Below are 72,089 nucleotides of genomic sequence, written 5' to 3'. Positions count from 1 at the left end.
GACGAACTCGCGATCGCAACATTCAAACACGTCACTCTCTCGACCGGCTCGACGGCTCGGTCCACAACCAACCAACCACACCACACAAGAAACAACGCACAAAGATCCACAACACAACGACTGGCAACGACGCAAGGACAACACGGAGTAGTACATTTCCATAGCACGAGAGATAGATAGAGATAGATAAATAAATAGACCGGCGCGAAGGCACGGCACAGGCAACGAATAGATAGATCATAATGCATACATGAGCAAGATACATGGCATGTATGATATCGAAATGAACGACAAGGGTTTTGCCAACGTCGGAGACGATGTCGGCTAGGTTCAAGGTTCGACCTTGCTGAACACGAGGAAGGGCGCAGATCAGCTGCAAGCCTGCTGCTGGCCGGCTGTGGCTCGCTGCGGCTGGCCGGGATGTGCAGCAGGAATCGGGAAGGCGCTTCGGCAAAGGCACAACGAGGCCACTGTTTCCCTGCACAGTGGACGAACTGCGGCACGAAGGCCGGGCTCAGCATGGCGAATGCAGGAAGGGGGAAACAAAGGGGACTTGGGCGCTGGTGGCTCACCGGCGGCAGAGACGCTTGACGAGGTGGTGCTGCAGCAGCACGGCTCCACGGCGGAGTCTTGACGAGGACGTGCGGCGTCGCGTTGCTCGCTGTCTACTTCGGTGCGGTCGAAGCTCGGTGTCGTGGGTTGCGGGGGCGCCAAGCGGTGCCTGGCGTCGCGGGGCACCGAGGGGGCTTGGCAGCGCTGGGGCGTCCGCGCAGCCGGCCGTGGTCGTCGGGGTTCGGCCGGGGCTCGGCATGCCGCGTCGATGGAGACGGGGCACGGGACGAGGCGCTCGGGCGACGCAGTTGCGGGCGACATCGTGGTGGCGATCGACGGCGTCACGGCGTGACCGAGCTCGGAGGTGCAGGGGGGTTGGCGCTCGGCGAGGTCGAGGACGCGACGCGCGGAGGGGCGCCGTGCTCGCGGTGCTGGCCGTGACGCGGCCACGGCGAGGTCGCAGTCGCGGGCGTGGCCTGCTGCTGCCCGCGGTCGTCGTCGTGGGCAGCACGGCGCGGTCGCAGTCCGCGGACAGAGCGGCGTCCGCGGCAAGCTCGGAGCCACGCTCGGCTCGGCGTCGCGGCGGCTCGACGAGGACGCGGCCGCGGATCGGCAGGCAGCATCAGGGCGAGGCCGGGGCTCGGCGTGGCGGGCGCGCGCCGAGGGGAGAGGGCAGGCGCGCACGGGCTCGGGCGTGTGCGCGTCGCGGCGGCGGCGCTGAGGGGTGCAGGGTCGCGCGGCTCTGCCCAGGAGGCGGGCGTGGCGGCGCCATGGGAAGGAAGAGGGGAGCGGCGGCTGCAGCGCTATTTAAGGGCGTAGACTAGGGCTCCAGGGACGTACACGGTGATCCTCGGCTTCCGTACCGCGGCTGGGCACGTGGCGGGCATCGGCACGGACGTCGAGGGGCGCGGGCACTGGGGCGCTCCCCATCCTGGCGGCGGCGGCGGCTCTGGGGCTCAGGTGCCCAGCTCCCTGCTAGGGTTGGGGCGGGGGCGCTGGCTGCTGGGCCGGCCACGACCTGGGCCTTGGCGCGCGCGAGTTGGGCCGGGGGGGTGAGCAGCCGAGCTGGGCCATGGGTCGACTGCTGGGCCGAGGTAAAGGAGGGGGAGGAGGTGAGCCAGCTGGGCCGCGGGATGGGCTGGGGCAGGGAGCTGGCTGGGCTGGAGGAAAAGAAAAGAATGGATAGAATTAGAGAGATTCGGCCCAAGGGAAAGAAAGGGGGTTTTCCATTTTTGATTAAACACAAAGGAATGAAAACAAAAGGGGATCGGATAAAATCCGATGGAGTTTGAGACGTACTCCTATAAAAAGTTTGAGAAGGGATTCGCTTCACCTTGAGATAGGCTCAACGAAGATTCGGAAAGACTTTGCTACGGATTTGCGCACTCCAAAAGGAACTCAAAACCCTAAACAAGACCAACTCAAAACGACTCTCGAACAGGGGCACTCGCCTACAAACAATTCTATATGAATGCAACGGTTGTTAGCAGGTTAAGATCGAGTTTAACCTCGAAATATTCACACGATTACAGGAAAAATTTTAAAAAGCTCGTATTTTTGGTTTTCGTAAAAATCCGGGATGTTACAGATTTTGTCCGTAAGCTCCGTGATAATAATATCCCTATAGGTAGGGTATGCAGTATACTTGGTGTGCATGGTTCAGAGTCAGCAATCCCTATTCATAAAGAGGTTGTAAGTTCGCTATGTGCTTGAATTGCTCAGGACAACATTAAGGACGATATAGGGAAGACCATGAGTCTGCTTGATAATATGAAAACCAATGATGTGGGAATGGAAATTCTTTTTAAACTTGACGACGATGGGAAAATCAAGTCCATGCTGTTGTGTACTGGCAAAAACAGAGCTGACTATGCTAAGTTTGGTGATGTGGTCACCTTTGACACTACATATCGAACGAATCTATATAATCTACCTTTTGGCCTTTTTGTTGGCGTTAACAACCACTTTCAGTCTATTGTTTTTGGTGGGGTATTATTGACGAATGAGAAGATTGAGTACTTTGAGTGGGTTTTCACCAAGTTCACAGAACTAATGGTTGGCAAGGTTCCTTTGACTATACTCACAGGTTTATCGCGTTCGTTATTTGTATATATTTCTTCCTCATTGCACCTTAATTCAGTCGTGTGTTACTGATTCATGTTTTTTTTTATTTCTACAATTCAGATCAGTGCCAAGCAATGGCTGCAGCTATTAAATCTGTGTTCCCTACATCGAACCATAGGTGGTGTTGGTGGCATGTTCTGAGGAAGACCAAACAGAAAGTTGGGCCTGCATACAGCAAGAAAAGTAATTTTAAGAAAGAATTCAACAAACTCGTCACCGAAGAAACCGTGGTCAATCGTTTTGAAAGGAGGTGGAGACAGTTAATCCGAAAATACAATCTTACTGATAACCAGTTCTTGATCAGGATATTCAAGCACCGTGCCAAGTGGGCAAAGCCATACTTTATGGGTATTTTCTGCGCTGGGATGACTAGTACCCAAAGGAGTGAAAGTGCAAATCACATGTTGAAGCAGTTCATTCAGAGGTGGGCGCCTATGCATATGTTTGTTCGTAAATTCAATGAGTTCCAGATGGACTGTTGCGACCAAGAAGATAAGGAGGCTCATGTCACTAAACAGGTTTGTATACATTGTTTTCCTTTTTAAAAATACTAATGACTGATTCTTTCTTGTTAAAGTAAAAGGTAATCAATCTAGGTGTTTTACTAATATATTAATACAATTTTTTTCCCAGTTTCGTTGGAAGCACCGTGTTGGTGTGCCTATTGAGCGACATGCTGAAGTAATATATACAAGGAGGATTTATGAGAAGTTTTATAATGAGCTGTATTACGCCGGTGCCCACGCTATCAAGAGCACAAATGCCGTTGGTTCCTTCGATGTAGTTCACTCTTCTTATGATGGAGATCCTGATCAGGCGTGTTACAAGGTTGTTTATGTTGATGGGGACAAGGTTTCATGCGATTGTGGGTTTTTTGATCATGTCGGTTTGTTGTGTAGACATTCTCTTAAGGTATGTACGACTTGGTACTGTGATGAAAGTTGTGTAAGGATTTAATTTTGAAAGCTCGCAAATTCATTACTGAGTTTATGTTTTTGTGAAATGATTCGAAACATTTATCAGGTTCTTGTTCACTTGGATGTCAAGGAGATCCCAAAGAACAACAGAACTGCACGCTGGATGAAGAATGTCGACGAAAGCACTGACTGTAGTCACTTTATTTTTGGCCTTGATTCAATTCCCGGTACTTATGATGTTTTGAAGAAACGGACATTAGTCAATCGTGTTCTTGAGGTAGTGTACGCACCAGAACCAATCATGGATGATTTATACAGTCAAGTTATGTGGGCTATCGATCGTTCAAGGTCAATTGCTTCTTTGCATCATAAGCCAGTTGGACACCTTAACACTGTTGTTGGCATTAGCGGCAGCCGAGGGCATGAGTCCATCTGTGCACAACCTCATATTAAGTGCCCGGACAGGCCTACAAAGACTGGTAGACCTCCCAACACGAGCTTGCAGTCTTGGAGAGAAGAGCAAAAACGCAACACGTGTGAAAGCACAGATGAAGAGAATCCTAGGGGCGGCAAGACTCATTTGATCAGTGATGTCCTTTCCTTATAATATCCGCAGCTTTTATTCCTTCAATGTAATGGATGGTCTTACAGATGGTCTGTAAGACCATTTGTCATATTAGGACATAGAATATGTGATCCTATCAAGACATGTGCTAAACATTTTAATTGCATAAACTTGGTCCTTCATTACTGTTATTAGCTTGGTGCACAAATATGTTCCACTGTGAACCTCGTTTAGCTGTGTGTGGTCCACTTTCGTAGTTCATAGCATTATTATTTGCATCGTTATTGTTGTCATATGGTTCGAGATCACATCAAGAATGTCAATATCGATAGATCAGCTTGAGGACAAAGATCCTCTTTGGAGGCTTGCAAGTGGTGCTGCACATGTTCGTCGACAGATAAGACGTGGGCGCCCTGATGGAAAAATAAGCCTTGTTGGCTGCACAACTTTTCTGCTGTCAAGTTCCCATATTGAAGTCTTGTTTACGAATGCTAATCAGTTATTTGAAATCAAAGAGGCATAGTTTGAATGTTAGTTTGTTTCCTCTAAGCCCAATAATAACCCACGGAAAGCTCTGACTATGTCCATTATTAGTTATCAGAAACAACCACACTATCCTTTTGTAATTGCAGCAGTCAGTTCACTAATGGATATGTATAATGAGTTTCTTGGTAGAGATCTTTTACTGAAACTAGTTCATTTATCTTTTCACAGAAATCAAAACATTCAACTTAGACTAGGTAACACCATACCACTTCTAATAGAAACGGCTCAACTGCATAATGGAGTTGCACAGTTGTGCGTTACTCTCTACGGCATACACTATCTGGCAGCGCTTCGACTCTTGGCACCAGTGAAAGTTTCACACAGATTGTATTCTTCAATCGACAGCCGATCTGCTGGGCACCAGTATCTGACTAATCACTGCAATGCAGTTGTTTCATTGTTTTCGCGTCCACCTATCAAGTTTCGTAACATTAGATTTGTAGTTTCAACTTGTTTTAAGTATACAATTTAGTGCCAGTGTTCATTAAGTACAATGCATTATTGATTGGGTGATAAGCTGTATGTTACCTTTTTGGAAACGAACGAACTCAACACGAGGCAGAATTGGTCTGTATTACACCAGCACCAGCATCCGCCATTGCACTGATGATCTGATTGGCCGATGGATCCATTGTGATTACTGAATCCATATCAACCATCATCCTTGTAAATTGATCAACAAAGGATGTGTTAATTTGTACCAAGCGGCCACCACTCTGCCAAACTACGTTCATGCGACTGTCGAATTGACGAATGTTATTTTCGATGTATATCCGGGAATCATGGTTGAGGTCAATGATCTCGTATCCTATCACTTCATGTATGTGCTTAAGAGCCAAGTATGTCACCCTAGCTTTTGCTCCTACTAGACTCTGATATCCCTTTGAGGTAAACTCATATGGTTCAAATGGAACAACTATTTTAGCACTGCAGTTCCATCAGAAAGCTCCGTCAGCTCGATTTGACACGTCTGCGTCTTTAGTTTTTTTTTTTGAGAAAACAGGAGAGGCACAAGGCCTCTACTGAAATTTATTTAAATAATAAAAGATAAAAGGTTACAAAAAGGATTACAAGAGGAAAGAAGGGGAGAAGCGCTAACAGGAACAGCTTCAAGAGACATAAAAGGAGACAAAGAAAATGAAAGAAATTACACATCTTGCTCTAGCGATAATTCAATTTCAGGGAAGTAATTTTTCTTGGCTCTCCATAGAAGGCGCCTAAAGGTATGCTTGAAGATCTCTAATCCTCGAAGACTGGAGGCTTCAATTCCTCTGAAAATGACATCATTTCTCACAGTCCAGATACTCCTGCACATAATAGTAATAACTTCCATGAAGAATTTGACTCTGAGCTGCAACTTGAGGCTCTGAAAACGTCTGAAAGGGTCTGGTTCACTACTGATCGTTAGGCCAATTAGACTCCAACAGGCTTTTGCCAGATCACATTCTAGGAACAGATGGTTAACCGTTTCTTCAGAACTCAGGGAACAAAGAACACAACTGTATGAAGGTAGGGGCATATTTCTTCTTCTCAGAATATTACGAGTGCTAAGCCTGTCCTGGAAGAGAAGCCAAAAGAAAACCTTATGTTTTGGCTCACAAGATGACTGCCAGATCCATTTAAAGATTGGGGCTGTCCAGCTAGAGCCAAGCAAGTGACGGTAAGCCTTCTTAGAGGTGAAATTAGGGGAGCCCCAGATGTAATACCAAGTATCAGATGAGGTTGAGGGGTCAAAGTTCTGTAAAAGGCCTTCGACAACCTGGAATTGATCATGAGCCTCAACAGAGAGAGGGAGGTGAAAAAGGCTTGAGGAAGGAACAGCCAGACGAGCAAGCTGAAGAGAGATATTAGTCTTTTTGGCAAAGGAGAAAAGTTCTGGGAAAGCCAATTTAAGAGGGCCTTCACACCAACAGTCATCCCAAAAGAGGCAAGAAGCACCGTTAGCGACAGAAATTGAGGCCATTCCTTTAAACTTATCCAAAAGATTTTGGATATCCCTCCACCAAAAGGAACCCTTTTTAGTGTGATTAGGAAGACTACCATTAGAGTAATGCTTTCCCATACAAGATGAACCCAAGGAATATCAGCTCTGTTGAAGAATTTATGCAGATGCTTGAGAAGGAGGGCTTCATTTTGGGTCCTTAAATCGAGGATACCCAGTCCCCCATCTTCTTTTGGTCTAGAGACCAAGGACCAGGCAGCTTTGGCATTGATCCTATTGTTATCATCTAAACCTCGCCAAAGACAATGCTTTCTAAATTTGTCAACTTGCTCCCGAATGGTAGAATGCAGAAGGAAGGTTCCCATGAAAAAAGTTGGAAGGGAAGAGAAGACAAAATTCACCATCTACAGCTTCCCAGCTTGGGTGAGGAAGAGGGAGGTGCTTGTCAATCTCTTTTCACATTGGTAACGAGGGGGAGGAACTCATCAATTCTAGGCTTAGTAAGACCCAAAGGAAGGCCCAGATAGGTAAAGGGGAAGCTGCCGAGGGAGCAGCCAAAAGTTGCAGCCAGGTGATTGGCTTTAGCATCTGACAAGTTAATTGGGACAAGCATGGACTTAGAAAAGTTCACCTTGAGGCCAGTGGAAGTAGCAAAAGAGTTTAGAAGGGCCTTTAGAAAAAAGAGTTGTCTACCACAACCCTCCATGATGATAAGGGTGTCATTAGCATATTGCAGGATTGGAAAATCATTAGAATACTGAAGTGGAATCGGAAGCTTGAGCAGATCAAGATCCTTAGCCTTGTTGATAATGGTGTGAAGTAAATCTGCAGCAAGGATGAAAAGAAGGGGAGAAAGAGGATCTCCCTGTCTAACACCTCTTCTACAGTGAAGAGTTTTCCTAGGAACACCATTGAGAAGGACAGAGGAAGTTCTAGAGTTAAAGATCAAATTCATCCAGGCAATCCACTTGTTACCAAAACCTTTCTTCTTCATGATTTCAATCATTGCTTTATGTTCTATCTTATCAAAGGCCTTCTCGAAATCTAGCTTTAGGATGATTAACTCCTTCTTGGAGATATGATAGAGGTGCAGATATTCAAAAGACTAGGTGAAAGGTCCTAATATAGCTAGAGGGGGGGGGGTGAATAGCCTATTTAAAAATTCTACAAACTCACTAGAGCAAGAGGTTAGTAAATAACAAAGTGAAGCTTTTTGCTCTAGCTCTAAAGGGGTGTTTGCAAGCCACCTACCCAACAATTCTAGTTGCTTTGATCACTATGCACACAAGAACTAAGTCTCTACAAGTTACACTAGTGAACTATGCTACACAAGGCAAAGTAAGCAACTAAGCTAAGAGGGAAGTGTTTGCTTAGGCTCACAAGAATGTCAAGTATGCTAGAATGCTAAGAGGGGTGAGCCCTAAGCCAACCAACACGTATTTATAAGCCCCTCAAACAAATAGAGCCGTTGGCTCTTTCACTGGGCTAAAAAACGGGGTCACCGGACGCTCAAATAGGAAGCACCAGACGCTCAACCCATGCGTCCGGTGCTCTAGAAACAGCCACGTGTCCCCCTTTCCAATTTCGCACATCGATCTCTAACGGTCACCTGCAGAGCACGGATGCGGTTAAGTTGGCACCGGACGCATTCGGTGCACCTAGAGGTCTGAAAACTCGCGGGGTCACCAGACGCACCCAGAGCATCCGGTCCCGTACCCAAAGAGCACTACAAATGCGCAGAGCACCAGACGCGTACCACCGAACGCACCTAGAGTGTCCGGTGCTCTCTGTTAGAGACACCAGCAGAGGACAGGCGGCACTGGACGCAACAGGGTCAAGCCCGCGTCTGGTGCCTGGCGTCCGGTGCCTAACCCTAGCTGAGCCAGGCACTGACTGCACACCGGATGCACAGACACAGCGTCCGGTGCGTCCACGGCCAGCGTCCGGTGAGTGTTTCTCAGCGAGAAAACACTCCCGTGACATCTTCAAATTTCCCATCGGCGCAATAGAAAATATGCACTTCTTTTTCTCAAAAAATGCCAAATGTGCACGTGTGTTAGCATTTTCACAATCATTTTCTTCGAAGGAGTTAAGTTAGCTCAGTAGGTTCTAAATGCATGCTCATGAACAAAGACACCTAGTGGCACTTGATAACCACTTAGCCAAAGAATTCCCCTCTTTATAGTACGACTATCTATCCTAAATGTGATCACACCCTCTATGGTGTCTTGATCACCGAAACTAAAACCTTAAGCAATACCTTTGCCTTGAACTCCATAGGGTTTTGTTTTTCTCTTTCTTCTTTTTCAAGTTGAGCACTTGATCATCTTGTGGTCATCACCATCATCACCATGATCATCACTTGCTCCATCACTTGGCATGTACCAACCTCATTAAGTCTACACACACTTAGTATAGAGATTAGTACTAGGATTTCATCAATTATCCAAAACCAAACTAGGGCTTTCACCAGGCTAGACAGTCTTGAATGGATCTAGCTTTGATGAAGCCATATTGATTTGCATGAATGAGCTTTGTGATATGAGGTTGCAGCCTATTAGCCAGGATCTTCGTGATTAGCTTGACAGAAGAATTCAGCAAAGAGATAGGTCTGAAGTCGTTGATTCTGAGAGGGCTGTCAACTTTGGGAATGAGGGTTATGCAAGATCCATTGATACTTCTGATACAAATATCTTTAGCGTAAAAGGAATCACATAGATTGTAGAAGTCATTTCTGATGATATGCCAACACTTCTTTAGGAATTCGTTACTGAACCATCAGGACTGGGAGATTTATCATATGCCATAATCTTGATGACATTGTCAATCTCAGAGTGTGTGAAGGGGACTTCAAGGGCACCTAGATCAACATCAGAGACAAGAAGACTATCAAGATCAAAAAACATCTCCTCAAATCTTTAGTTTTGACATGGCCTCTTCAAATTCAAGTCTCAACACTTCATAGGACGCCTCCCAATGCAACTCCTGTTAGAAATTAAAGTAAAGAGTTCACAGCCATATTTAGTTTCCGCAATTACAGTGTAGATGTAATAATAAAAAATCGGACAAAATAGTATTTCAAATGGAACGTCACCATTGGCATTGGCGCTGTTTGGCCCAGACAGAATATCCCTTCAGGTAGTGCTTCCCACCTTGGGATGAGTGAGACTATCTTTCCAGCAGATGTTCTACCTGATGCAACTACAGCTGCACTTTTAGTTGCCCAGCTATGCATAGCAGTGACAGCAGTAGTCGTGGTTACATTGGTCGCACCATTGTTCTTCACTAACCAGGTTGACAACTCTTTGATGAAAGTATTAATTATTTCTATGTACCCAGCTATAGCATCATCCATTTTGAAGTGTGTCTGTTTGAAATCCTATAGTGTTGCGCGCAATCAGCTGGAAAAATTCTATACTCTGTCCTCAAGGCTTCAACTACAGCAAGGGTAGCCGTGCGCTCAGATTTGAACCCTCTAGTACTCTCACCCGCTAACAATTAGGTCTATTCTCCCTTCGAACAGCAACGGTGAATCGCAATGGACTTTTAATGTCAGTTTGTCATTTTTTTCACCCCCATGGTCCACCTCCGTATGCTCGATTATGAAACCAGGCCCTCTACCTGGTCCTCCAACCAAATCCCTGTAAAGGGAAGTCAGGAGATGCACCGGCCAAACAAATACCTGAGTCTCCATCCTGAAACTAGGGAGGAATGATTTACTCGGTTTCTGATTCTCCTAAATTTCTGAAGAAACATAGGAATTATACTTCAAGCATGTTGGTTTAAAATCACACAGCAATGTATCAACTTGCGCATATTGATGTCAAGTGATGAGATTTCATTTTTCCAGAAGATTCCAAGAAACTACCTATATATTAGATGAGGCGTGGCATTCTCCATCAAATCTCATGTCATTTTTTTATTAGGATACAAGTAAACTCTAAATCACTATATCAATCAACACAAATCATAAATCCCAGGATTGCTTCCCATTTCTACATTCGATCCAGTTTATATTGATAGATCTAAGCCGAACCAAACTTACCCTGCAACTATTTTCAAGAAGTAAACGCTTGCGTTCATACCTTCCGTGGTGTTAGCAGAGTTGTTGGTGCAGGCCTCCCCTAGATCCTATATTGATGCTAAAGGTCTCCTCCGAAAGCTCCATCTTCCCCTGGGTTAGGGTTTCATGCTGTAGAGATAGCTCATTCCCATTCTGCTGGAAATGGCCCTATGCAGACAGCTGAGCTGGATATTTTACAACAACGCAATGTTATTGCCACCGACCCAAGGAAGGAGCAGCTGCTCCGGTTAGATCCGGATATGTGGCCCATTTTTCTAAACTACAGAAAGCCCAATACTGTTTCATTTCTATTCACGGCCTATAACTGGAGATCACTTCTTATCGTCGAAGGAATCGGAGGTCATTTGCGGACCCACACCATTGGCCACAAGCTTCTTGAGGAAGCCACCGACGGTTGACTGAGAAGATAACTATTCAGCTCACTCGACTCTATGCAAGAATATCAATAGAGAGCGGGATCTAGTTTAGTTGGAGATTATCAGCGCCCCCCCATGTAAGGATACACATTTGCCCTCTACCTTTTTCATTTTCTTTTTTGTTGCCATACATCGAATTAACTGAGTTCATTCCTGATTGGAGCTCTTCGCACAATAACCGGTTCCTCCATGGATCCACTTGACGGCATTGCGCCTGCTTGTCGCACCTCTTCTCCTAGCAAATGTGCCCCATTTCCAATAGATCCTATGACCAACTTGCCATTGCTGCTATGCCCTGATTGCAAGGATGTGAACTTTGTTGCGTTCATCGTCCGCAACCCTCATATCCCAAATCTAGGTAGAAGGTTCTTCAAGTGCCCGCGCAATCAACCGAGGGTGAGATTGGGATGCTTATTCGACGTTTATAACTTGATATTTTTATTTTCATTTTTGAAGCTTCGTATCAATTTTTAAAAAGTTTTTAACCTATTCCCTGGCAGAATAATAAAACATGTTCGAGGTACTCTTTCTAGGAAGAGTATGTAGAATTCATATCAAAGGCGTCAGCTAGTATCCCAGCTAATCAGCACACAAATATGTCTGAAGCACTGGTTGGTTCCGGTGGAGAAGACGGGCTCGTCGATGAGGGTTTTAGTTTGGCTGACGAAGAAGCATCAGGTTCGTTATTGGACCCTAAATTGGTTTTAGGGTCAACAGATTCTGGCACAAATGTTTCAGAGCTGAGCTACTTTATGAAAACTCCATGTTGTTTTGGATTAAGTTCATTTCACTTCAAATGGTTGTACTCAACATCATACTTGCTCTGATAGTCTAAGAAGCTAGATCCCGAGATGCTAGCAGTAACTAGTGCTTTTCATTATTGGTCTCAAGTGAAACTCTAATGCTATGCATGTAATGATGTTTTGCTAGAAACGTGAAGTTGACAGCATGTTCTATTCCTGTCATTCATTTTGCGAAACTAGTACATGTTGTCTGTAGAATATGTTTAAAAGAAATGGTTAAACTGCATCCCTATTCGATTCAGCCCCATGTCATCTTAATGTTCTCATTGTGCTATGGAAGGGTTGAGCTTCTAGTCTGATAGCTTGTAGTGGCAGTAATCGACTGTATTGTAGACTTGTTCCTCGTTGATCATTTCCACAAGTGACTTTCTGAAATGCAATGTTACAACAAAAATTAACTAATGATGTCACATAGTTTCTGCTTTTAACTGTTTGACTTGTGGTTCCATTCCAGTTCACCTTACTGTGTTCGGCGAGTCCTCCAATTTTTCGCATATCTTCTTAGATGTTAAACTCATTTCATTTTTTTCTCTATGGAGAATGCTTCTTATTGTACCTTTACAAAGTTCCTTTTTTGCCCACTCCACTGTTTCTGGCTTGTTAGCTATTGCCTTCACCCTTTGTAGAAGGCAAAGGGTCTCTTGTATTGATGATAGGAAGTGCTCAGTGATTTCATTGAAGTTGTCCACCTTCCTGTAGAAATATAGTCTTTTTAAATATTGAATAATAAAATACTATCAGGAACACAAAATAACTTGCCTTGCTCGAAGTGTGCTCAATTTGATACCATGATTTCCATGTGAAATCGTCCCGTTGATTGTGTAATACGGCTCCAAGCTGACAAGTTCCATGGTACAATGCCGAAGCAATGCATAATATCATTACAAAGAGCGATACTTTTGCAATATATAAAATACCCCGAAAAAAATAGCGGGCTATTTTTCCGCTATAGCGGGATATTTAAAACGCCGCGACGATATCAGTCATTTTCCCGCTATCAGCGCTATCTCCGCTATTTTCCGCTATAGCGCCGCTAAACCGCTATATCGGCATAGCGCCGCTATTTTTCCGCTAAGCCTGAAGTGGCATTTGGGCCGAAATTGAGCCCGAACTTTAGCCCAAACTGGAGCCCAAAACGTAACCCTAACCTGATATCCAACACTCAGTCACTCTGCTCCCCCAACTCCTCCCCCGACTCCACCCCACCGCGGCAGCGCCCGCCCCACCGCGCGACCGCCCGCCCCCCGCGGCCTCCGCCCCACCGCGGCCTCCGCTCGCCACCCAGCGCGACCGAGGAAGCAGGGCCAGACTGACTCCGCCATGAATACCCCAGGTGCAAACGATCGAAGCCCTGAGTTTGACATGCTGTTCATCAGTTTGTGAGAGATGTTGGAGTTCATTTGAACAAGTAAGAATTGGTCTTGCACTCTTACTCTTACATTCTTAGTCTCTTAGACTCTTAGTCTCTTACTGATTCTAATTGTATGTAGGTCCACACCAAGAGACGCAGTAGGCTGCTGCATGATAGAATGAAGGATCTTGTGTTTGTCAAATTCAACTCAAAATTGAGACAAAAGAAGGACAACAAGGATAGAGATCCACTTGAGAAACCTGTTAGTGATTTCTTAGAAGATGAAGACAATGAGTGGATCACTGGTGTTGAGCAAACAGAAATGGAAGAGGATGAGGAAGGAGGAATTGGAGGTACCTCACAAGAGGTTGTAGCTGCACCACCACCAAGGAAGAGAGGTAACCAGAGCAGGAAGAGAAAGAGGCTGATTCCTACTGGTGATGATGAGTTATCTGCTTCATCTTCTGATGGAGAAAATGACACTATGATGCATTCTAATTCCATTTCTGTTTATGATGAAGAGATGCAGTAACTTGTGTGCTTAGTGCTTGTCATTTCATTTATGTTTCAGACTTTCAGTTGCTTATCGAACTATGGCACTTGTGGCTTTATGCCTTTTGCTTTTGAATTTGGATTGTAATAAATAGACTATTAGATCATGGGTTGTGACTTGTGAGTTACTTGTCACTTGTGAGATTTTAGTTTTAAACTTTTCATCTGGTGTGTGTTGTATTTAAATAGCGGGCTATAGTGGCGCTATAGCGGAGCTATAGCGGTGCCATAGCGCGACCGCTACATCGTATAGCTATAGCGGCGCTATAGCGGAAAATAGCGGCCAGAATCAGCCAGCGCTATTTTTGATAGCCCGCAATTTTTTTCGTGGATAAAATACTACTCCATTTTAATAGTAATATGTAACGTACCACGCACCACTAATCTCTATTTTCCCGCTGTATCCGCTGCACCTGATGATCGCTACCAGAGGTGAATATGTAATGTACTAATTTGATGTATAGATGTTAAGCAGGTTGGATCTGGGTGTTCTTTACCATGCAATATAATTGCACCAATAGATCCTGTCCCATCATAGATAGTGTATGTTGATTTATCCTCCTCTTGTTGTATGTCATGAATCATTCCACAGACCTGGACCTATGTTGGGACAAGCATATTGTAGCTTTGTTAGCAGCCTAACAAGATAACACGAGGCACTATAATCGCAATGACCCAACTCTTATCAAAATCTTACCGTGTACACAAGTGATCCGGCAATCATCAATCTTCCCATGTGCATGGGCTTTCTCGAGGCCTCGATCAGCTGTTTTATGGTCACCTTAAGTCTGTTTGGCCCATAGATTGGTGTAGGAAGGGATCTCGCTAGCTGGCATGGTGTCATGACCGTCTCACCAAACTGAAGGAGTGGCTCAAGCATCGTTGATTCTACAGCAGGGGCTGCTTGATTCTGATAGATGGAGTTGTATCTAGTCTACCCAATGTTGCTTGAGGAGCAATGTCTCTCGTAGTTTTGATACTAACGACAACACATACTAGTTATTTATAGGCCGCGTGGTAAATGTCTCCACTGGCTTTTTGTACATAGAAATTTAGTTGTTAGGTCCACTACAAGTCTAAGCATCACATAATTTAGGAAATTCAGTTTTTCGAATCAGAATGGCGGTAATAATATTGCCGCCCTCTAAATTCAAATTTCAAAGCTGGCGGGAAGAACTTTCTCACCGAGTTTATATATAACTACCATCTTTCTAGACTTTATAAATTAGCTATTATTTTTAAACTTACAACATTTTTAATAAAGAGTACACCACTTGATCGTTTCGCACAGTCGGACCCCTATATGAAAGTAATTATTTGTTTTTTTCGTTTTGAGGTCTGAAACGATGTTGGTACACTGGCCCTTTGGGTTTTTTATTAGTGCCAATTGAAATAGTACAGTTTCACTAAATTGAAATTTGATAAGAGACCCCAAGGTCACCGCTACACCTATGCTTGATTGGAGTGACTGTTTTCAAGCCAACGCAGTATTTTACTTATATTAAGGTCTCATCCATGAGTACCTAATCTACTGGACGAGGCAGCTTGATACGTTTCATAGAGATGGCAAGTACGACAGAAACATTTCGATACATTTCTGGTGTTGACATATGAACATGTGTCATCACACGTTCACCTCTCAGTAGCAACGTAGACGCATACTGATTCGGCAATGCAGTCAAGCATTCAAACACGAAACTGACATTTTATTTAGAGTGGTAGGTAAACTGGGTTTTAACATTAGCATAGAAACATAGATGCACTACTAGGCAGCATCCTATGGACACACTGAAATAATAAAAACCGACACTGCGACACCACGATTTATAAGTCTAGACAGTTGTTTACTACTAAGGCCACGAACTGACATACTTATAGATAAGGTAGTTTTTTCAGACGCACATTATTTTGCCCATTTTGTTGTGAAACTCCTGAAAGGTCCTAATATGGCTAGAGGGGGATGAATAGCCTATTTAAAAAATCTACAAAGCAATAGAGCAAAGGATTAATATAACAAAAGGCGTAAAGCAATTTTGCTCTAGCTCTACAAGAGTTACAAGCCACCTATAATGATTAAACATGAATTGTAGCAGTTAAAGAAACGCATTTATTATTGGAACGATGGGAGTAGGTATCTGAGTTAGTTTTGCTTTAAATATGTTTTCGAGTTTAGGTATGCATCATCTTATTAGTCATGTGTATCATCCATTAAGGAGTGTTTGTCTTTTACGACAAATTAGTTCACAGTACTTGGTTTTTGTTTATTAGTCAAATGAACAAATATGTCTTCATCACACTCCGTCGCACCAGATGGCTGTAGCTGCGGCTAATTATCTCCCAAATTATAGATAATTTATATAATTATTTTATTAATTTTGTTCTAGTTTAATCATTTCTTCAACATAACATGCAGTGAATAATCTTGGAATGTTTTAGGAATTGCACGAACCCTTAATCTGAATGTTTTAGGGATTACATAAATCCATAAATTTGTTAAAGCCACAGACTTACCTGCAGATGCCACGACCAGATCGTCTTATTTAATGTACAGGGCCGGTTGCTTGTTGCCATCTTCCTTGCAGTGTGAGTAGCCACTGCATGGGATCCCTGGACATTGGAATAATTGGGAATGAAAGTGAGCTCGAATGAAGCAGCACGTGGGTATGCTATGCCGGTGGTGGACAAATACTGTAGCCGCCACCTCATGTTTGCTTTTTGCTTGCTCAATCCTCTATTGTACTTAAAGGATTTATACTTTGATTAAGATAAGTTTATGGTGTTCAAAACTCATTTAAGAACTCTTATTTTTTTACAAATACATTTAGAAAAAATGCTATACATGTATAATTTTTACAAAGTTACTTTTCAAAGTTCAATCAAGTTTTAACATTTTTACTTTTGTACACTCAATAATTAAATAGTTATTTATGATCTATATACCTAACATTTGGATTAAACTTTGTCCTAAATGACATCTAAATATACTACGGGGGCAGCATGTAGTAACTGGAATGAATTATTAGGCTTAAGTACATCCGTATATACTTCACAAATGTTGTGTAACCACGGACACAATTCCAATTAAAATATTCTTATTGCGATCATTTCTTCTCTATCCTCATTAATATAGCATCAGTTCATGTCTCTGAATATACTCTTATCACAACAAATTTAAAGCAAAAAAAAAACTCACATAATAACCCTTAGTTGTGAACGGCCTGCCTCGGGCATTGCTTGACGAGGGTTGTCATGGGGAGGTGGTATCTACGACATTGAGTTAGTAGGCTCCAGTATCGTCGTGCTCTATTATTTGTACCATTTTTGTTTTTATTTGACAAATATCAGACTTAAAATACACATCTTGTAAATTAAAGTCAAGTTCCATGGTGTCATATAGACTTTGGTTGATTAATATTTGCTTTTGTCTATATTTAATGTCTCTATAAGATTAGAAAAAGACATGGAATTTTGAATATTTTTGGGTTTTTTTTCTGGAAACTCAGTACTTGTTTAGTTTCCAAAATTTTCCAAGACTTTCTGTCACATCGAATCTTTACGGCACATAAATAAAGCATTAAATATAGATAAAAAAGATAACTAATTACACAATTTACCTGCAATTTACGAGATAAATCTTATAAACATATCTAGTCCATAATTGAATAATAATTGTCAAATAAAGCTAAAAGTGATATAGTAGCGAAACTCAAAATTTTTTACGGACTAACACAAGGCCTTAAGCAGGAGCCGTGCGATTTGGACAGCGGTCGCGTCCGGCCGACCATGCTTGTGCCAGGTCGGTCATCCAATCGTCACCATTTTTGGCGCGCAGACGGTGCCCTTTTCCCGCCGATTTGTCAATTCTAGCCTGCACCTCGAGGTAAAGTTGAAAACGGACGGCATGAATCCCGTTTTTTCCGTCCGTTTTCATTTTTTACGGGATAAACGGAAACGGGACCGAAAACGGGACGGATTAAAACGGGAGCGGGATCGAAAACGGTAGAGCGTTTGTCCGTCCGTATTTGCGGACCATTTTTTACCGGGATATCCCGTTTTTCATAAAAACGGGAAAGTAGTTCAACATAGTCCCTAAGCCCAATATGACCCAAAATGTCTCTTGTTTTATGTGATGTATGGATAATTTATATTTGTATGAATTGTGATCTATTGACTATGAATATGTTCTTATGAGATGTATAGATAATTTATATTTGTGTGAATTGTGATCTATGGATTATGGATATGTGGTATTATATTAATGTGGTCGCTAGTTACTGATTAGTGCATATTTAATATTTGGTATTGCATTTTGGTCTCTCTATTTGCGCTATAATATGCGGCTTACATGTTCCGGTTTAAATTTTCTCTTGCCGCTCGTTTCCGTCTATTTTTCGATCGTATTTACCCGTTTTCGTATTACCGTTAATCCCGCTACCTTTTTCGCTCCCGGTTGTCCGGCTTCCGCTTCCGTTTTCGTCTAAAAATATGAAAATGAAAACGATATAGCGATTTTCCGTTCGTTTCCGTCCGTTTTCAACCTTACCTCCAGGTGCTTAAAAAAATACAAAATAAAATGGTAAGCAGGCTAGTGGGTTCAATGGTCACTGATCTTACCTCCATGTTCCTGTGTGAACTTTTGTTCGAGCTGCACATTCGGTAGGCACGAACATCCATTTTGCTGCACAAGTAGCTTTTTGAGTCCGTTTACTAGCTGTAGCAGAGTAATTTTGTTTGTACATGTGCCAAGCAACGCACTGTCCAACATGTTGGATCACTGGCACGCAAGCACGCATGAGGTCGTCCGTTCGGTAGGTTGTGCTACAGTATTGTCGGTGGATCCTGGTTGCCAGGGCTCAACTGTTGAATCCACTGGACGAAAAAATCATTTCGGTTGCACTGTACCGGGTGCTACTCTTGCGGTACAGTATCAACCTATGTGGCAGTAGATATACTAGTAGTAGTTCTTTTCATCCACAGATTGAATCTGGATCCAATCGCAGTACTCATCCATGGAGTACTAGTGTTCTTCACCGCCGCTCTCTTTCACACCTGCCATTCCTCTCCTCCGCACTCCTCCCCACTGCATTATGGCATCGCCATCGTCACTGCGCCCCCGCCACGGGGAAGATTCGTCAGCTTACCAGTCTGATACAGACTTCACACTCTCATCTCGCAAGCATGCCAATGCGGTCCACGGGCTTCAGAAACCCTCTACTCCTCTTTGGCAGATTAGAGTTAATTCCAATCTAAGCACTCACTTCATCTGTTCTGTGAGGGATAAGTTCACCGCAGATCAGGTCGACCTGATTCGGAAGGCTGGATTCTCAGTTGTCCTTTACTATTCGGCTAACTACAAGTTTGATCGACACTTTGCCGTCTGGATGTTGGCTCATTTGAGGTACATCAAGGATTATTTGGTTCTCCATGGTCATGTGTTGGGAGACAGTGGCGAAGCCAGAAGATTTCAGGAACCCGGACAATTCTTATTAAACAAAAATATTTAACTATAAAATCACAAAATTTTATATAAATATAAAGAAGATTTCTTTTGCATTTTGGCGAGGAGCCCGGCCGGCCGCCCGGGGTGGCCGGGCGGTGGCTCCGCCAGTGTTGGGAGATTTGCTTGGTATTCCTGGTGGGAAAAATCCAATAAAAGATACCTTTAAGTATGGCGACTCATCGTCGTCTGCTCTGCGAAAGGGCGATGTTAAGTTTGGACCAATAACTATGAATTCCTCATACAAAACAGCAGAGGATGTCATTAAGAAGCTAGCAGGCAACGTCTATATGACACCAGAAGAGAAGAGCGCCTTTTTGGCGGTGATAGTGGTCCATTGTGTTGGGACATTCTTGGCCCGGCCTCATCGGAACATCACAGAGGTTGAGGAATGCGTCATGGATGCCATTTGTGGTGAGCACTCCATCGATTCATATGACTGGCAAGGCTACACTCTTCGGAGCTTGGTTTGGTTTGTTTGGAGATAGTGCTAATCTTGATGCAAGATAAATGCACGGTTTGTATGTAATATACCATATGCTTGAAAATCAATTTGGACGCACCCGATGGAACTCCAAAATGACGTGTGTCATATGGAATCTCGTTTTGGTCCATTTTGGAGACAGTGTTATAGTTTTGGTGCAATATAGGTGCATGGTTTGCACCTTATGCACCATAGGCTAAGAAACAATTTTGGATGCACCCGATGGTACTCCTAGGTGAAGAGGCTCAAGTAGAAGCTCGGTTTGGTCCGTTTGGAGATAGTGCTAATCTTGATACAAGATAGGTGCATGGTTTGCATTGAACGTACCATATGTTCGGAAATCAATTTGGACGCACTTGATAGAACTCCTAGATGACGTGTGTCATATGGAGTCTTGCTTGGGCCTATTTGAAGACTGTTTTAGTTTTGGTGTAACATAGGTGCATGGTTTGCGCTGAATTAACCATAGGGCTAGAAATCATTTTGGACGTACCCGATGGTACTCCAAGGTGAAGAGGCTCAAGTGGAAACTTGGTTTCGTCTATTTGAAGATAGTGCTAATCTTAATGCTAGATAGGTGCATGGTTTGCATAGAATGTACAATATGCTCGAAATTCAATTTGGACGCACCCGATGGAACTCCTTGATGACGTGTGTCATATGGAATCTTGCTTCGGTTTGTTTGGAGACAATGTTAGTTTTAGTGCAAGATAGGTGCATGGTTTGTGCCTAATGCACCATAGGCTAAGAAATCATTTTGGACGCATCCGATGGTACTCCTAGGTGAAGAGTCTCAACTGGAAGTACGGTTTGGTTTGTTTAGAGATAGTGCTAATCTTGATTCAAGATAGGTGCACCGTTTGCATGGAACGTACCATATGCTCAGAAATCAATTTGGACACACCCGATGCAACTCCTAGATGGCTGTCACACCCTGGTTTTTAAAAGAAGACCAGAGTCGTCATATGTGTGTCCAGAAAGTCCACACATATAATAAAAGAATAGAAATATCAGAAACAATGTTATATATAGCGGAAAACATATTTATAATAACACTTACAAACAACAGAGTACGCGGAAACAGTAGATAAAACTTCTTTGGCTCCATTCTTCTCAGGGACGGTTGACTGGGGGCTCCGTACGCCAAGCACTTCTCATATACTTCTAGAAAACTTTATAGCATCTCTATTCTTCTTCTGAGCAGCACTTTACTACACACAGGAGTGTGGGGGAAATAGCAAGGGTGAGTTCATGTCGAACTCAACAAGTACAGGTGGAAAGCATAATGACATGCAAGGCTTAATCAAAGGAAAAGCTGACACTGTTTAACTGTAGGTGAGCTTTTTAAGTTGACAAACTTTTATTATAACTCTTTTATTGAAACAACCTATTACTAAATATGAGTGAAGCATCCCAACCCTTAATTAGATGAAAGTAAATTAACAATATTATTATTATTATTATTATTATTATTATTATTATTATTATTATTATTATTATTATTATTATTATTATTATTATTATTATTATTATTATTATTATTATTATTATTACCGAGGTAGCAACCTCGGATAGTAATTCGGGGTAGCAACCCCATTAAGGTCATGGGATAGCAATCCCAATTAAGAACACAGGATAGCAATCCTGCCAACACGGAATAGCCATTCCGCTAAAGCACGAGGTAGCAACCTCAACCAAGTTCCGCCTCCAAGTTCTATGTGATTTCAATTTGCTCATCATGTGAGAGTCTGTGCCGCTCGCGACCGTGAGCACGACTGATATATCAGTTTTACACTCTGCAGAGGTGTGCACTTTCACTCCAAGTCGTGATTCCCTTTTGCCCGGGGTCGCGACTCCCCAAAACACTACCAAGGTGAGCAGGCAGGGTTTCACTACGAGACCTTTCACAGAGTCCAACTAATAGGATGCCACTCGTAAGTTTTTGCCGGGGCGCGCGGCAGCCGTGCCCATAGCAATGGGACCCCGAACTGACCGACCTCTTAATATAAATACCCAAGCTACTTCCTTACGCCTACCCGGAAAGTAACACCCTACCAGTGGAGGTCCTGATAATTAGTCAAGTCAGAGCCATATGGCTTGGAGCTACACTGTATGTCCCAGGGGGCCGCTCCATGACTAAGTCCTTATGGAGAGCAGAGACGGGTACGCCCGGCAACCGGGCCAACCAACGGTACCCGCTCCCCCTTTCCTCAACCAAACCACGATGCTCGCAAGCACCGCAACATCTCCATCACCGAAGTGACCATTATCCACCATTGGAGCATTAGTCATCATTGAAGAATTCATTAGGCAAGATTATTACTTTTATTATTATATAGATTAGATGAGTAGAGCAGCTAAGCATAACTACTGTTCACTATTCTACCCATATATAAAACCTAGGTGTACAAGGAATATAGTAGAGGGCTAGTCATGTCCTTAGAGTTTGCAGTATTAAGACACATGTAGTGGAAATAAATGTATTTAAAGTTCATAGGTACAATATGATCAAAGGGTGCCTACACTTGCCTTTATTCCCAGTGTATATCTGCTCAGAAATCTTTAGCTTCTTTCTCCTGATCTCTAACTTCTGCTTCGATTGTCGGTCCTCACCTCCTGGTCTTCACTGTTGACGAACCACACTTCTTCTACTCGTAGCAACCAAGCAACACAAACCGACAAACAACAATCACGACTAAGAACAAACAACAATCAAAAGAAAAGCTTAGAAAGAGCGCACTAAACAACATGACTTATTGCTATGATCGTGACAACGTAAGAACGATTGAGAACGGAGCTATAGTTTATCGGACACGACTTTCGAGGTCCAAAGTGTAACGGAGAAAACTATATACTTGATGTGTTTTTATTTAATGAAAAGAGATGATGGATACATAGTTGAGTTAACCACTTTATAAGTAACGGTAAAATTCATGATTAAACTTTAGTCATAAAACATTTAGTATTATTTATATCACTTTATCGTATATAGATGGAAAACTAGGAATTTGTGTTATAAGTTAAACAAGGCATTTATGAACTGAGATCAGATTAAGTGGATCACAATTAAAAAGATATTTATGTTGGTATTAATAACATTAATACTTGTTTATGAAAAACCAAAGTTATAAACATAAATTGTTTTATAGATTAAGAGGCATTTAGGTAGACATTAATCATTTTACATTTATGGTGAAAACGTAAAATGTCAAACATGGCATGCATCACTACTAAAGCGTAGTTTACGTTGATATGAACCTAACACGACAAGAATGGGCTCAAACGGAGTTAAAACGCGCATTCTATTGCCAAAACTAGGTCAGTGGCAAAACTGTGATTAAGCAGAACTATTTTTCGTATTTTAAATAATTAAAACAGAATTTTAAATGCATTTTGGACTTAATATATAAATACCAACGGATCCAGAGTTTAGTTTGCAAAAAGATAGGACTTAAATATAATTATTTCTGAACTACTCAGGACTGCGGGTTAATTTTAAAAGAAAGCGGGGGCCTTTCTGCAAAATTACCGGAGTCAACGCGGCTGACCGGCTCGGTCGGCCACGTGGCGCGTCGGGGCTGGGCGGTCCACGGCCCACGCCTGAGGACCGGGGCAGCGGGCGTTCGTCCACCGGTCCACGGTGGACCGGGGCCACGCAGGGGCATGCGCGCGGCGCTGGGTGGTTTGACCGCGGCGGCGCGGTGAGCCAGGGCGGCGGCGCCGTGGCCGCGATGGCCAAGCTCGCCGTGGGGGCGCTTCGGGGCACGGGAGGTCGTGCCGAGGGCACGGGCGTGGTCGGTGCATCGAGGCGAACGCGACGCAAGCATCGGCCGCGGCGGGGAAAGGCCGGAGCGAGGAGGTCACGCGGCGGCGGCGGCGGCGGCGGCGAGCATCTCCGGCGAGGCCTTGCGACGCACAGGGAGGGAGAGAGATCAAACCGGAAGCACCTATGAGTTCGTCGCACCTTCGCGAGATCAGAGAGTGCCTCACCTTGGCGGACGAGGCAGTGGTGGGGCGAGCTCGTCGACGGCCGGATTCGCGGACGGAGCGGCGGGGCTTCAAGCTCGGTCCAGGGCTTCTTGGCGGCGTTTGGAGGCGACTAGGGTTCCTAGGGAGGCGCGCGACGGCTGTAGGGTGCTATTTATATTGGGCGGGGATCTTGGGAAGGCGCGCTCGGCTCGGAAGCCGAGGCGAAGCGGCGGTGGACTCTCCCGTCCGAGTCGGGCGGGAGGTTGGGGGTGACCCCTGACGGGTGGGCCCCACCTATCGGTGGCACAACACGGGTGCAAGGGGGACGGGTGGAGCTTGGCCGCGGCCTGCTGCGGTGCGGGCTGGCTCCAGCGCGTCTGCGCTGCTGGCTGTTGGGCCGCTGCGGTAGGAGGTGGGCAGGCTGGGGCTGGACCAAAAGCCAGGAAGAGAGAGGGGGAAAAAATCTTATTCTTCTAGATAAATAAATATATATATATAAATATATATAAAAGGTGATGTAGAATATATTTTCCAATACAAATTGTAAACCGAAATTTTGATTCACTACATTTAGACTATTTTGGAATTTGTTTTTAGACTATTTTGAAATACAAACATATTTTAGCTTAAACACATTTTCCAAATTGTTTCCAACTCGAATTGGAATTAGTTTTCAAATAAGGTTTTTTTTGAAGCGCTATTATTATTTTTTTTATTTTTTTAAAAAAATTGAGAAGGACCTAATCATGGCTTGCCCAAATTTTAGAAATTCATTTTTCACACACAAGCTAAACAAAGCTAGGGCACAAAGCACATAACAAATAAAACACTCATCACTTATTTTTATAATTTTTTTTAAAAATTCCACATTTTTTTCTCTCTTTTTTTAATTCAATAATTAAATAAATCTTGGAATATTTTAGAAAAATTTTAAATCCTTATTTAATTTAGTGTTTTCTAATAACAATCCAAAATTAAAAATTTTGGAGTGTTATAGATCTACCCCACTTAACATAAATGTCGTCCCGAGATTTGAAGAAACTAGAGAGAAAGATAAAGTAGATCATCAAAGTTGTTTTGAGACTTTCAAGACGTGATTAAAGGATTAAAAATAGACATAAAGGATATAGAGTATGGTAAAAATTGAAGACAAGGAAAAAAATAAACATATGAGATAAGAACTGATCTTTGGATCCTGAATTATGATATGGTGCAAGGGCAAGAAGCCAATATTAACAAGAGATGATACATAGGAGACAAAGATAGATATTATAGTGCTCACAATTTCCTTGATTCCAAATATGTATAAGATAGTAGATGAAAGGATAAAGAATGATCAAAAGTTGACAAAGACTTAGATTTTTTTAATCTTCACGCTTAATCATTTGTGGTCCTATGAGATGTAAGATCCAAAATCACACGATGACAAAAAATGATACGGGCTCATTGCAAGGATGATAAAGATCAATTTATAGTTCTCCATGTCTTCTAAGTTGAGACTTTCCAGAGTGATGATCGTAGCTGCCGCTACCCCACTTAAACCAAGTGTTGGCTTATTTTCAAAACTCTCGTTTACGAACTTCATCTTGCCAGATCAGAACAATCTTTAGAGATTTCCTTCAATGATTACCAGTCTAATAACACGCTGCACTTTTGGAGATTCCGAGGAACAGGGAGAGAATCAACATAACGATTGGAAAGGATAGATTAAGAATAACCTTAGTTATCTCAGTAAAAGTGTGAGACTTAAGCTAAAAGACAAAAAATTTATCTAGGAGAAAATTCTTGAACACCACCTGAGAAAGCAATCCAAGGGGTCTTGAGAAATTGACCATAATGGTATGGTGTTATATCCGTCCTTCAGGTTCTGCATTTTGTCACATGATAAACCATCGTATATTCTAAGGTGAAAAATAAGTCTTATCTTAGGACCTCGGTTTCTTATTGCCTTGCTTTGATAGGTCAACAGGCATCACACTTTCTATGATACTTGGTGCTCCTTTGTGGTCTCCATAGATGGATCCTAAGTAGACTTGACCTACTACTTGCAGTGTCGAGAGAATGTTACAAGAGAGAACTACACAAAGGGTGTCGACTAATTCTGTATGAAGTATTTAAGATCGCTTCATAGGTAAGCACTACCACTTGATGTTGGGACAACACTAGATGCTTTGCCTTAGATTCCTTTGGTTACCACAACTAAGACTCGACATCTTGATGAACAACTCATAACTCATACTAGGAGATTAAGAATGATAAGGTCCAATGAAAAAGACATATCTTTTTAAAAAGAAGATTACAAGCGGCTTGAATGCATAATCTAATAAGCTAATAGGCATAACTGACTTCAGATTTCATAGACCATTATTGACTAGCTCAAATCCATCTAGGTGCCTTAATATAACTTGCTTCACATCAGATGTTGAGAATACATTGCCTCTGTATAAGGTCCACATTTTTTTCTGTCTGCCTCATTATCGGTACAATCATTCCATTAGTCCTTTAAACCTTGGGGTGAGGTTGAGGGCCTTCATACACCAACCTGTCTCCTGATGGGGTGGTTAGGGATACTGAGTGTTGGGTACAGTCAATCTCTCCATGACAAGCAGTTAACCATCCTCTTCCAAGAACGATATCAATCTCCATTGATTCCAAAACTACAAGATTCACCTCAAAATTTGCACCTTTTATGTCAAGACTGACTTTTGGGCACATGCGGGTTGCTTTTATCTTCCCTCTTGGTGATTTGACCAGTATGGATTTCTTTATTTCCAACATAAGCATCTTATGATCGGCAACACATTTGTTTGAGATGAAAGAATGTGAAGAACTTGAGTCAAACAAAACAATGACAGGAGTTGAGTTGACTAGAATTGATCCAAACATCACATTTTGTGCTTTGCGAGCAGTACACAGATCCACATGGTTTAATCTACCATTAACATAGTCACGATCTGGGTACTTCTTTGGACAATGCTTCTTGTGATGTCCCTCTTCGTGACACTGGTAACAAGCATTGCTAACTGTTTTACCGTAGGTGTTATCCTGACATGGAGCTCCTTGAACTGATGTGCTAGGAGTAACTAAAGTGTGTTGATGGTCCTTAAGTATCAAATTTAATTATCAAATAAACAAAGAAAAGGATCCAAATGAAATCAACATCTAGACTTAGGGTTTTATCTGACAGAATTCTACGAGTTTTGGTGTTTGTCTATTTCTGCAGGGGGTTATCAGGAAATAAGGAAGAAAGGCCCACATGTCGGGATTACATAGAGATATCAACGCACCGTGCAATTTTCTACCATCTAGAAGACTCCAGAAGCCACGAGAAGAAGACGGAGGCCGAAAGGGGCCAGGCCCAGGGCGCCCGCCCTGGTGACCGGGCGCCCGCCCCCTGTTGGATGCCAATCAGGACTCTCTTCGCTCGGGATATTCCACCGACCTATTGGATCAAGAAAAACATAGTACCACCTCGCCTATCGACCCAAAAACGCATAGAAGGGGAGGACTATATAAGAAGACCCCCCTGGCCCCTGGAGAAGACATGAAGAAATTATCATAGAGACTGAGGGGTGCCCTCGAAGGAAAACCTCTTCTCTAATTAATATTTCTTTTTAGGCTTAGCAACCAATGTAAGGTAGAAATAGATCTTCTAGTTTCTACTAGATTGAGAGAGATAGAGTGGAGGTGTTGATTGGAGGAAGCCCGACCTGTCGGTGTCTACTCCAAGCTTGTACCTGCGGGATCAAGTTCTCCTAACCCGAAGCTTGCTCCTAGGATTCTTCAGTATTTCGACTTCTAAATTCTAGTAAGTTCTTGTTTTATTGTTCTTATGGTTTATGAGTTTACTTTAATCTCTTCGCGTAGAGTTTAGAGTAATCATTGCTGGCGTAAACGTGGTGTTTAGGCTGGGGTACTCATAGATATTCCCTGACTAGCTGGACCGTGGTAGTAGTGAGGAACGTGACAATTCCGAGTTACCTTTGTAGATCACATCTCGTTAGCAGGAAGGATAGGGTTTATAGGTGCGGGTTGAACATCCTTTGTGGTGTCTAGATTCCGTTAGCCTCCCCATTAGAACAGTAGATCATCCTTACCAAGGTTAGAAGGAGACTATGGTTGCAGTCTTCTCTATTTATCACTCACATCGAAAGACATTCTTTGTGCCTAAAGGGATAGTAGCAATAGATTTGGTTAGTCAGATGCACCCTTTCTCCCAGTGGTAAAAATATAAATACGATAACTCTGGATAACCTCCCGGGTGAAATGCTCACCGATATCCGTGCGCTTGCGGATCGTTTCCTTATTGCGTTGCCAAATATCAACAAAGTGCTACTGACTTGTTGGTTCTGAGGGTTCACCTTCAATGGAGTCTCTTCACTATTTCGCTTCTTTCTCTTTCGAGGCTGAAATTCTGTATAAGTGATGGTCCATCCATCTAGACATAACTCTGGCATAGCAAGTGTAGCTGAAGGGGCATCTAACTCTTCAAGATATGAATGTGTCTGATGAGAGTTTGGAGCTACAGGTAACTGCGATGCAGATCTCAGATTTGGCTCGACACTTAATCGTGTCTCTAGGGAGATTGCCTTCCTTTTCTTGTTACCTTCAGTCTGTTGATCATGGGGTATCTCAATCTTTCCTTCGCCTGACTTGTTCTGAAGACAAGGTAAACCATAGTGTCTACAACACTAACACGGTTCCTGAATCCCAAGTGCCTCATTAATACCATCTTTCTTAGCTTTCATGTTCCTCCAGACTTCTACTACTTGTCGCTTCATTGCTTCTACTTAAGTTTCAGTCATGTTCTCTTCTAAATGTAACTGAGAATCATTTTGTGGTCCCACCCCACTTAGTACTTGGTCTGATGTATACATGGGCTTCTCCTTGTTCATTGGGGACAAGGGTAGCATAGTTGGGTCTTCGTGACATTTGATGTAAGCTTCTTTAATGTCACCTTGGAGAAGTAGGGCTTGTACTATCGAAAGATTTTGGAGTCTAGCCATATGATCAGCTGCCATCTCTAGAATCTGAGCATGCCAGGCTATCACCTGTTCACTACTTAGTTGTGTTGTAGAAGGCATTTGTTGACTCTGATCACAGGTATTAATTCCTTTGACGTCATCACTAGTGTCGACCATCTTTATTAGGCAACCGTAGAATGAGCTAGAGTATTATGGGTAAAGAGCATGACACGAAGTGAGAGAAAATAGCTGGAGAAGATCAGGATTGACAAAAGATATGGATAGGATAAGAGAGATCACTACCCCACTTAACAGAGATCGAGCTAATCCCCAAACGACTTCTTCCAGGCCTCCTTCAAACACTAGAACTGAGACGACACACAAAACACAAACCAAGCAAGACAAGCACACATCACATCAACGATACTACACGTGCTTCTTCAACAGTAGTGGTCATCCTAAAAGGTAAGTCTGAGATGATAAAGGGCCATCAAATTTTGGAATAAAATAAGTTTTAAAAAATTAAGTAAAACAACTAAACAAAAGCCAAGGAGATAAATAGAAACAGCTCAAAGGAAGCTACTCAAGGAGGGGATGCAAGATGTCAAGGTTGAGAAGATAGTCAGAATCAAAAAGTCAAGGGATGAGAAAATAGTTTTATATCAAAATAAGCTTTAGAAATCGACCAGTGCTATCTAGGCATACGTCCTATAGTCAACATTGCTCTGATACCATTCCTGTCACACCCTGGTTTTTAAAAGAAGACCAGAGTCGTCATATGTGTGCCTAGAAAGTCCACACATATAACAAAAGAATAGAAATATCAGAAACAATGTTATATATAGCGGAAAACATATTTATAATAACACTTACAAACATCAGAGTACGCGGAAACAGTAGATAAAACTTCTTTGGCTCCATTCTTCTTAGGGACGGTTGACTGGGGGCTCCGTACGCCAAGCACTTCTGATATACTTCTAGAAAACTTTATAGCATCTCTATTCTTCTTCTGAGCAGCACTTTACTACACACTGGAGTGTGGGGGAAATAGCAAGGGTGAGTTCATGTCGAACTCAACAAGTACAGGCGGAAAGCATAATAACATACATGGCTTAATCAAAGGAAAAGCTGACACTGTTTAACTGCAGGTGAGCTTTTTAAGTTGACAAACTTTTATTATAACTCTTTTATTGAAACAACCTATTACTAAATATGAGTGAAGCATCCCAACCCTTAATTAGATGATAAATTAACAATATTATTATTATTATTATTATTATTATTATTATTATTATTATTATTATTATTATTATTATTATTATTATTATTATTATTATTATTATTATTATTATTATTATTATTATTATTATTATTATTATTATTATTATTATTACCGAGGTAGCAACCTCGGATAGTAACTCGGGGTAGCAACCCCATTAAGGTCATGGGATAGCTGAAAGAGCATCTAGGCTCCTAGTGATTTCGGTGATTAATGACAATGTTGATTACTATGACTAACGTGTGTTTTGCAGAGGCAAAGTCATAGGTAAGGTCATGGTAATAGGTACTCGATGGACAAGGACGTACATGCCTACTTAATAGTGGAAATCGTTTCGGTTTTCAAAGGATGGATGGACATCGTCAAGACTAGACTACGTCTAAGTGCCATATGGTGTAGAAGGGCACTTAGAGTAGTTTAGGACTTTGTTTTCCTTTGACCGTACTATTAAGAGGGGCTTTGATCTAGTAGCTTGACTTAGGCAAGGCTTTAGGTTTTGGTGTGGTGCACACTTGGTAAAACTAGCACTAGGTAGCTCAGAGATAGTCCTTAGATCGAGAGGAACCAACTTCGTTTTGGAGCGATCGCGTTTCGACGAAATTAGGGTGCCCAAGGGGGCACCGGACGCTGCACCGGACGCTCTGGAGTGAGTCCGGTGAGGTCCTTAGTCGTTGGAACAGTGCGGTGCTTAGGGTTAAGCACCGGATGCTGGCACCGGACTCACCGGGCAGCGTCCGGTCCCATACCCAGGGAGGTTGTAAACCTGCCCCGAGCACCGGACGCTAGCACCGAACGCACCGGGTAGCGTCCGGTCCCATGCGCAGGGAGCATGTAAAACTCTCCGGAGCACCACGGTGCCACCGGACGCTGTGAGTTAGCGTCTGGTGACCTGTCAGACGCAAGTACAGTTTGCCGTTATGAAGCACCGGACGCTCGGTGCAGAGCGTCTGGTGCAACATAAAGAGCGTCCGGTGACCCCGTTTTCAGTGGAAAATGGTTGGCTGACCTTTGGACTTCGTGGGTAGTATTTATGCTCCTCCACCTCGTCCATAAGAGGTCTCTTGCCCATTTGAACATCTGAGAAACTTGTTGTGGAGCAAGAGAGGAGCAAGAGCCTAGAGAGGATTGAGATTTGAGTGATTTCTTGAGAGAATCCTTCTCTAGTGATTTCCAAGAGTCAAGTGTGCATCCACCACTCTCTAGAGCCTTGTTTGGGTCAAGTGAGAGTTCTTTGCTTGTTACTCTTGGTGATCGCCATCACCTAGACGGTTCGGTGGTGATTGGAGGCACGAAGACCGCCTGGAGTTCTTGTGGGTGGCTCGTGTCAAGCTTGTGAGCGGTTTTGGGTGATTCACCGCGACAGAGTGTTGAAGAATCAGCCCGTAGAGAGCACTTGGTCCTTGCGCGGACCAAGGGGGAGCAAGACCCTTGCGCGGGTGCTCCAACGAGGACTAGTGGAGAGTGGCGACTCTCCGATACCTCGGCAAAACATCGTCGAGCACTTTCTTCCACTACTCCTTTACATTCTAGCATTTACTTTGTGTTTCTACATTCTTAGAATTGCCTTGCTAGAATAGGATTGGAACTAGGTTGCAAAACTTTTATCCGGTAGCTCTCTAGGTCACACTAGGCACAAGGGGTTGAATTGGAGCTTATAGGTTGCTTAAATTTTTAGAGAAGCCCAATTCACCCCCCCTCTTGGGCATCTTGATCCTTTCAATTGGTATCGAAGCCTAGTGCTCATTATTTAGGCTTCACCGCCTAGAGAAAAGATGTCTAATGGGGATGGACCGCCACCCATGTTCGATGGGGATGACTTCCCGTATTAGAAAATACGGATGGAGTCATACCTTGAGGCATGCGATGTAAAGTGCCTAAAAGCCACGACCGAAGGGTTCACCCCTCCGGCAAAAGACACCGCTCTTACTCCACAAGAGCAAGAAAACGAGAAGTGGAATGCGAAGGCCAAAAACCACATCTTTAGAGGCCTTTGCAAAGAGGTGTTCAACCGCGTTAGGAGTCACAAAACCGCCAATGCCCTTTGGAAGGAACTTTGTGCGCTCCATGAGGGATCAAAGAGTGAACGCGAGGAACGCTATCACTTAGTGATGAACAAGCTTAATACATTTGAGATGCTTCCCAAAGAAAATGCTAATGAAATGTATTCTCGCTTGAATGTCATTGTAGAGGAGCTTAATGGACTTGGGCTCACTCAAATGAGTGCGGCGGATGTAGCAAGGAAGATACTATGTGTGCTTCCCATTGAGAAATATGGGCACATAGTAACGGTGCTTCACCAAGGCGATCTCTCCACCGCTACACCAACCACCATATTGGGGAAGATCAATGCTCATGAGATGTACATACACATGAACCCCCAAGATGGCTCCTCATCGGCCAAGAAGGAGAGGAAGAACTTGGCCCTCAAAGTTTCTCACAAGGGCAAGGCCAAGAAGATTGAAGTTGAGTCATCAACTTCAAGTGATGATGATGCATCAATTTCCCTCTTGGTGAGAAGAACCCCAAAGATGTTGAAGAAGCTCAACAAGAATGGAGTCAACTTTGACTCCAAGAAGAAGAAGTTCTTCACAAGTAGCAAGAGGAAGCCCATCTCCGAGATGGATTGCTACAATTGTGGTGAGCTTGGCCATCTTGCCCACCAATGTCCAAAGCCCAAGAAGGACAAATACAAGAACAAGAACAAAGAGCAAGATGACTCAAGTGATGATGACAAGAATGACAAGAAGCAATACAAGAAGAAAGGTGGCAAGAAGAAGGAGCATTACAAGAAGAAGAATGGCAAGGCTTACATTGTTGGTGATTGGCTCACCGACATTGAGAGCTCAAGTGGTGACTCCTCCGGCAATGAGAGTGATGATGAGAAGGTTGCCGCCATTGCCATTGATGCTTCATCACCATCATCTTCACCACCATTTACATCCTCTACACACCTATGCCTTATGGCTAAGGGTGACCGGAAGGTACAAAGTGAGGATGAGAGTAGTGAAAGTGATAGTGAATACGAATCACCTTCTTATGATGAACTTGTAAAATTGCTTAACAAGTACACAAAAGTCATAAGAAAATCTAGAAGTGAAAATGAAAAGCTTGAACTTGAAAATGAAACACTTCTAGCAAAGCTTAAGTCTAGTGATGAGCTTAGAGACCAAAATGAAATCATGACCACTAAGCTCAAAGAAAAACATGACAAACTTGAGAGTGTTCATGATGAGCTTATCACTAGATATAGAGCAATGAAAGAAGAACTAACAACTCTAAAAGCAAACTATGACAACCTTGAGATTGCTTATGAACTTGCAATTGATGAAACACATGTTGCTACTAACAATGTTGCTAAGCTTGATGTAGCCACATCTTGTGATGACTTACTTGTGGAAAGCACAAGCAAATGTGTTGATTGCAAGGGCAAGAAAGTGGTAGTGGTCGAGAGCTATGAGGACACTATCAAGCTCAAGGATGAAATTGTCATGCTCAAGAAAGAGTTGCAAGACCAAGCCAAGCACAAGACCATTATGATTGAGTCACTTGATCAAGACAAGAAGCTTGCATATGATAACAAGTTACTCAAGGAAGAAAATCAATATCTCAAGCTTGGTTTGATGTATGATAAGCAAAAAGAGGATGAGACATTCATCTTGGATGAGTTAGCTAGCAACAATGACCCAATCATCAAGAAGCTAACTCAAGAGAACAACAAGCTCAAGAAAGAGAAGGAACACCTAACCATGGGGTTAGCAAAGTTCACAAAGGGGAAGGACCTTCAAAGTGAGCTTTTCATGAACACCGTCATGAAAATGGACAAGAGTGGGATTGGCTACAAGGCTCATCAAACAAAGCTCATCAAGTCACTAGCCACTCATGATCAACCAAGCAAGCCAAAGCCAAAGAGATGCTTTGAGTGTGGTCAAGAAGGACACTTTGCTCATGAGTGTAAGGCACCACTACCACCATCCTTGCCCAAGCATGCAAGACCATTTGCCTTCAATGCTCACTACATTGTAAGGAAAGACAAGAGTGGCAAGGTCAAGGTTAGCTTCATGGGCCGCCCAACAAGCAACGGCCAAAGAAGATTTGGGTGCCAAAGCAACTAGTAAAGAAGGTCAAGGGCCCTAAGCAAATGTGGATCACTAAATCTCAAGCTTGATCTCTTGTGTGTAGGTGAACTACAAGACCGGTGGATCACATTGGGTAATTGATAGTGGTTGCACTCAACATATGATCGGAGATCCCCGGATGTTCACCTCTCTTGATGAAGATGTTGACAACCAAGAGAAGATCACATTTGGTGATAATTCAAAAGGCAAGGTCAAGGGACTAGGAAAGGTTGCTATATCAAATGACAACTCCATCACCAATGTGCTCTATGTACAATCATTGAGTTTCAACTTGCTCTCGGTTGGACAACTTTGTGATCTTGGATTTGAATGCCTATTCAAGAAGAAGGAAGTAATTGTGACCAAGGAAGATGAAAATGAAGTGATATTCAAAGGCTTCCGACACAACAACTTATATGTAGTTGATTTCTCATCCGATGAAGTTGATGTCAAGACTTGCTTATTCACCAAGACTTCACTTGGGTGGTTGTGGCATAGAAGGTTAGCACATGTTGGAATGGGCACACTCAAGAAGTTGATGAAGAAAGAATTGATTAGAGGCTTGAAGGATGTGATATTTGAGAAGGACAAGCTTTGTAGTGCATGTCAAGCCGGCAAGCAAGTTGCAAACACGCATCCAACCAAGGCCTATCTCTCTACTTCAAGAGTGCTTGAGCTACTTCACATGGATTTATTTGGACCAACCACATATGCTAGTCTTGGGGGCAACAAATATTGCTTGGTCATAGTAGATGATTTCTCCCAGTACACTTGGACATTCTTCTTGCAAGACAAGGCCGAAGTTGCATCAATATTCAAGAAGTTTGCAAAGAATGCCCAAAATCAATTTGATGTGAAAATCAAAAAGATTAGAAGTGACAATGGCAAAGAGTTTGACAACACCAACATTGAAGAGTATTGTGATGAAGTAGGAATCAAACATGAATTCTCCTCAACATACACACCACAACAAAATGGGGTTGTAGAAAGAAAGAACCGGACATTGATCACCTTGGCAAGAACAATGCTAGATGAGTACAACACTTCGGAGAAGATGTGGGCCGAGGCAATCAACACCGCATGCTATGCTTCAAACCGGCTCTTTCCTCACAAGTTTCTAGAGAAGACACCATATGAGTTGCTCAATGGGAAGAAGCCCGATGTCTCATTCTTTAGAGTGTTTGGATGCAAATGCTACATCTACAAGAAGCGCCAACACTTGGGCAAGTTCCAAAGAAGATGTGACATTGGCTACTTGGTTGGCTATTCATCAAAGTCCAAGGCATATAGGGTCTTTAACCATGCCACAAACATGGTTGAAGAAACATTTGATGTTGAATTTGATGAAACTAATGGCTCCCAAGGAGCAAGTGATAATCTTGATGATGTAGGTAGTGAACCATTGAGGGATGCCATGAAGAACATGCCGGTGGGAGACATCAAGCCAAAAGAAGATGATGATGATGTGCAAGTCATTGAGCCACCTTCCACCTCACATGTACCACAAGATGAAGACAAGGATGTGAGAGACGCTCATGAAGACACTCAAGTCACTCATGAGAAAGCGGTGGCACAAGCACAAGATGTTGATGCTCCCCAACCAATCCCTCAAGTGGTGCCAAGAAGAACATCACACCTCCTCCAAGATCACTCTCAAGATCTCATCATCGGGAGTCCATCACGTGGTGTAACTACTCGTTCTAGACATGCTTTATTTATTGAACATCACGCTTTTGTGTCTCTTGAAGATGAACCAAAGACTATAGAGGAAGCTCTTCGTGATGCGGATTGGATCATGGCCATGCAAGAGGAGTTGAATAACTTCTCTCGCAACCAAGTATGGACACTTGAAGAGCGACCTAAAGATGCAAGAGTGATTGGAACAAAGTGGGTCTTCCGGAACAAGAAGGATGATCAAGGCAAAGTGGTGCGCAACAAGGCAAGACTTGTGGCAAAAGGCTTTTCCAAGTGGAAGGTCTTGACTTCGGTGAAACCTTTGCACCGGTGGCAAGACTTGAAGCAATCCGTATCATACTTGCATATGCATCTAGTCATGATATCAAGTTATTTCAAATGGATGTGAAAAGTGCTTTTTTTAATGGATATATAAATGAGCTTGTCTATGTTGAGCAACCCCCCGGTTTTGAAGACCCTAGGTACCCCAAGCATGTCTACCGGTTGTCCAAGGCTCTCTATGGTCTCAAACAAGATCCTAGAGCTTGGTATGAGAGGCTTCGGGACTTCCTCATTGAGAAGGGCTTCAAGATTGGGAAAGTTGACACAACACTCTTCACTAAGAAAATGAATGGGGAAATCTTCATTTGCTAAGTTTATGTTGACGATATTATTTTTGGCTCTACTAATGAAGATTTTTGCAAGGAATTTGGTGATTTGATGTCCAAGGAGTTTGAGATGTCCATGATTGGCGAGCTATCCTTCTTCCTAGGATTTCAAGTCAAGCAAATGAAGGAAGGAGTCTTCATCTCTCAAGAGAAGTACACCCAAGATCTTCTCAAGAGGTTCAAGATGATAGATTGCAAGCCAATCAAGACTCCCATGGCATCAAATGGGCATCTCGACTTGGATGAGGGAGGTAACCCAATTGACAAGACTCTCTATCGCTCCATGATAGGAAGTCTACTCTACCTCACCGCATCTAGGCCCGATATCATGTTTAGTGTGTGTATGTGTGCTAGATATCAAGCAATGCCTATGGAATCTCACTTGATTGCGGTCAAGAGAATTCTTAGGTATCTAAAATACACACCTTGCCTAGGTTTGTGGTATCCCAAAGGTGCAAGATTCCAACTTGTAGGCTATTCCGATTCGGATTATGCCGGGTGCCGGATTGATAGAAAAAGCACATCCGGAGGGTGCCATTTCCTAGGTAGATCACTTGTCTCTTGGATGTCAAAGAAACAAAATAGTGTTGCCTTGTCAACGGCCGAGGCGGAATACATTGCCGCCGGTGCATGTTGTGCACAAATACTCTACTTGAAACAAACTTTGCTAGACTATGAAGTAGTACTAGACAAAGTACCTTTGTTGTGTGACAACGAAAGTGCCGTAAAAATTGCAAACAACCCGGTTCAACACACCCGCACAAAACATATTGACATCCGCCACCACTTCCTTAGGGATCATGTTGCTAAAGGTGACATATCTCTAGAGAATGTGGGAACAGAAAATCAATTGGTGGATATCTTCACAAAACCTCTAGATGAAGCTAGGTTTTGTATGTTGAGAAATGAACTTAATGTGCTTGATCTCTCTAACTTCACTAAAAGATAAAAGTTGTGTGTTGAAATTTGTAAATAGCTTTTGCTTTGCATATCATGCATACTAAAACTAAAATACAAAACTTGCATGTAGGGCTTGTCTAACATGGTTAAGATAACCCCCTTGTGTGTGTGAAAAAGCTTAACCTTGGATCAAACTTGACAAGCATTAGTTTACTTTCAAGTATTGCATTACAACTCATATCATATGCATGCTTGTTAGTTGATCGTTTCTTTTTGGTTATTCTTTGAGCATCCGCTGTGTTCGTCCATAGATAGGGGGAGCATTCAAAGCTCATTGTAATTCAAACCCCTAGCTTTATGGCCATATGATGCTCTTTGGTGATTTCTCGAATTATTTTCATAAAAACTACTAAGCCTATGGCTAAATATTTATGAAAATTTGAGGGTTTGAGAGAAGTCACTCATACCAGTTCCATTTGGTGTTTATTTGTGTGTCTTTGAAGATGGAACTTGGTTGGGTCAAAATCGGACGTAGTGCTAAGTTGAAAAACGACTCAGAGGTGCACCGGACGATGCACCGGACGCTGTCTCGGAGCGTCCGGTGCGGTGAGTGTGCCAGACTGCACTCACCGGACGCAGGAACAGTGTCCCTGCAGCGTCCAGTGAGGTGCGTCCGGTGCTCACCAGGCGTGCCCTAGGGCACCGGACGCTAAGTCCAGCGTCCGGTGGCCATCGTCCGGTGAGATGCCGTTTTGAAAACCTCTTTGCGCATGAATCCGGTGGTCACCGGACGCGTTCGGTGCCACTTTAAGTGCGTCCGATGACCCCGCGGCGGGCGCATATAACCCGCGCCCGAGGGTAAGCCGCGGACAGTTCTTTCTTCGCGAAGTCGACCGCGCCCGAGCCCTAACTCGCAGAAACAGCCACCGACCGCCGGGATCTCCTCTCCGACGTCCTCAAGTGCTTCCCCGCGGCCAGATCCTCTCCAAGCTCTCCTCTCTACCCTCCCCTCGCGTAGGATCTTCGTTTCCTGCGGATAAGTTAGGGTTAGGGTAAGCTCCTTGGCCTATGCCCTCAAGGTGTTCGATTCAATGCCTAAACGAAGTTAGATATTGTTTCTGACGATGTGTGTCTTCGTTTAACCTTCATAGCACCTCGCGGAGTCGATTCGTGTTCTCCAGTGGATTCCGATCACAACATCTCATTCGGAACGCGTCTCGTCCTTGGATCGTAAGCCGTTCGCACCCGTTCCTTATCTCTTCTTTCGTTCTATAGGTTTTTCTCTTCTCTAGCTATTATAGTTTCTTATGTATACCCTATCTTGCCTACTTTCTGCAGCGCGTTGATCTCCTTTGTTAGTTGGCTATTCGTCGGCAGTTCCTTCAGTCAGTGGTTCTTGCAATGGCACGTTGCAAGAATGTCAGTGGTCCGGCAGCCAGCGCTGGAGGTTCCCCAGGAGGTGATGGTGGAGGTGATCCTCCCCATCGCCTGTCAGCGGCAGAGAAGGGCAAGGGCAAGAAGTTGGCCACCAAGAAGCGCAAGGCCAGCGACAGAGATGCAGAGGTGGCAGAGGCAGTTGCAGCAGCAGCAGAGGCAGCTGAGAGGGGTGGTCGTTCAGGTGCCCTGAGGATAGGGGCTGATCTCACGCCACGTCAGAGGCGTGCAGTTCTTGAGGCCGAGGCTCGTCATGGATCACCTCTAGGCACCATTATGATAGGAGGGCAGCGTGTCAGGATAAATGTCAGAGATCCAGCTCAGGAGGACACGGACATAGAGACAGAGGCAGAGGCCCAGGCAGAGGGTCCTGCAGAGGTACAGCAGCAGGAGCAGCCCCTCAGGAGGTCGACCCGCACTCGTACTCAGGCCACTCCTCAGACTGGTACGCAGGGCCAGACTACCTCCGCTGCTCGTGCTACACCAGCTAGAGGCACACCAGCTCCTCGTCAGGGACCAGTCAGGATACACAGGGACCTCACCCTTGTGTCAGCGAGGGAGATCCAGCAGCTGCGGTTTGTTCCATTTCCCACCTGGTTTCCAGCTGCTAGGGATCCACGAGCCGGTGCCAGGTTCTACACAGTGGTCCAGGAGGACATCTACGAGGCACTGGTTCGTTCGCAGTCTCAGTTCAGGGAGCACCGAGTTATTGACCTTGAGATACTCGGGAACGTGGTTGGAGCAGATATCCGTCAGTACTTCACCTACCTCCACGGCCTCCTAGAGTTGCTAGCTCTCCCTGGTACTTACTGTGAGCAGTGGGTTCGAGAGTTCTACGCATCAGTATGGGTATCTCCAGATCATAGCTATATCCACTACGCACTGGCCGGGACTGATTATAGAGTGACAGCACAGAGGGCCCGAGAGGTACTTGGGTTACGAGCCTACTCCACAAGGATTCACCAGCTTTGCTACGGGAACTTTGAGCCTCCTCGACGTCCTCACGGTGGTGAGATACCACCTGTTGACTTTGTGGCTTCTTGTTTCCATCCGCCGTTTGGAGAGGGCTCCAGCAGGACAGTGGGAGACTTGACACGCCCAGCTAGGATCCTCGACTTCGTGTTGAGGAAGACACTCCTCCCTAGGAGTGGGTACAGAGACGGTTTTACTCGTATCCAGCAGTGGCTCGTCGCTCACCTCATCTCGCAGACACCGTTTGACTTGTGGGATCTGATAGTCTTAGAGATCGAGGATACTATCTCAGAGAGCTTCAGGGGACGGCGTCAGCTGCCGTATGCACATTGGATCACCCTTCTCATTCTTCGTGCTAGGCCCGTGCCCCTGCCAGCTCACCTGTAGAGGGAGTTGACAGACTCAGACACCGTCTTCCCTCACTACGACCCCAAGCAGATGTTGAGAGCACACCACGACCTCAGAGCTACTCCACCTCCTCGTGCACCACGTGGCCCGGTGCCCCCTCCTTCTCCTAGGGGCACTCACAGTACTGGAGCAGTAATGAGACCGAGGAGTAGCAGGACATAGCCATTGGAGCTTTTGCAGATGCTGAGGCTGAGGGGGAGTTTGACTTCGCTTCGGACAACTCGGACGATGACTGGCATCCTCCAGTGACAGATCTTCCACCGTGGGCACACGACCATGAGGCAGGAGGCTCCTCGGGTGCTTCAGACCCCGCTTTGCTTGCTATTTTAGAGGGTATGAGAGCAGATCAGCGACGAGCAGCTGAGGAGCAGGCGAGGAGAGACAGGGACTAGGCTGCCATCAATGCAGCCGTGCAGGCTAGGCAGGATGAGCTCCAGCAACAGTTTCTGACCTTTCAGGAGCAGCAGCTTGCATTTCAGGCCTAGCAGACAGCGATGATGGCCGCTCTTATGGCCGCCTCAGGGATCCAGATTCCGCAGATACAGCTTCCAGGCACTTCGACTGTCAGGCCACCCACTCTAGCGCCTAAGACTCAGAGTCAATCTCAGTAGCCCCTCCAGCTACCCGCTCAGAGTCAGCCGTTTTCGATGCCTCAGCACCAGGTCTCCCAGGGTGCTATCTCCTCTGGCTTTGAGCAGGTACCCCAGTTTACACCTCTCCGCTCTGGATTCACTCCACAGTCAGCGTCGGCATCTTAGCTTGTGTTGGACTCGTCGACAGACCCGCACCTCAGCTTCTCTTACAGTGCTCTGACTGGTGACCCTACGCCTCCACCCCAGCAGGCTCCTGCAGCTTTTACGGTTCCAGTCACCACTACCGAGCGTCTGTCGTCGTCAGTAGCGTCGTCTGAGCAGCTTGCACCATCGTCTACAGTGCCAGAGACTTCAGCTACAGCGACCGAGTCCGTGCCAGCTTCGTCAGCAGGACTTGAGCAGCCCGCACAGCTAGTGACAGCTTCAGCACCTATAGAGCCGACCCAGACCGCTTCGCCAGCTCGTGCAGCTTCAGAGGGTCACTCCACTTCCTCCGCCTCGACGGCCGACGGTTCAGACGATGCAGCTCGCTTTGAGGCCGTGCCGAGGGACTCCACTGCTCCGACTCCTCCACCGTCTTCTTAGGTTTTTGGCGCTTGATGCCAAAGGGGGAGAGAGGGTTGTGAGTATGAGAGTCAGGGGGAACTAGAGAGGCTAGGGGAGCTAGAGAGGCTAGAGAGGGTCTTTATTATTTTGATATACTCTTATGTGTGCTACTCTATCATGCATCACGTTTATCTTTATGCATTGCATTTGTGTGAGATACACTATGGTTGTGAGACTTGACTTGTGCTTAATTTGTGATATCTTTATGTCATGTGTTTGGCTCATATTACCTTTGCTTCCGCGTTTTACTCCGATGTACTTATGAGCCTTGTGTTATATCCTATTGTATACCACTCACATATTTGGATGCAGGATGTTGGACTTGGTTGACATAAGCATGTCTAATCCTTTTTGTTCTTATTGTATCATGCTTATTGAAACCAAGTCATTTTAAAACCTCAACTCTTCCATACTCGAGGTTATTGTCATCAATCACTAAAAAGGGGGAGATTGAAAGAGCATCTAGGCCCCTAGTGATTTCGGTGATTAAGGACAATGTTGATTACTATGACTAACGTGTGTTTTGTAGAGGCAAAGTCATAGGTAAGGTCATGGTAATAGGTACTCGATGGACAGGGACGTACATGCCTACTTAATAGTGGAAATTGTTTCGGTTTTCAAAGGATGGATGGACATCGTCAAGACTAGACTAGGTCTAAGTGCCATATGGTGTAGAAGGGCACTTAGAGTAGTTTAGGACTTTGTTTTCCTTTGACCGTACTATTAAGAGGGGCTTTGATCTAGTAGCTTGACTTAGGCAAGGCTTTAGGTTTAGGTGTGGTGCACACTTGGTAAACCTAGCACTAGGCAGCTCAGAGATAGTCCTTAGATCGAGAGGAACCAACTTCGTTTTGGAGCGATCGCGTTTCGACGAAATTAGGGTGCCCAAGGGGGCACCGGACGCTGCACCGGACGCTCTGTGAGTGCGTCCGGTGAGGTCCTTACCCGTTGGAACAGTGCGGTGCTTAGGGTTAAGCACCGGACGCTGGCACCAGACACACTAGGCAGCGTCTGGTCCCATACCCAGGGAGGTTGTAAACCTGCCCCGAGCACCGGACGCTAGCAACGGACGCACCGGGTAGCATCCGGTCCCATGCGCAGGGAGCATGTAAAACTCCCCGGAGCACCGGACGGTGCCACCGGACGCTGCGAGTTAGCGTCTGGTGACCTGTCAGACGCAAGTACAGTTTGCCGTTATGAAGCACCGGACGCTCGGTGCAGAGCGTCCGGTGCAACATAAAGAGCGTCCGCTGACCCTGTTTTCAGTGGAAAACGGTTGGCTGACCTTTGGACTTCGTGGGTAGTATTTATACTCCTCCACCTCGTCCATGACAGGTCTCTTGCCCATTTGAACATCTGAGAAACTTGCTGTGGAGCAAGAGAGGAGCAAGAGCCTAGAGAGGATTGAGATTTGAGTGATTTCTTGAGAGAATCCTTCTCTAGTGATTTCCAAGAGTCAAGTGTGCATCCACCACTCTCTGGAGCCTTGTTTGGGTCAAGTGAGAGTTCTTTGCTTGTTACTCTTGGTGATCGCCATCACCTAGACGGTTCGGTGGTGATTGGAGGCACGAAGACCGCCCGGAGTTCTTGTGGGTGGCTCGTGTCAAGCTTGTGAGCGGTTTTGGGCGATTCACCGCGACGGAGTGTCGAAGAATCAGCCCGTAGAGAGCACTTGGTCCTTACGCGGACCAAGGGGGAGCAAGACCCTTGCGTGGGTGCTCCAACGAGGACTAGTGGAGAGTGGCGACTCTCTGATACCTCGGCAAAACATCGCCGAGCACTTTCTTCCACTACTCCTTTACATCTAGCATTTACTTTGTGTTTCTACATTCTTAGAATTGCCTTGCTAGAATAGGATTGGAACTAGGTTGCAAAACTTTTATCCGGTAGCTCTCTAGGTCACACTAGGCACAAGGGGTTGAATTGGAGCTTATAGGTTGCTTAAATTTTTAGAGAAGCCCAATTCACCCCCCCCTCTTGGGCATCTTGATCCTTTCAATAGCAATCCCAATTAAGAACACAGGATAGCAATCCTGCCAACACGGAATAGCCATTCCGCCAAAGCACGAGGTAGCAACCTCAACCAAGTTCCGCCTCCAAGTTCCATGTGATTCCAATTTGCTCATCATGTGAGAGTCTAGGCCGCTCGTGACCGTGAGCACGACTGATATATCTGTTTTACACTCTACAGAGGTGTGCACTTTCACTCCAAGTCGTGATTCCCTTTTGCCCGGGGTCGTGACTCCCCAAAACACTACCAAGGTGAGCAGGCAGGGTTTCACTACGAGACCTTTCACAGGGTCCAACTAATAGGATGCCACTCGTAAGTTTTTGCCGGGGCGCGCGGCAGCCGTGCCCATAGCAATGGGACCCCGAACTGACCGACCTCTTAATATAAATACCCAAGCTACTTCCTTACGCCTACCCAGAAAGTAACACCCTACCAGTGGAGGTCCTGATAATTAATCAAGCCAGAGCCATATGGCTTGGAGCTACACTTTTTGTCCCAGGGGGCCACTCCATGACTAAGTCCTTATGGAGAGCAGAGACGGGTACGCCCGGCAACCGGGCCAACCAACAGTACCCGCTCCCCCTTTCCTCAACCAAACCACGATGCTCGCAAGCACCGCAACATCTCCATCACCGAAGTGACCATTATCCACCATTGGAGCATTAGTCATCATTGAAGAATTCATTAGGCAAGATTATTACTTTTATTATTATATAGATTAGATGAGTAGAGCAGCTAAGCATAACTACTGTTTACTATTCTACCCATGTATAAAACCCAGGTGTACAAGGAATGTAGTAGAGGGCTAGTCATGTCCTTAGAGTTTGCAGTATTAAGACACATGTAGTGGAAAGTAAATGTATTTAAAGTTCATAGGTACAATATGATCAAAGGGTGCCTACACTTGCCTTTATTCCCAGTGTATATCTGCTCAGAAATCTTTAGCTTCTTTCTCCTGATCTCTAACTTCTGCTTCGATTGTCGGTCCTCAGCTCCTGGTCTTCACTGTTGACGAACCACACTTCTTCTACTTGTAGCAACCAAGCAACACAAATAGACAAACAACAATCACGACTAAGAACAAACAACAATCAAAAGAAAAGCTTAGAAAGAGCGCACTAAACAACATGACTTATTGCTATGATCGTGACAACGTAAGAACGACTGAGAACGGAGCTATAGTTTATCGGACACGACTTTCGAGGTCTGAAGTATAACGGAGAAAACTATATACTTGACGTGTTTTTATTTAATGAAAAGAGACGATGGATACATAGTTGAGTTAACCACTTTATAAGTAACGGTAAAATTCATGATTAAACTTTAGTCATAAAACATTTAGTATTATTTATATCACTTTATCGTATATAGATAGAAAACTAGGAATTTGTGTTATAAGTTAAACAAGGCATTTATGAACTGAGATCAGATTAAGTAGATCACAATTAAAAAGATATTTATGTTGGTATTAATAACATTAATACTTGTTTATGAAAAACCAAAGTTATAAACATAAATTGTTTTATAGATTAAGAGGCATTTAGGTAGACATTAATCATTTTACATTTATGGTGAAAATGTAAAATGTCAAACATGGCATGCATCACTACTAAAGCGTAGTTTACGTTGATACGAACCTAACGCGACAAGAATGGGCTCAAACGGAGTTAAAACGCGCATTCTATGGCCAAAACTAGGTCAGTGGCAAAACTGTGAATAAGCAGAACTATTTTTCGTATTTTAAATAATTAAAACAGAATTTTAAATGCATTTTGGACTTAATATATAAATACCAACGGATCCAGGTTTTAGTTTGCAAAAAGACAGGACTTAAATATAATTATTTCTGAACTACTCAGGACTGCGGGTTAATTTTAGAAGAAAGCGAGGGCCTTTCTGCAAAATGACTGGAGTCAACGTGGCTGACCGGCTCGGCTGGCCACGTGGCGCGTCGGGGTTGGGCGGACCACGGCCCACGCCTGAGGACCGGGGCTGCGGGCGTTGGTCCACTGGTCCACGGTGGACCGGGCCCACGCAGGGGCATGCGCGCGGCGCTGGGGGGTTTGACCGTGGCGGCGCGGTGAGCCAGGGCGGCGGCTGATAACGGTCCTTAAGTACTAAAATTAACCATCAAATAAACATGGAAAAAGATCAATATGCACCAAACATCTAGAATTAGGGTTTTATCTGACAGAATTCCACGAGCTTTGGTGTTTATCTATTTCTGCACGGGGTTATCAGAGAATATGGAGAGAAGGCCCACATGTCATGTTTACAACGAGATAATTACGTGCCGCGCAATTTTCCTCAATCTAGAAGAGTCCAGAAGCCACGGGAACGAACGAGAAGACGATCGGGCTCGGGGGCAGGGTGGCCGCCCACCCCCCTTGGGCGCCCGCCCAGGGTTAGAGTCCAATTAGGACTCTCTTTCGGGACTACGCTCCACCACCTTTGAGGATGAATCTAAACCATGCAATCAAGGTCGGTTTGATCCGACGGCCCAAATTCACTTGAAAGGACTATATAACCAAGGCCTCTCCACCCCTAGAGAAGAGAAGAGAAGAGAAGAAATCATTATGAGAGGTAATCATCAAAGTTAGGGTTTAGAGCTTCTCTCCCACAGAGAATTAGAATTAGCTACTCCCTATTCCTTCAAGTTTAGAGGTTTGATTAGATAGCAATTTGAGAAGTAGAGCACTACGCTCTGGATTCGGATCTTCGGTAATAAAGATTGGTATTATTCATATATTTCTCTAATACTTTGTTCTAATTGTATTATGTCTCTATTTATTATGATCTTAGTTTGCTCTAGTTCTATATTTGATATAGTTATGATTGATAATGAGTTTATGTATAAGTTTGCAAAGCGCTTAGCTCTTGACGCGAGGGAGTTAAGTGGTAGATCACATGTGGGCGTAGTGCTTAGATGTTATTTACCTGCAAATGTATCCTATTGGTCGGGTCGTGTGGTAGTTCGCGATAGTGACAGCTTCGTTGATTCTTATGTAGTCCACCCTCCGTCGATAGGACAGGCAGAATTGGTATTGTGGAGTAAGTCTTGCGATGCTCTGATTTACTTTGGCAATGTTCCTTATACATGAATGAAGAGTCTTTTATGCTATACATGATCTTGTAGATAACTAGAGTAGATTGTGACTTAGTAGATAGTAGATAACTTAGAATCCATTCTCTAACTAATCCGACGTCACCTACATATATGAGGAGTAGTCTATTTTCTAATCGCTGTGTTATTTACCCATGAACTTATAATTCATTATCATTATCTTTATGGTTTACCCCCTGCCAAAGTAAGTGACTGTGTGACGAGTTTCTCATTAGTAATCGTGTTCTTGCAAGTTTATCTCTAGTCTATGCCTTGATAGATTTAGTCTTTATTTTAATTTCATCCCTTTTGTTCTCTTAAGCAGAATTATAAATAACGATACCTGGAATACTTATCCTGGTGAAATGCTACAATGAGGTGTTTTATCTGTGCGCTTGCGGATAGAATAGATTATTTTCTAGAGAGCCTTTACATTTATAAATACCTTTGTACACTTTGGCACCATGCTGGGGATGACAACCTAGTATTCAAGTGGTGTTAGCTAGTGTCAACAGCGGCGCCATGGCCGCGATGGCCAAGCTCACCGTGGGGGCGCTTCGGGGCACGAGAGGCCATGCCGAGGGCACGGGCGTGGTCGGTGCATCGAGGCGAACGCGACGCAAGCATCGGCCGCGGCGGGGAAAGGCCGGAGCGAGGAGGTCACGCGGCGGTGGCGGCGAGCATCTCTGGCGAGGCCTTGCGACACGCAGGGAGGGAGAGAGATCAAACCGAAAGCACCTATGAGTTCGTCGCACCTTCGCGAGATCAGAGAGTGCCTCACCTTGGCGGACGAGGCAGTGGTGGGGCGAGCTCGTCGACGGCCGGATCCGCGGACGGAGCGGCGGGGCTTCAAGCTCGGTCCAGGGCTTCTTGGCGGCGTTTGGAGGCGACTAGGGTTCCTAGGGAGGCACGCGGCGGCTGCAGGGTGCTATTTATAGGGGGCGGGGATCTTGGGAAGGCGCGCTCGGCTCGAAAGCCGAGGCGGAGCGGCGGTGGACTCTCCCGTCCGAATCGGGCAGGAGGTTGGGGGTGACCCCTGACGGGTGGGCCCCGCCTGTCGGTGGCACAGCGCGGGTGCAAGGGGGACGGGTGGAGCTGGGTCGCGGCCTGCTGCGGTGCGGGCTGGCTCCAGCGCGTCTGCGCTGCTGGCTGTTGGGCCGCTGCGGTAGGAGGTGGGCAGGCTGGGGCTGGACCAAAAGCCAGGAAGAGAGAGGGGGAAAAATCTTATTCTTTTAGATAAATAAATATATATATAAATATATATAAAAGGTGATTTAGAATATATTTTCCAATACAAATTGTAAACCGAAATTTTGATTCACTACATTTAGACTATTTTGAAATTTGTTTTTAGACTATTTTGAAATACAAACATATTTTAGCTTAAACACATTTTCCAAATTGTTTCCAACTCGAATTGGAATTAGTTTTCAAATAAGGTTTTTTTTTTGAAGCGCTATTATTATTGTTTTTGTTTTTTTTATTGTTTTTTTTAAATTGAGAAGGACCTAATCATGGCTTGCCCAAATTTTACAAATTCATTTTTCACACACAAGCTAAACAAAGCTAGGGCACAAAGCACATAACAAATAAAACACTCATCACTTATTTTTATAAAATTTTTTAAAATTCCACATTTTTTTCTCTCTTTTTTTTTAATTCAATAATTAAATAAATCTTGGAATATTTTAGAAAAATTTTAAATCCTTATTTAATTTAGTGTTTTCTAATAACAATCCAAAATTAAAAATTTTGAAGTGTTATAATGGCATGTCTCATATGGACTCTCGCTTTGGTCTATTTGGAGACAGTATTTGTTTTAGTGTAACATTAGTCCACAGTTTGGGCCGAATGAGGCATAGTCTCAGAAACCATTTTGGACGCACCCAATGGTACTCCTAGGTGAAGAGGCTCAAGTGGAAGCTCGGTTTGGTCCATTTGGAGATAGTGATAATCTTGATGCAAGATAGGTGCATGATTTGTATAGAACGTACCATATGCTTAGAAATCAATTTGGATTGACCTAATACAACTCCTCGAAGACGTGTGTCATATGGAATCTTGCTTCGGTCCGTTTGGAGATAATGTCACTTTCAGTGCAAGATAGGTACATGGTTTGTGCCTAATGCACCATAGGCTAAGAAATCATTTTGGACGCATCAGACGGTACTGATAGGTGAAGAATCTCAAGTGGAAGCACGTTTTGGTTTGTTTGGAGATAGTGTTAATCTTGATGTAAGATAGGTGTATAGTTTGTGTGGAACATATCATAGGCTCAGAAATCAATTTGAATGCACCCGATGGAACTCCTAGATGATGTGTGTCATATGGAATCTCGCTTTGGTTTGTTTGGAGATAGTGTTAATTTTGGCACAAGATATGTGCACGTTTTGCGCCTAATGCACCATAGACTCAGAAACAATTTTAGAAGCACCCGATGGCACTCCTAGGTGAAGAGGCTCAAGTGGAAGCTCGGTTCGGTCTGTTCGGAGATAGTGCTAATCTTGAAGCAAGATAGGTGCACGGTTTGCGTGGAACGTACCATATGCTAGGAAATCAATTTAGACGCACGCGATAAAACTCCATCTGTGTCATATGGAATCTCGCTTCGGTCCTTGTGGAGATAGTCTTAGTTTCGATGCAAGATAGGTGCACGATTTGTGCCAAATGCACCATAGGCTAAGAAACCATTTTGAACACACCCAATGGTACTCCTAGGTGAAGAGGCTCAAGTGGAAGCTCGGTTTGGTCCATTTAGAGATAGTGCTAATCTTGATGCAAGATAGGTGCACGGTTTGTATAGAACGTACCATATGCTCGGACATCAATTTGGACGCACCCGATACAATCCAAGATGACATGTGTCAAATGGAATCTCGGTTTGGTTTATTTGGAGGTTGTGTTAGTTTCGGTGCAAGATAGATGTATGGTTTGCGTCTAATGCACCATAGGTTAAGAAATCATTTTGGACGCACCAACAGTACTCCTAGTGAAGAGGCTCAAGTGAAAGCTCGGTTCGTTCTGTTTGGAGATAATGCTAATCTTGTTACAAGATAGGTGCACGGTTTCCATGGAACATACCATAGGTTTAGAAATCAATTTGCACGCAGTCGATAGGATTCCTAGATGACGTGTGTCATATGGAATCTCACTTCAATCTGTTTAAAGACAGTGTTAATTTCGGTGCAAGATAGGTGCATGGTATGTGCCTAATGCACCATAGGCTCAGAAAGCATTTTGGAAGCACCCGATGATACTCCTAGGTGATGAGGCTCAAGTGAAAGCTTGGCTCAAGCGCATAAAAGGTATGGTCTCAAGCGCATAAATGGTATGGTTTGGTGTGGATGATTAAAATCATGGTCTAATTTGGTTTGGATTTGACTTTCACATACATATATGTTTTGGATTGGGCCTTGTTTAGTTCCGAAAAGTGAAAAGTTTTCGGTACTGTAGCATTTTCGTTTGTTTGTGACAAATATTATCCAATCATGGACTAACTAGGATCAAAAGGTTCGTCTCGTGATTTACAGCTAAACTGTGTAATTAATTTTTATTTTCGTCTATATTTAATGTTTTATGCATGTGCCACAAGATTCGATGTGACGAAGAATCTTGAAAACTTTTTGATTTTCAGGGTGAACTAAACAAGGCCTTGGTGTGGATTTGGTTTGGATCTTGGCCCACTGTCAGGGTGACGAAGGAAGCTGCCCTGCGCGCCCTGCTCCGGCGTGCCCAGTGACCAGACTTGTCCATCCGGGGCGGCGCGAGCGCGATCCGGACGGGCGGTGGGCATGCAGTCGCGCGCGCTCGCTGTTTCGTCCGCGCCGCTGGATGGATGCATGACCGACGACTGGGTCGTCGTGGACGGAAAGGAGAGCAGGTGCGCCGCGAGGTAGTCGGTGCGAGTGCCGGTTGCCATCTCGCCCGTGGACGGCGCCGGCGCGTTGCGCGTTTGGATATTTACAACGGATCGGGTGGGTTTCAATTTACTTCGTACATGCGTAAGGTCAGTCGTCACTGGGTCATTCGGGGGGAAGACCGGAATGGATAACGGTTTGATACAACAGCAGGATCAGTGCTGATACGGAAGGCAGGCATCAGGGTCGGTCACGCACGAGTCACGGCCGGGTCATGCATGCATGCAGCGTGTGTGTGACCCGGCCTCTTGCCTAGCTTCGCTGGACGGTAGCCGGCACACGTCCGGCGTCACCTTTTCTCTGGTCACTTCGTTCATTGGCCAAAAACAAACAGTCTGACGCGATGGCACTCGACTTCGCCAAACTCAAACCAGAAGTCAACAACTCTGCTCAAACGTTGTTAAGTAGTTCTGTAAACTCTAGCTTCTACGGAGTAAAATTACTCCCTCTATCCTAAAAGTAAAAATAAAATAAAATTTTGGACAAATGTCTGTTATTTGTTTGGAATAAAGAAGGCCGTTTAGGACCTCTTGGCCCGTTACAATTTCTAGTCCTACGTAAGTACCACAAGCACGAGAAGGCTACTTAATTCAACATTTGTGTTACAATCTTTTTATACAATATGCCACAGAATCTGTTGTTCCAATTTCTTATAAGACAATAGCATACTTAGCATGGGATGATTGACAAATAGCAACAAAAACAACAAAAGATGTTTAGACACAAAGTGTTACACCTTCTCCAGACGCGCCATTTCCTCTGCTTGGCAATAGTCCCCTACCCACTGAATCACTGATGAGGTGGCACGAACTGATGTACTGCACTCAGCCAGAGAACAACAATCCAATATATTTAGATAGTTTAACAGTAAAAATAAAATAGTACTTCCTCTGTTCCACCTATATATACATTATGCTTAGATAGCTACACCTAAAGAGCTACTCCTATGTATCAAAAAAACCAGAACACCTTATAATTTGGAACGGAGTGATTACTGAATCAAAGGTCTCATTACTGCATGGCTATACTGTGAAAAGTATTGCTACTGTCAAAAGCTTTAGCAATAACCGAACAAGCCTCGTCCTACAGCATGGAGGTACTCAACGGATTAGCGAAGTACCGCCTTCCAGACTTGGAGGGTTCTTTGTAGTGACCTTGCCTCAAAAGACTCTGCAGCATGATGGGAGCAGCTGGCACTGGTTCATCGGACACCCGGACATAGAGGTGTTTATCAGCTGTCAGCTTTCCCAGCAAGGTCCTGCATGTCTACGAACGGAGAAGGAAAACATAGAGAAGGAATTTAAAATCAAACTATTAATATTTAGTACCGATTATATAATACAAAATGCAAACATGATAATGTAGCCAACATACCTGAGGATTCAGTACCTCCATCCGATGGATAACGTCCTCCTGATGCACATCGAGCAAAGCAAATGATCAGATTTTTAATTCAAACAATATCACAAAATAAGCAGGTCTACACAAATATAATACATACCTCCGAAATTCCTGGATACTGCATGACATATCCAATAATCCTACGACTTAAACCTTCATAGACAGTTCCATTCATGCTGCCATCACCATTTATCCATGGTAATATTGGATGATAAATATGACTTTTGCAAACATGACAGCAACCACTGTCCAAGTGCAAAGCAGATGACTCATCATCACCTCCAGGATTTTGGCTGCGCAAATGAGAACTCGCCTTCCTTTGAACATTAAGAATTGTCAGGGTGTGCCCGTCACCAAGCTTCCTTACGGTTCCATGCAAAGGTCTGGTGTCTTCAATCGATGCTACTTCAGAAGCTGGGGCTCGCAAACAGTTGCAGTGACAGTATTTGACAAGTGTGCTTATATGATATTTTGGCTTATGTATTGAGTCAACAATCTGCATGCCATCATATGCATTGACCTGCCATTGACCAAATTCAGACTCCTATATGTATTCATTGTGGAATAAAGAAAATACTTGATGTTCAAAATCCCCAGAATACTTGGTCCAGGAAATTTTGAGAAAAAAATTCATACCCTTCCTTAATTGCATAGTTAACTACACCGCATGAACAATTGAGATGATTAATAGGGTTGTCAGATGCGCATTTTATGTACTGTTTAGTTCTTGTGCCCAAGTCTAAAACAAGTTTTGGTACTGTATGGGGTTTTGGGATTGGTCTATCGACCCTCCCTTTGTAACATTCTGGTGGGGGGTTCAGGATTGGTCTTTGACCTCTCCCCTGTAGCCCCCCCCCCCCCCCCCCCCCCCCCCTCTTTTTATTCTTCTTAATGAAATGACACACAGCTCTCCTGTGTCGTTCAAGAAAAAAAAAAAGTCTAAAACAAGTACCTTGAACCAGAGGGAGTATGTTGATGACAATCAAAATAAAAAAGGAAAGGTAATACCAGTATCTGTCTGTTAAAATTTGTGGGGAACTAAGAATAAGCATACGTAGACAGTGATGAAAAATAAAAGCAGATAAACTTATCTACTATGTGCACATTCATGCATCTACCTTCATGACCAGCTGAAATCTCTCAAGCATATCGACGACCAAACTGATGGATTGCATTCCTGCAAGGGACACAACCAAACAAAATGAATCCTACCAAAACATATGTAGCTTAATGCAGTTTCTACAAGAACTACACCAATTTTTGTTCACAAGAACAAAGAGTACCAAGTGGATGCAGTGCCTGTGAGATTTCCCTCAAATTAACTCCTTGTTCACCAGTTTGATGAATGACACAAAATGCCTTTCTGAACAGGTCAGAAGAAAGAAAGAATGGTTCATTTTTATTACAAGATGCTGATGGCAACTGCTCGGCATATATTTTCATAGCATCCCAAGGCCATCCACTATGAGAATTCTCCAAATGAGATGCAGACAATAAACAGCGACATGAACTCGGATCATTTAGATCTGACAAGATGTCACTGCTTTCAACCTGGCAGTCAACATTCTTGCAGCCCATTTCCCTATCTAAAGTAAACATAAGGCAATCTTTATGATGTAACATTTGTATGTGATTGTTTGCTTGAGTCCTCTCTTGAGTCAAAGCCACTTGGATACCAGGGAAACCTTTCTCTCGACGGTAGCAGAAGTCACTATCTATCTTGGGCAAAGGTTTCTGTTTCTTACTCCTGCTTTTCAACTCTGTAGCCTTGCGTTTATGAGTACGGCAATCCAATTCACTGGTATCCTCAATTAAAGGACTGAAGCTGGTAGGTTCATCAGCCTCACCAAGTCCTCCGCTTGGCAAGGAAGGTGAAATAAGCAGCTCTCCTGACAATACTAGAGAAAACAGGTGAACAAGTTCCCCACAGTGTAGATCTGGATGCAAATAAACTGTTCTGTCCACAATATTCTTTTGCTGCCCTACAAGCCATTTCGAAAATTCAGAAGCTTTTTTCCCTGAACCAAATGGGAAGGGTGAATAAGAAGCATTAAAGAAGAATTTTCCAGAAAGGGTTACAGGTTTCATTCCATTTCCAGTAACCTGCAAAAAAGGGGTTTCTAAAAGTCAAAGATAACGATACACGAATGTAAACACAAACATTTATACTCTGGCTTAACATAATTCTGGATATCAACCTACATTGACATCAACCAGTGGCAAGCATATCTTAGTGCATCTAAGTTGTATGAAGATAATCTCCTAATGGTGGTTTGTGATAGGACCACATTACAGAAATATATCTTATGTTTAATCTTACGAATCTGCTACCTATAGAAATAGGTCATGCAAAAGTTGAGGGGAAAGAGCAATCTTGTTTTTCAGGTAACAAGGCTCAATCTTGTATGCAAGACATTAAATATTATCAATACATTTGATTTTCAGATGCATTTCTAACAAGGGGAAATACTACACATCAAAACATCTAGAGCATAATGAAAAAAAGAAATAAACAAAAGAGATTTGACACACTGACAGATAAGATACACATACTAACCATGAAGTTCTTCTCTCTCAAAAAGGAAAGGGCAGTAAAAATTTCGCTCTCTGAATAAAGCTGAAAGGTGGCTATTAGTGCAGCTTGTGCTTCTGAACCCAATGATGAGCTGAGAAAGAAAACCTTCAGGAGCTCTAATGCATTGGCGATTGCCAATAATTTGCATGTGTCTCTTTTAGTAATGTCAGCTTTACTGAGTTCAATGATGTTTTCATGATCTCTGCAGGGAATTGCCATGTCCTTGCTTGCATGGGCTGAACTGGGTCTACACGATTCGAGATGTTCACAGAATCCAGTCTCTGGAACTACAGTGCTTGTGCTGGCTGCACATTGCACAACCTGATTATCCAAGGCAAAAAAATCATATTAAATAATATATATTGGCTGACAAGAAATATAAAATTACTGACCGTCCATACCTGCTCAGTTGGAATTTCCTCGGTGATGTCATTAGAATCATTTCTCCTTTCATTCTCTGGACTGATCTGCTTGGTCTGGCCCATTTTTCCAACTCGAATGAATTCAAGGATTTCATCTAGTGCACTTTTTATTTCCGGATCATCGAAATCATCCCAGTTGAATTTCTCAAAATTCTCACAACTGCAAATTGCTATTTGGGAAAGTAATTCTTCCGTTTTTGATCTCCTTTCTGTTTCAAGGTACCTATTATACCGTATTGCAAGAATGTTGCAGATTCGGTTCACAGCTATTCTTATTTTTGTATTAGCTCTTAAGGTTGACATCCTTTTACAGCATGCAGCTGGTGAAGCTGGAAGATCAGAGATAGAGTTCCAACCTACACGGGATATTTTTGCTCCACGTACTGTGCGGTATCTAGTGTATATCATGAGCAATTTTCTGAAATAATAATAAAAACAAATCAGGACCCAAGCATCATGGAAAACTTCTAATCAGCATTAGACCATAAGAAAATGGATGGTCAATCAAGGAATACCTGTCAGATTCAGATGTCCAAAAGAAATTTTTCTTTCCCATGCATCTTTTACTTACTAACAGGGTAGATTGACTGATCAGTGGGCTGCTCTCCATATCCTCATTTGTATGCAAGGGAGTACCAATGTCATATGTGCGAGTGCTGCCATTTCGACAACAATGTCCTGGTTGGGCACTGGACGGTGGAGAGATTCTCTCTGTTACTTCTTTATTCAGAAGAGATTTGGCTGATCTCTGTGAGGATGATCCACTAGCTTCAACTTTTTGCTTAATAAACTTCATGGCAATTTCATCAGCAGATCTTTTCCTTTTCCGAGAGGTTGAACTATTATTTTTTTGCTGATTTTGTGTATCAGAAATGCTTGCTTGCTCATGAAGATGTCTATTCTTGGAGGAAGCACAAAGCACCTAATCAGCAAAACAAATCCATCCAATCAGTGATGTTGAACAGGAACCATATAGATAGTACAAAATTAAAAATACTACTCAGATAAAAAGATAAAAAAAATCACCCACAGAATAATCTAAATGGGATGAAACACATACCTGCTGCACGGAGAGATTCAAATCCTTTGCAATTATACGGCAAACTTTGTAAGAAAGTCTCTCACTTTCATTCATAAGGCGCTTTTGTAATTCTAGACGTTTTTCAGTAGTCATTACTCTTAGGGAACTCCATGACCGTACACGAGAAACCTACATGGACAGCATCATATAAGAACATTACAGATGAAAACCGCCAAGTTCACAACTAAGACACGACAAATCTCAATAAGCTAGCATTCTAACAAATAGACAATGGCAACCAATATCACTTAAAATTGGTATTTTTTTAGCAGGATTAACTACAAGAAACCTACAAGGACAATGTTGAGCCCACGAAAATTTAGTGTGATTAACTATTGAAATTTTTTTCAGCAACTAATAACATGTTTGCAGCTGATAATACATGTAGTCAAAATATGTACTGCACAGTGCAAACAAGGAAGTGTACATTAAGATAAATGCAACTAGCCAACTAGGGTTTCAATAGCTACATTGGGGCAGCTACGGCAGCATACAATCATGAATAAAAGTGGAAAACTAAATATCAACAGCAGCCACATATGGTATTGAAGCCATACATATGAACGCAAGTCAACTATGCTCATCCAAATACAACATGCACGTTTTTTAGCAGAAATGATCTTATAGGACAGAAGAATTTATAACAAGGGAATGAAACAAAGGTAGGAAAAAAACCATTAAGCAGTTTAGCATAATAATACCCATAATAACATGCTTTCTGAGTGTATGAAGGGATAAAAAAGAATGTGTTCCAGAAAACTATAATAATAAAAGATAAACACATTGTGGTGGATGCAAATAAAGTAAACAATGATATTTGAAGTTACAAACTAAAAAAAACTGAAATCTAAAAATAATATACAGGAATACATAGGATTGGCCTATCACCTCTGTGAAGTAGGAACTTACATATGTATTCTCCTTAAAAAATCAATCACCTAAATATAAACCAATTAAAGAATGTTTCATAGGGGGTGAGTGTAGAACGCACCCCCCCCACAGTTCCCTCTTTTATAACAATGTAAAGATAAATAAAGTACGAAGGTGCGTAGCACAGATGACAAACCTCAGGTACACAGTTGCCAGGAAAGGCATTTTGATCAGCCAATCCTGCTGTTAGATAGCAGTACTTTAACGTTTCCCAGTAAGCATCGACAGACTCCAGCTTTGAAAGCACAAAATCATGCCGAAATTTTGGATGATGGTTAACACTGACATGTGATGATGGAATAACTCTTGGTGTAGGTTCTTCAATGTAAGGCCTGATCTCCAGTGAATATGTAGTGACAGCCCTTGGACGCACATCAGAATCCTCTACATGTTCGTTTACAAGTTCAATCAACTAGCAAACACAAAAACAAATGGTCACTGTTGTTCTCGCAGTCGAGATAGCATCAAGCTGACTTGCATTAAATATCAAAAAGAATTGCTACAATAAAGTATGTATATGTATATGAACAATAATTGCGATAATAAAATGTGTATCGAGCAAATATCAACAACCAAAAAAAAAAGTTTTGTAATGTTAGCTTTAAGAACCCACTTGATTGGAGATTCTCACAATATTAATTGAAATGTTAAAGCCAAATATTACCTTGAGCTTATCTAAAATATTTATTAAGCGTGAGAGACGGCCCTTGGCATGAGCGTCCATGAGTAAATTGTATTGGCTGATAGGAATCTCTGAAAGTGTTCTCCCAGAACACTTAGTTATAGTGATGTCCACCTTTGGAGATCCCACAACTTGAAGAAAGAGTTCAAGAGGCATTTTTTCAATAGCTTCTGTGACTGAAAACAATTGACATGATTGATCAAACTTGTTGCCATGCTGCCCTTCTTTCGCACAATAAAATAGGCTGCACCAATTTGGCAAGCCGCTAACATATTCCCACAGAAATTTATGCAACAGCTTTGCCCGAATCATCTTTGCACCTATGAATCCATTGGCATAGATAGCTTCTGATACTGGTGTTTTTTTAACTTTGGCTCTGCGCTGAATCCTCAGTCCATGTATGGCAGCCATATGCTGATTTTTCTTCAATTTAGCTGCTGCACCTGAACGACTTTGAGAATCAAAATTCCTTAGTCTGTTCCTAATTTGATCAATGAGTTCCGGTGACACGACCTTGACAGAAGGATTCAGTACTACATCAATGGAACGACTTCCTGTGTAGTTTGTAACAATTGGGACATTAATTTTGATACACTTACAGCTACCCTCTTGTTGAAGATTATTCAAAGTACGAATCAATGTCTTCCTGTCCATTATTTTTCCATTTTCCTTTCCAAGTTTTTGTAACCATTTATGTAACTCCACCATCAGTACAAAATTCTTTTTCTGCATAGGGAAACAAGAAGCTGTTATAAAAGATGCAGACAGATGAGCAAAAGTTGTACATACAGAGGGCATGCACATGATATTGATGCACACATGCAATTCTGATTAAGATACAACTACAGATTATTCTCTTGTGACTGCACCAGTATGATAGGCCACACCACCTCTACTTATCCTTCTTTGAAGCAATAAAATTAAATAAAACTGTTAAACCAGTTTCACTCAAATGAAGAATATGAAACAGAGTGCTTCAAACAAATAACATGAAACAAAGAATCAATTGTCAAAAGTTGTCACCCAAATAGAATGTGCTCTAGGCAAACATGCCTGAGGAATATACAATATAGAGCCCACAAGCTGCAGATAATTTAATTAAAAATTTAAGTCTTAATATGACCCTTTTATTTTGGATTATTAAAATCCCCCACAAATCATGCTACCATGAATAAAAGCCATCTATGACTCCATGTTCATCATTCTAGCAAATTCCATGTGTCTGTCATTCACAACACGTGGACTTACTAGGGCCATTGCCAACACTAACTTTAACACAGTGAAGAGGATGACTTATAGATAGCGAAAGCAGACATAACAGAACAAAATGTCTGGTAGATCCCATATGTTCAACACTGCAGAATCACCGCAGTTTCAAGAGACTCATGACACGTAGCAAGATGGCCGAAAGCGTACCACAGTATTTCTAGAGGAAAATTACTATGTATCAATGAACCATAAAAAGCCTGCCTATAACAGATTTATGTTTGAAAAAACTGGTGTAGAAAATGAACAAGTGACTGGAGTCCTCTATAAAGGGTACAAGATGCACATAGTAATACCTACAAACTACGTAAAATGCTCCTAGGAAGTGCACAAATACCACTGATAAATCTAAAACATGCACATTTTGGAAGTATATAACAGGCCACAGACAAATCCCATGATCCAATAATGTTTATCAACCAAGAGCAAACTAGAAAAAGAACAGTGATTCCAACACATCGGTAATATTGGAAGATGGTTCATAACGATTGATTGAAGCATACGTAGCAAACAACCTTTAATATGTGCAGAATTCTTTTCTGCCTGTCATCAGAAGTTGAAGTGGAACAGAGATGTCGATTCCTCTGTAAGGCAACTTTACCTAGAAGGGGAAAAAATCATTTCAATTCAGTAGGGCAGTACTCATTTTCTTTGAAGGAAATACAGTATGGGAGACCATATACAGATGAAGGAAATAATTAGGGGAGACCATGCCAAGTCAAATTGCATATTACAGAAACCAATGAAGGAACCGCATACAGATAAATAATGTTGAATAATTGATGAACACAAGACTAATCTGATAACAGCCAGAGGGCAGTTTGCCTGCTATGGCCCTTTGATTGAATTGGAAAATGGAAGTCTTGGTTACAAAAACCCTTGTCCCAACTCCAGCTCTTATAGGCTGAGAGCCACCCCTAGGACTAAGCATATTCTAAAGTAGATGCCCTGATTACTTGGCTGCCAAGGGTCTTATCTTCTTGACCCCCAAGCAAGCCTATTACAACCACACAAACAACCAAGGTAAAAGAAAACAGAAAACTGCAATGGGCAATACTTAGGCCCTGCTATACTAGATACATGACCAACTGCTATCAATTCTCCCCCTTGGTCTTGTTCCCCTTTGCTGAGATTGCCTCCAGACCGATCCTTCCCCTGAGGTCTTCAAACTTGGTCTTGCCCAGTGCCTTGGTGAGAATGACAGCCAGCTGATCACCTGTTGAAATGTGTTCTGCCTTGATGCTGCCATCCTCCAAACAGCTTCGGATGAAATGATACTTGATTCTGATATGTTTGCTGCGCTCATGGAAGACAGGGTTCTTTGCTAAGGCCAGTGCAGACTTGCTGTCGACCTTCAGCTCAACAATGTCTACAGGTCTTCCAAGTAGCTCAGCCAGCAATCTTGACAGCCACATGGCTTGTGTAGCAGCAGTAGTAGCAGCCACATACTCTGCTTCACAACTGGAGAGTGCCACTACTTTCTGCTTGATGGACTGCCAGGACACCAGACACTGACCAAGAAAGAAGAGAACTCCAGTGGTGCTCTTGCTTGTATCAATGTCACCACCAAGGTCACTGTCGCAGTAGCCGACAAAGCGAGCGCTGCCGGGGGCTCTGGTGAAGTGCAACCCGTAGTCCAGCGTCCCAGCGAGATACCTCATAATGCGCTTCATAGATGTGAGGTGCTCCATGGTGGGCTTCTCCATGAATCTGCTGACGAAGCCGACGGCGAAGGCAATGTCTGGCCTGGTGTGAACCAGATAGTACAGACTGCCAATCAACCGCCGGTAGTGGGTAGGATCCACTGCTTTGGCAGTGCTGAAGCGGCTGAGCTTCAGTCTTTCTTCCATGGGAGTTGCTGCAGGATTGCAGTCCTCCATGCCTCCAAGCTCCAGTACCCTCTCGGCGTAGTGTGTTTGCCGGAGATAGATCCGAGAAGCTGACTGGGGAATTCGACACCGAGGTAGAAGCTCAGCAGCCCGAGGTCGCTCATCTCAAATGCCTTCATCATCTGAGCCTTGAACGCCGCCACTTCCTTCTCATCGGTGCCGGTGATGATAAGGTCGTCGACGTAGACGCCAACGAGCAGGATTGCCCGCCCACTGCTCCGCCGGTACATGGCAGCCTCGTGAGAGCTCTGCTGGAATCCCATCTCCTTGAGTGTTGCGTCTAGCTTCTCGTTCCAAGCCCGAGGCGCCTGGCACAGACCGTACAGAGCCTTGTGCAGGCGGTACACCTTGTCTTCTTCCCCGGCGACGGCGAATCCCGGCGGCTGCCGCACGTAGACTTCCTCCTTGAGATCGCCGTTGAGGAAGGCGGACTTCACGTCCATGTGGTGGACAGGCCATCCCTCCTGAGCTGCCAGCGCGAGGAGAACCCTGACCGACTCCATGCGCGCCACTGGCGCAAAGGAATCATCATAGTCAATCCCCTCTTGCTGGACGAACCCGCGCGCCACCAGACGCGCGTTGTGCTTGATCACCGCGCCCCGCTCATCCTTCTTGAGCTTGAACACCCATTTGAGGGTGATGGGCCAGTGGCCAGCCGAGAGCGTCGCCAGCTCCCAGGTGCGGTTCTGCTCCACGGACTTGAGCTCCTGCTCCATGACCGCGCGCCAGGCAGGATCATCCTTCGCCTGGTCGAAGCTTGCCAGTTCTCCCGCATGAGTCAGATGGACCTCAGCAAAGAGACGCGGTGGTGGTGGCGGCGTAGAAGCGTTGCCGATGATGTTGGCCACCGTGCGATAGTGCAGGGGATCGTCATCGTGCCAGGCATCAACCCGGTCCTCATCTCCCTCCAGCAGCGAGGCGAACTCCACCGGGTCACCGATCTCAACTGCTGCAGCTGGTGTAGTAGAGCTAGCAGCAGGAGTCTTCGGCTCGTCCACGCTGTCTCTGTCATGCTCCCTCGGAGCAGAAGACAGCGCGCGAGGTGGGCTCGGTGAGGTTCGTGACGCAGGTGCCTCCTCTGCTTCGACGGGCCACTCGATGTCGAAATCGCTTGATGCCGTTGCAGAGGATCCGGCCGCCGGCGTCGTCCAGTTCCACCTGCGCCCTTCGTCGAAGATGACGTCGGGGGAAGTCTTGATGCGCCCAGACGCCGGGTCGTACACCCGATAGGCCTTGGCGCCCTCAGCGTAGCCGATGAAGATGCCGGGGACACCACGGTCATCGAGTTTGCGCAGCTGCCCCAAATCACGCGTGTAGGCGACGCAGCTGAAGACGTGCAGGTGCGCCACAGACGGCGCGCGCCCGTGCCAGGCCTCGTAGGGTGTCATGCCCTGCAATGACTTGGTGGGCGAGCGGTTCAGCAGATGGACTGCGGTCACCACCGCCTTCCCCCAAAACTGAGCTGGCATGCCGCGCTGCTTGAGCAGAGCCCGTGTCGTGGCCACCACAGTTTGGTTCCACCGTTCCACAACGCCATTCTGCTGTGGCGAGTGTGGCGCGGAGAAGTGGCGCTTGACTCCCTCCATGGCGAAGTACTCGGTGAGCTCGGAGTAGGTGAACTCTCCACCATTGTCGGTCCGCAGCACCTTGAGTTCGCAGTCATCTCCTTCTCAGCCTGAGCCTTGATTTTCTTCACCGCCTGCGCCGCCTCGTCCTTGGTTGCGAGCAACGCCACGAACATGAAGCGCGTGGCATCGTCCACCATGAGGAAGTAGCGCCGCCCTCCTGGAGTCGCCAGCGTGATGGGCCCGCACAAGTCGCCGTGGACAAGCTCCAACGGCTGCTCGGTGCGGTATGCAGCCTTCTGCGGGAACGGCCGGCGGCGCATCTTGGTGGTGACGCAGGTGTCGCAGACTTGCGCCGCGTGCTTGATCACCGGAATGTCTCGGGCCATCTCCTCCTTGCCAAGCCGATGGAGAGCGTCGAAGTGCACATGTCCAAGCCTCTCATGCCAGCGCCAAGCATCGTCGTCCTTCCGCGCGGTGAGACAAACAGGTTGCACAGCATCGAGATAAAGAATGTAAAGGCGGTTGCTGCCGCGCTTTACCTTGGCGAGGAGGCGCTTGCGCTGATCCCAGATACGCAAGACGCCGTGCTCGATCTCCACCTTCGAGCCCGCTTCATCGAGCTAACCCAGGGACATGATGGAGTTGCAAAGCGCCGGGATGAAATAGACGTCATGGAGGACGCGGTGCTCGCCGTTCTTCGCCTCGAACACGACCGAGCCCACGCCCTGGATCTCCACGCATGACGCATCGCCAAACTTCACCGTGCCACGAACGGTCGTGTCGAGCTCAGAGAAGATCTCACGATGCCCGAACATGTGGTGGGTGGCGCCGCTGTCGAGGTACCAACCGTCGAGCTTGTCCTCGTCGCTGGCGTCACCGAGGAAGACGCGTGCGCGCGGCTCGGCGAAGTCCAGGAACGCGGCAGCCTTGGTGCAGAGGACTTCAGGCGACTTCTCCAATTGTACGACGTCGTGGGCGAAGAAGAGTGCGCCGTCATCCGAATCCACCTCGGCGGCGTGTGCTGCGCCCCGCGCACCGCCGCCGCCGCCGCGGCCTCCCTGCTGCTGGCTGCCACGATCTCTTCCACCGCCACCACCTTGTCGCGGAGGATCACGACAGTCACGTGCTCAGTGACCCGGCCGCTGGCCGAAGCAGAGTCATGCACGCCCTTCTTCCTCTCCTTCTGCCGCGCGTGCCACTACTCCTTCGAGAGCATCAGCTTGCCGGCGATGATGAGGGGCTCCCCTGGGACCTCCTGCAGATCGTCCACCGCCTTCAATCGACCCGACACCTTCTCGATGGTGAGATCTTGAAAGTCAAGGAGGGTCTCGATGGCAATGCAGTACTTGGCCGGTGCAGCGCGTAGGAGCTTCTCCACTGCACGCTCCTCGTTGATGTCCGTGTCGCCATGGAGGGCGAGCTGCTGCTTCAGGGCAATCAGGCGCAGAGTAAAATCCTCAGCCTGCTCACCTGGGCAGAAGGACAGCAACTCCCACTCGCGGCGCAGGCGTTGCAGAGCGGTGCGCCGAGCTCGTTCCCCTCTGATGCGTGCAGTGGCGAGGGAGGCCCATGCCTCCTTCGCCGTCGCCTTCTCCGACAGCGGCATCTGCATCTCCTGAGGGACGGCGGCGATGAGCGCTTTGACGGTGCGGCGGTCTTCATGGTGGGGAAGATCGCCATACTCGATCGCGTCCCAAAGCTGGCGAGCTTGAAGCTTCAGCTTCATGATCGACGCCCACTCATGGTAGTTGGTCTTGGACAGCATCGGCCATGTAGTGGAGCCGCCGGAGTCCTTGTACACGGCCTGGATCACCGGCGAGCGGCCCCTGTCGCCACATCCGCGACGGCAATCCGGATCCGACGACCGCGATTGCCTGCGCATCAGCTCTGGGCTCCTCCGAGGCGGGCGGCGGCAATCGCGCGGCTCCTCGTCCTCAAGTGGCTGCTCATCCTAGACCTCTCGACACAGAGCGGCGGCCGTGGTAGCGGCCTGCCGGGCTGCGGCCTCTGCCGCTGCCAAACGCTGCGCGCGCTGCCCGGCGGCTACTGCGGCGGCGGCTGCTCTCTCTGCGGAGGTGGCCATCTCTCCCAGGATCAAGAACAGGCTCTGATACCAATTGTTGAATAATTGATGAACACAAGACTAATCTGATGACAGCCAGAGGGCAGTTTGCCTGCTATGGCCCTTTGATTGAATTGGAAAATGGAAGTCTTGGTTACAAAAACCCTTGTCCCAACTCCAGCTCTTATAGGCTGAGAGCCACCCCTAGGACTAAGCATATTCTAAAGTAGATGGCCTGATTACTTGGCTGCCAAGGGTCTTATCTTCTTGACCCCCAAGCAAGCCTATTACAACCACACAAACAACCAAGGTAAAAGAAAACAGAAAACTGCAATGGGCAATACTTAGGCCCTGCTATACTAGATACATGACCAATTGCTATCAAATAAAGCTTCACAGGTTGACAGGTATATCAAAGTAATTAACAAAATCTAGCGGCACAGCATGTTTCAGATTATTAAACTGTAATAATTGTAAAAATATAACATTAAGGATACAAACTCCTGAACCTGTCAAAAATTATTTTTAGCTTACGACCTAGGACCCCTCAAAAAAATTTTGATTGCATATTTACCTGAGTTGAATTACATGAAGCTATTTGGATCTATAAGCACTCAAAAGTTAAGGCTAAATCATAGTTCCGCTAGGCGCTCGCCTAGGCGCGATTCAGCGCGACTAGGCGGTAGTCGGAGGGTGCTCGCCTCGCCTATGGGGGTAGGCGGATCCCAAGGCGGCGGCAGCTCCGTGGCAGCGCCGGTGGAGGTGGCGCAGCGTCTGGCGGAGCGTGCGCTGTCATGCTGGTAGCGGACGGCGGCGAGCGCGGGCGAGCGCGGCTGGCGGCTAGCGCACAGAGAGGGGGAGATGCCGGAGATAGAGAGGAACCGGCGGCGGGCGGCGGCTGATGCAGGCAGAGGCGCGGGGGTCGGGTGCGGCGCGTGAGGGAGCAGGTGCGGCGCGTGAGGGTGAGGGGAATAGGGTTTAGGGTTTGTAGTCTGTGGAAGATGGGCTGGGCCCTTGCCTGTTGGGCCTTTTTACCTATTTAGGCTAGCCTTTCTACCTATTTGGACTCACTATTCAGCTGTTTTTTTTCTATATATATATATATATATATATATATATATATATATATATATATATATATATATAGCAAAACGCCTAGGAGCACCTAGGCGCGATTAATCCCGCCTAGGCGCTAGGCTAGGGGTCAGCGCCTAGAATCCGCCTACCGCCTAGCAGAACCTTGGGCTAAATCAAGTTTGAGGCAGAACAAATACCACAAGTGTTTACAGTATCATGACAATTCCCAAAGGGACATTGAGCATAAACTTTAAAGAAAAATATAGGAATTCGGAAGACCTGAGATTGTTGTATCTTGTCCAGCTGGTTGAGAAACTCCAGCGGAAGCTTCGCGGTTACTCAGGACATGATGCACGACTACTGTATCACGACAATCTTCTTGAAACAAGACTTTGTTATTAACACAAGAATCATCCTGTGGGCTAAGAGAATCTGATTCTTTAGATGGAACAGAAGACCACAAATTGGGACAATAGTCATAATCCCATAGGGCATCACAATTTTGCAGAGTGGTACTAGCTTTGTACAGTGAGAAGTTTTCCGAAGTCCAATATCTGTACTGTTTTGTTTTACCTACGACTTCAGCCTGTGAAATCAAATTGAATTTTTCAAGCATAGAAGACACTCGCCTAATGAGCATTTTCGGATTGTATTTGCCCCCAAGACGTCTGCAAAGCTGATTGGAAATTTAATGAGAACATAAGTTGCTAATTTCAATAAATGAAAAAAAAACTAACAACATGAGATAAGCGACAGTAATTAGCAACTTGCCCATGGTTTGAGTTGTGATTGATCTCAAATAAATATATCGCCAATGCTTAAATAAAAAGATAGTTCTCTCATCAGAGAAAGAAATTACTCTTGTCATTTTTTTTAGAATTTAGAATATATGATCAGTATCATTTGGAAACTATAGTAGTGTTATGGATGCATCTGTGGGCAAAACCTATCAGCACAGGTTGTGCGGTAAGGCCCATGATTAACAGCGGGTGCCCTGTAGCTGGACATGTTTTGTTAGCTAAAATTGTGGGAGATATTTCAGCAAGGTGTTTACCTTGATGTTGATATAACCAAATAGAATCTATTAGCTGAGATTAGGCAAAGATTATTTAGCAAGTTCAGAGCCTCCTGAGGGGAGGGCGAACAGCAGGCTAATCCTGCCATTGCCATTGTATCCACTATTCCTTCATAATAAACCCTCAATTACCTGGCCACATCAAGCAGTAAACAGAGGCCTGGTGCAAACAGCCAGAGACAATGACACTAATTTGCGGCCATATCGGCCAGGTTGTCTACACATGAATTGTTTAGACGGTAAAAGGAAAACGCAGGAGGCCTGGTGTGCTGCGAGCCTGCGGCCATCGTTGAGCCCCGGGCCCTCGAAGAACAACCACTGTGGCACTTTGAAGAGGGACTTGCACTTAGATTGCTGAACACCACGGCGAGGTCCTACCCAACCTAAGGTGTCCTTTCACACTCATGGTAGCCATATTGGCCCCATTCGCCAAGTGTTCCAGCATGACAAGTATCAGCTCCGCTCTGCTCCAGGTGAGGTCTTACTCTTGACTATGGGGATCAGCAGCTTGCATTTGTGGAAGCCATATTGGCCCCATTCCCCAAGTGCTCTGCCACGAGATGTGTCTGCTCCACTATACTCCAGGTCCTACTCTTGACTATACTCCAGGCTAAATAGATAAAGCAGATGAGTTTGATAGGGCTGAGCAAAAAAACAAAAAAAAAGATAGGGGATTCCCTGACTGATCCGTTAAAAAAAAACAGTTTGATAGGGCTGACGAGTTCCTCATGTCTTTTGATGGCAAGTTATAGCAATGATAGGGAAAAAAGGAAGCCAAACTGTGAAATCCCACCTAAGTTGAGTACCTTACAGGCTTGGTTTGGTTTGCTATACAGTAGAAACCGTGGGCAAACAGGGGACCTCATGGTACAGCCACATCCATCCATCGCTTCAACAACTACAAAGATGCTCCCCGTTGCAAATGACGCTTCAACAACTATGCACAATTGAGGTGGCACCTCATGGTACAGCCACATCCATCCATCGCTGTTGCTATCGTGTCAGACTTATCACAGCCACTAAACCCGGGGAAAGAGAACTCACGTGGCAACGAACATGACCTATGATATGGCGGTGGCAATTCCAACCTCATTCAGAAACCACTATAACATTAAGAATTTGATAAATGTTGATTTTTTTGGGAGCTATTATTTCATTATTGTCACACGGTTTTTTGGAGATAAAAAAGAAAGGACTAATCTTACTGCTGTCCTACAGGTTCCTAAATTAAATAAAAGCTATGCAAACAACTATATCTTTTAAAACAAGAATAGAATGGCAGTCTTGATGCTCAGATGCTATGAAGAAATTTAGCATATATCATTGAAAAAGAGCACCACACATCAAATTGTACTGCTGAAAGGTTCGGAGAGGTACCTCAACAAGAGTTGCACCTTTTGGCCCTTCGGCATGGATCATTTCATATATGGAGTTCTCTAATGGAAGCTCCATAAATTGATCGGTGACCAAGCATTTATTGCCTAGTTTAAAGTTTGAGGCTGTACTTTCTCGCTTAAACTCATTTGGATTAAATTTCTTCAGAAGACGCAAGCAGCGAATGACCTGGAAAAGGGAATTATTTATATAGCTTGTAGATTGCATGAAGCATGCAACTGTGTAAATGATTGAAGCTTGAAATGGGCACTGCAGACTGAATAAACTGTGTCACTACATGCCTGACAGATTTTATTACCGCTTTCGTAACAGTTTCGAAAGAAGCTATTGTATATGTAGTTGCAGTTTCCAAATACTCCATCCATCCTGAAATTTAAGTCATTCGGAGTTTGTCCTAAGTCAAACTATCCAAAGTTTGACCAAGTCTATAGACAAAAGAAGAATAATTACGACGTCCAATGAGCATCATTACATTCATTATGAAATATATTTTGGTATTTGACTTTTTTATATAGTACATGTCAATAATATCGTCTATAAACTTGGTCAAAGTTAATAATATTATCTACATAAACGTGGTCAAATTAATGAAGTCTATTTCAGGACGGAGGGAGTATATCAGATTATTGAATGGAACTGCTACAATCATTGAGGTAACTTGTGCGCATGACAATCATGGTTTTGTTGTTATTACTTCAGGGTGAGTAATTGGTCAATTCATACTTTTCTATCTCATGGAGGCCTCTAGCTCTTCCTGTCTTTAAATTGAACTGTTTTATCTGGACTATGGGGTCAAGCTCTGTCACCTCACTCTGCTTCAAATTAGTACAATTATGTGTGTGTTAGTGGGGGGGTGGGGGGCGGTGAGGGAGGAGTAGGGCCATAGCCTCCTTGTTAAAAAAGAACATTACCAGCATCCTGAATAATGATTGTACAGTAGGTATCGTTTATGGGAATCAGAATTTTAAAGTATGAGTTGTTTTTAATAAAAGATATTATGTCAATGTCTTGAATTTATCATCCTTAACAAGAGCCACCACGAACCAGAATAATTGAGTCAAAAGATGTTAAGACCATAATCACATTAGAACAAAGACACAAGGAAAAAAATCACCTCATCATCAACTTTGACACCAATTTCCTCAACAAGCTGTGCATCTAAAAGCCTATGCAGTACCTAAGAAAAAGGTGTCTCAGTAGTATCCAGGAGTACGGAGAACATATGCAACAAGGGATTCCAAGAAAACCTACATTTCTCCATGCCCTGTGCCCACGTGGCATCTTGTAACTGAGGTCCTTTTTTATATCTGACACAGCTAGAACCTATATATAGGAAATAGTGGCACAAAGTTAGAAAAAAAATGAAAAATAAAAAGTAACACACAAACAAAAGGAATAGAAGAATTGACCTTTCCAGTAGCTTCTTCAAGTTTGTCACATGTCTTTCATTGCTGGAAGATAATCATGGATAGAAACATAGTTCTTGTAATCTACACTAAGATTCTCATCTTCTTGTAAAACATCTATGTTGATTTCTTCATCTCTCCCAAGTTTGGGCATTGCAATCTCAATTCTTTGATATGAGTTCATATTCAATTCTTTGGCATATCTTGAGAGATATAATAAGTTGGTGCTGACGATAAGACTATTCCGTGAACCATATTCCGTCTCACCCCCAACGTCATTAGACTTCACAATTGCTTGTTTTCCAACAATTAACCCCTGGGACTGAAGGGTCTTCACAACATAATGGAAGTTGTTTGCTTTCATGCAAATTCTTTTGCTTGGTTTCATGTTGATACTTTGGTTTGGTTCCATGCCAATACTTTCCTTTGTTTCTATGCCAATACTTTCCCATAAAGACTTTTGTGTGACACCAGAAGTCCTATGACAAATTAAAGTAATTGCACACATTATAAGCGAAGGCATTATATTTCTTTACTGATGCACATATATTTCTCTACTAATAATAAATATAAGAGCATTGCTTGACACTTGCAAAGAGATTAAGATAACGACGATATAGCAAAACTGCAAGCTCAAATGTCCATTCATATTTATGACTGTTCGAGCAGTGAGCACCCTCGGAACCTCCTTTGAGTAAACAGCCATGTGGTATGTAATTAACTGAGTCAATGTGAAATATCTCCATATTCAATAGATATACAATCTCACAGGAACTCTGCAATTGCAATAAAACAAAGAGGGTGTAGGAAGATACGACAATTTTGCTCAAATGACACATAAGAGTGCACCTGCTTGCTCCGACACGTTCTAGCGTCTCCTTCTGCTTGGTACTTAGCTTCGAAGCAGAGTACCTGTGGTCATAAATCCCGAGGAATTTATCGCGGAGATCCGGGCTCGCAAACAGCAGAGCGCCGCGCCGTTCGGCCGCCTCCACAGTCTTTGCTGCCGAGTGGACGAGCGTGTCATCCGGTTTACCCTGTTTACGCTCCATGAGGCTGATGTGAGGGAGCGCAATGAGACGGGCAAAGAGGATGCTCTTGACGGACAGGCCAAGAGGGAGGCCGGCCGCCTCAAACTCCCCGGAGAGCCTAGTCCATAGGCCGGTTACTGGGAGGCCAGTGGAGAGGCTGGCACACACCTCGTCTAATGCCACCGAGACGAGTACATCCATGGCTCTGACCAGTGGCGGATCCAGGAACTGAAACCAAGGTAGTCCTAAAATTTTTTTTTCATGCATAACACGACAAAATTCAAAAAAATGGTAAAATGGCTATAAAATAAGCAAATTGCGACAATACAATTAAATGTTTAAAACTTACATAAATAGATCTAAAACTTGCATAAATAAATTACATATAAGATAAGGTCTTACATAAATATAAGAGGCTACTTTACGCTTTCTCATTGCCATGAAAGCATGAATTATGTCATCATCGCTTACCAAAGAGAATATATCACGCTTAATAAAGGTAACCAAACAATCATTCAATAGCCTATCACTCATATTATTTCTTACCTTATTCTTTACTAAACATAAGGCAGAGAAAACTCGTTCAACACTTGTTGTCGCCACCGGTAAGATCTATGCTAATTTAAGGACTAAGTACACCAAAACATAATATTCATGTTTATTAGTGCCAACAAGCTTGGTAGAGAGCTCACCGAGGGAGGTAAGTCCTTAAAATCTATTATCCATCTTCACATATTAATAAATTGATTCAATTCTTGGCTCAATCACAGATCTGGAAGAAAATCAAATCACTAAACCATCTGGAAGAAAAAAAAAATCAAACTCACCAAAATTCACCCGGACTGGTTGTGGCCTGTGGGCCGTGGCCGCTGCCGCTGCAGTGCTGCCTGTGCCCGCTGGCGGAGTGGCCCGAGTGCTCGAGTGCCGGGCTGCCGGCCGTGAGTCGTTCGCGGTCCGCCGTCGGGGGTCGAGCGGACGCGCGCGCGAGGGCCGCAAGCCGTGGGAGCCGGGAGCAGGCCAGGCGAGCCGCTGTGCCTGTGCGGGTGAGCGGGTCTGCGGAGCGGACGCCAGACGGGATCACGGGAGGCCTGGGCCGCTGGCGGACTGCAGCGGCTCCTCCTCGGTGTCCTCGCGCAGTCGCGCTCGGGCGCTCGGTCGCTCGCGAAGTCGCGAGTCAGCGGAAGCCGGAAGCGCAGCGCCTTGGACAGAGCCACGGAGGAAACAAGAGAAAGAAAGAGGAGTATCGGGCCAAGTTTATGTGGGCTGACAAAGTACCAAAAAAATTTTGGGCCAAAATACAGGCTACCCACTGGGTCCGCCACTGGCCCTGACAAACCGAGGTAAAGCACGGGTCGTCTCAGGTGGGACGAGCAAGCACGTGAGACTGTGGGCTAGACTAGAAGAATAGGAGCGCCAACCTAGTGGTGTGCGGACGGACGGCGGCGTGAGGGGCTGTGGGCGGGCGGCAGCGGCGCGAGGGGCCGTGGGCGGGCAGCGGCGGCGCGAGGGGCTGTGGGCGGGGCGCGAATCTTGAAGTAGAATGGGTGGCCGAGATAGTGAGTGCGGACGCAAGGGGTTGCGTTTGGAGTTTTCGGCAGGCCCCTTGGCGTCGGTCCCACGTGTAAGGCACGGCCGATCGGTCGATCGGTTTCCTCAGTTGCCATCAATCGAGATCGATCCCATCTCCCAAAACCCTACCTAAGATCACCTCGCTGGCGACGCTTCTTTCCCGAAACCCCCAACACCTCGCACTCGCAGACGGCCCTTTCCTTTCGGTTGCCGC

At 44.6% G+C, this 72,089-nt stretch overlaps 2 protein-coding genes across 9 annotated transcripts; both read right to left on the bottom strand.

Annotated features, from left to right (window-relative positions):
• On the bottom strand, positions 370–1,482 carry LOC110436471 (serine/arginine repetitive matrix protein 1-like). The gene is made up of 2 exons (XM_021463572.1): positions 1,416–1,482; positions 370–1,355 (listed from the first exon to the last, which is right to left on the bottom strand). The coding sequence occupies exons 1-2, from the start codon at positions 1,480–1,482 to the stop codon at positions 370–372; spliced, it is 1,053 nt and encodes a 350-aa protein (XP_021319247.1).
• On the bottom strand, positions 51,016–71,515 carry LOC8072962. 8 transcript variants are annotated; one of them, XM_021462905.1, is made up of 19 exons: positions 71,134–71,515; positions 70,125–70,551; positions 69,279–69,754; positions 69,121–69,192; positions 68,984–69,046; positions 67,852–68,037; positions 65,679–66,075; positions 59,319–59,404; positions 57,520–58,263; positions 56,992–57,267; positions 55,905–56,054; positions 55,360–55,766; positions 54,824–55,262; positions 54,405–54,743; positions 53,131–53,950; positions 52,966–53,024; positions 51,948–52,367; positions 51,821–51,859; positions 51,016–51,712 (listed from the first exon to the last, which is right to left on the bottom strand). In XM_021462905.1, exons 4-19 carry the CDS (start codon positions 69,148–69,150, stop codon positions 51,530–51,532), a joined length of 4,638 nt encoding a protein of 1,545 aa, XP_021318580.1. In that variant the 5' UTR covers positions 69,151–69,192; positions 69,279–69,754; positions 70,125–70,551; positions 71,134–71,515; the 3' UTR covers positions 51,016–51,529. The 8 variants fall into 8 exon arrangements, with proteins under 8 accessions (XP_021318580.1, XP_021318581.1, XP_021318583.1 ...); XM_021462906.1 differs by having other exon boundaries at positions 70,125–70,534; XM_021462908.1 differs by having other exon boundaries at positions 68,984–69,035; positions 70,125–71,515.

This window comes from Sorghum bicolor, chromosome 6 (assembly GCF_000003195.3).
Source record: "Sorghum bicolor cultivar BTx623 chromosome 6, Sorghum_bicolor_NCBIv3, whole genome shotgun sequence".
Taxonomy (NCBI): Eukaryota; Viridiplantae; Streptophyta; class Magnoliopsida; order Poales; family Poaceae; genus Sorghum; species Sorghum bicolor.
This window is presented reverse-complemented; position numbering and strand designations above follow the sequence as displayed.

Bases quoted from the DNA above. Each gene is read 5' to 3' on its own strand.
- LOC110436471 (XM_021463572.1), bottom strand. From the start codon at position 1,482: ATGGGGAGCGCCCCAGTGCCCGCGCCCCTCGACGTCCGTGCCGATGCC. The intron at 1,356-1,415 runs GTACGGAAGCCG...GCCCTTAAATAG, and splicing joins CCGCCACGTGCCCAGCCGCG to CGCTGCAGCCGCCGCTCCCC.
- LOC8072962 (XM_021462905.1), bottom strand. From the start codon at position 69,150: ATGCCACGTGGGCACAGGGCATGGAGAAAT. The intron at 56,055-56,991 runs GTTTGTCATCTG...CTGTCCATGTAG, and splicing joins CTGGCAACTGTGTACCTGAG to GTTTCTCGTGTACGGTCATG. The intron at 51,713-51,820 runs GTATGTTGGCTA...CTCCGTTCGTAG, and splicing joins TGGAGGTACTGAATCCTCAG to ACATGCAGGACCTTGCTGGG.